The sequence below is a fragment of the Notechis scutatus genome, chromosome 4 (genome assembly GCF_049901735.1).
Source record: "Notechis scutatus isolate UNSWTSFEM ecotype Mainland chromosome 4, rNotScu1.2, whole genome shotgun sequence".
In the NCBI taxonomy this organism is placed as follows: Eukaryota; Metazoa; Chordata; class Lepidosauria; order Squamata; family Elapidae; genus Notechis; species Notechis scutatus.
Window position 1 is genome coordinate 48,679,897 of NC_142012.1, and position 72,089 is coordinate 48,751,985.

Here is a 72,089-nt window from a genome sequence, read left to right on the forward strand (position 1 = left end):
ATGTAAATGGAAATGATGCAGTCATGATTCATCAACATGTTTTAAATAACTGCTTATGTCAATTTCAGCAACCCATCCCCTGAATAGATTGCGACATGAATTATTGACCACTTGTTCTAATCCCCTATATTTAATTCAAGAAAAGAGCTGGTAATTACCTTGAAGTTTTTTTTATGGGGGAGGAAGCAATAACCCATTATTTTATACCCATCACTGAACAAGTGTTCCTTCTATATGGCTAGCAGCCACTTCTCAATTTTTCAATCCCTTTGTATCACTGTGTGATACTGCAAATATTTTCAGTTTTGCTTCCTTAAGCTGCCCAGCACTCCCACCAGCTGGCCAAGAGGAGCACTAAAATGTCAGCTAGCCAGCACCCTTTCCTTATTCTTCTTTTAATTATTTAAAAACAATTGTGGGGCAAAGGTGCTTTCAAGCCACAGAAAACATTGTGGGGAAAACAAAACACAGCAGCACTTTGGGGGCCCAGGGCCTGTTTTGTTGCATTACTGCCTTCCAACATGGAATCACCATTCCAAAACCACAGTGGAAGGTATAGCAAATATGTCAATAAAGGGAGTTTGCTAGAAACCTTATACCCCAGAATTTAGATTGCTGTCTCTCTTGCAATCTACTGAACAGTATTATAACATTCTGTATTGACTTGGCCATTTGTGCATCTTTCATACGTTTGGGCCCCTTACACAAAGCAGATCAATCCTTTTCTTAATAAAGTATTAAATTTGAATCTGACCTGTTTTTTAAACAGGGTCACTTTTTTATTATTGGTGGTAATATGAAGCTTTCTTGGCGCCGTTTTTCACCTGATCTTCCGAACCTGTCCCGCATAGCAAAGCAAGTGGGATAGGTCTTTTATTTCCTGGGCCCACGCACTTCAAGTCTCCCCAAACGCTGTCAGCTTGTCCGATCCACGCTGAGCCAGAAATGGTGGGGAAACCTTTCCAAGAAAACAGTGATTAAAGGCTCAGAAATACTTTTAATTAAAGAGATCCTATACCAGGGGAGAGAAAGAGAGCCGAGGGTGGGCGAGTAGATGGGCCGGATCCAGGCACTAGCCTGGGGCGACTGAAGGGGCGGGAGCTAAGATGTCCTAAGGGAAGGGAGAGCCAGCTGGTCTACCAAAGGGAGCAGCACCCCTTCGGAAGACTCGCTCTCGCTCTCCGCCCTCCTCCAGTCGACTCCCTCTCGTGTGAGAAGGCACTCCATGCTCCTCCCGCCGAGGGAAGCGGGAGTTCCAGGAAATAGTAGATAGGCGGGTAGGACGGCTTGAGAGCTCTGTTGGCAGTCGGTCTCCTCCACCTCAGAGCCAGGGACTCCTTCCTTGAGGCGGGGCAGTCTCCCGCCTCAGCCCCCTTTTAGGGAGGAAAGGAAGGAAGGAAATAGGGAGGGGCGGAAAGAACAGAAGCAAAGAGGAGCCTCTTCTATACTGGGGTGGAGAGAGCGAGCGAGCGCGACGGCGGCTCCTCGCGGGAACAAAGAGGCGCGAAAACGCGAAGGCTGAGGGGAAAGGGGGCACTCCTCGTCTCGCTCCAACGGCCGCGGAGATGGTGAGTTCTGGGAACGGGAAGCGGAGGGCATGTTGATCGCGAGTAGCCTCTCCCGATTCTTAGCACCTGGAAGCGGTACTTCGCGCCGGGCCGCAGCGAGGCTCTGCGGTGGCGACGCTCTCCTGGGATAGTTCTTTCCACGGGCGTTTAAGGTTCGCGACTCCAACCTTGGGTCGTCCACCTTTGGTGGTAACGAGACACAGCCACTAAACCTCGGTAGAGACCGCGTTAGCCCTCCAGCTGTCTCCTGGCAAGGCGTGTATTTCCCGAGAAACGGCAGGGTCTTGTCTCGCCTCTCGCTTGGGGAGATAGGTTTGATCTCGGTCGTATGCTGAGCAGCACATCACTATAACGCAAGCTAGGCACGTATGGGAAGCCATAATGTTTAATTTACACTGTCCAGGTTTTCAGAAGCACGGCTTTTTATCCTGTTACATTTTGTTCCATTATTGCTGCTGCTGCTGTTTTGTTTCACCCAAAATAAAAATTATTAGCATCTTTCCTATATGCATTGGAAGCAGTTGAAGGATTTCCCCTAGATTATTTGGCCTTGTAGTGAACTCTTAGTGAAGTATCTTAGTGAAGTGTCTATTTGATGGTTCTCATCAAATCTTAAGGCATCATCATCTTGCTCTATGTTAGCTGCTGTCCTTTGCTAGGAACCTTCTGTTATTGGCTCCTGTGTAGATATATATTTTAGAAGGGACAACTGGAAATAATTTAACATCTCTCTGTCTATACAATGAATGTATTTAAAGTAACCTTGCCAATGAGAATAATTTAATTTTTATCAGAGTGCTGAAAAGTAATCATTTGCTGAGTGTGTTTAGATTTCTGTTAAATATTGCTCTTGCAATTTTCATCAGATCAACCCATGTTGATGCCTTACTGGAGTACAATATAATGTCTCCAATAGCACATCAATCTTATTCTTTTGGATGAAAGTTCTATTAGCTTCCCTATTTTTTCAGTGTCATTTTTTAAAAATATTTTATTTTATTCTAGAAAAAACATTTATTTGACATACATTTAAAACAGACAAATCAACATATATATAATATATACATATACAAATATCTACATATACATAAATTTTGTAATATATATTGAGCAATGGTTAATTTTTTTTCTTTTATCTTTTTTTCTTCAATCTTATCATTGATGTGATCTGCCTTGTTACCATAACTCCTTCATTCTTTTAATGTTTTAATTTCTCCATATAGTTTGTGATTAAATGTACATCTTCTGTCGTTTTCATAACTTATCCAAAATATAAAATATTACCTTTTCTTTAACCACTATGGTTAAAGTGGTTCAATGTCAATTTTAAGAGATAATTGTTAATTATAGTATGTTGATTCTAGTAATAGAATGTCTTTTTGTTTTAAGGCCAAATTTTGATGATCAAGTTGTTTCTTTTTCATAATTTACATTGAAGTTTCAGATACTGTATACAGATTTTAAAATATATGTTTATTACATTACTTTTGTTTTAAAAAGGGAAATGACTTAAATTCCATATTTGAAAATATGAAATGAAGATTGCTAGCAGCAGTAATTAATGTAGACTGTGTAAACTTAAGAGTTTGAAAGTTAATGATACTGTGATCTTGGCCATTATACTAACTTCCTCTGTTAAAAGGCATAACAATACCTTGTAATGATGCTATTTCAGTTAAGAAGGCACTAATAAGATTTGTCCTTTTAGATCCCTAGTGTCCAACATTTTGTCATTATAGGAGCTGTAGAGAAAGTTGATATAAAAAAACTATTATGGAATTTATTCTCAAAATACATCATGTCTCCAGATAAATATTAAAGCAATGAAGCCTGGACTTTAGACAAGAACACTGAAAGCATTTTTGTTTATAAAAACTTTTTTTTTAAAGTTTGATTGATTTGTTAGGCTGTCTCAAAAAAAACACAATTTTTCCTATGTTGGAATGCCATTCTCCATTTTCGTTTGTATTGATGTTTTTTTTTCCCTTTCTCAATTTTCAGAAAGAAGAGTGAAAAGGCATGGATATAACATGAATTACTTAACACATTCAGAAAAAATAGGAATTATTTCTCAGTTAGCTAAATAAAATGGATGAGTCGGTCTTATTGGATCTGTTGGAGTGTCCTGTCTGTTTAGAACGTCTGGATGCTTCTGCAAAAGTCTTGCCTTGTCAACATACATTTTGTAAAAGATGTCTCTTGGGCATTGTGAGCTCACGCAATGAGCTTCGTTGTCCTGAATGTAGGACATTAGTAGACTGCAATGTTGATGACCTTCCTAATAATATTTTGCTTGTTCGACTACTAGATGGCATCAAACAAAGGCCTCAGAAATTGACTAATTTAATGACATGCACAAATTTATTAAGGGCCCAAACTAGCACTGTTGCTAATTGCATTCAAAAAGACCTACATAGTTCTCAAAGTGTCCAGCAACAGAGAGTACAAGCACGAAGTCCACCTGTTAGGGTAAGTGACCAGTATGCTAAAAATATAAATGAAACCATAGTTTTGGGGATGTTTGACCATCCAAGAAAAGTAGAATTATGGTGTGATGATGTTCATTCAGAGGGCTCACCTAGAAAATTCAATAGTATTTTAGCTTAATGAAAAGAAAATTAGACATAATTTTAAATACTGTATTTTTCGGAGTATAAGACACACTTCCAAAACAGTGGGTGGAAATGTCTGTGCATCCTATACATCAAATATTGTGTTGGAGAGGGAGGGGGATTGGTGTGGCACCGATCAGCTGTTCTAGAACGGGCCATGGCGAATGGGTGGCAGCAAACGGTCCGCTGTGAATGGTTCATGGGAAATGGGCTGTGGCGGCAGCGAACGTGCCACGGTGAATGGGCCACGCTGGCAGCAGCAAATGGCCCATGGTGAATGGGCAGCGGCAAATGGGGCTGCGGCAAATGGGCCAGATGAATACTAGATAGATGCTGGGAGTCAGGCAGATTTTTTTTCTTCTTTTCCTCCCCAAAATCTAGGTGCATCTTATACTCTGAAAAATACGGTATATGGGGGGGTCACATGGAGCATTGACTGTACTAGTGCTTTGTTGCTTCTGAAAGCAATGGGGGAATCTAAAAGTAAAAATTGAAGGAAACACATTTTGGTTAAACTTTAGAAAATATAATAGAATTGTTCGTTTATTGATGGAATTTATTTCTATGGCTACATTGTTGAAAGGAGTAAGAAAATAATTGGATGACTATCTTCTAGGGATGTTGTAGCTTTCTTGCATTATAGATCTTACACTCAATGCTACAGCGACTGTTGGAAGCAATAATCCAAAATACTTATTGGTAATAGCATCTGCAGCAAAATGATGCCAACATGACAATACATGCACAATATCATCATGGAAATACTGCCATTAGGTACTTGCAATCCAAAGCCAGACATAAATATTTAAGTTGTGACATTTGCATGATGTTTATTCCTTGTCATTTGCCCCTGCAGAATAAGCAATTGCCTGTATTAGATTAATATCCCTGGATTACATTATCACCAATACATTCCTTCCTAAATAACATTTATTGGTAGCTGATAAAAAAATCCTATGTTTCTTTAGCATAGGAATGCATTGTTTCTTGTGCCTGCTTTCTCTCCCTGAACTGAGGATGCTACAGACAACTGTTCTTCCACATTTTGCATTTCAATTTCAGTATTTTATGTGAACTGCTATAGTTACACTTAATAATGAAAAGAATATTAGAATGCTTTGAAAAGAACCTATTCATTCTTTCTGTGTATGGGTGAGGGGGGCACTCTTTTTTTAGGCTACAGTTCTAAAATATTTGTTAAATTTTGGAAACAAAACAGGTTTAGGCCTGAAATGGAAGACCTCCAAGAAATATCAAGGTTATAGGAAGAACCGGAAATTCAAAACATTTTGCCACTTTATGGGATGTTGTTAATGCTTTCCATATAAATAAAGTTAAAATATATGTTTTCACATGGTATTTGTGCAAAAGTTCAGTTCTTAATATTATACCTTGCCAATTAGTTATGTGTAATTTTCTGTAGTTTTTTTCTTGGCTTTAATTGTCTAAGCTAAAAATTACATTTGTCAGATTCCTGCCTCTCAGTTTCTGGTGACTAAAGACATTTCAGATGTTTCTCTAGAACAGTTGAGGAAATCAATCAGCCAACAAAGTCTTTAAATTTATTGTCACACAACAAAGATACTTAATGCAAGAGCAACAAAATTTCTGACTGTTTCTAATGTTGGAAGAAATGTCCATCTGGGTTCAGTTCCAAATGGGAAGAAAGACACTGGAAACATGGAGATTTCTTGGAAAGATGGTTTAATGGTGGACAGCAGAACCACATGATTCGAGGTCCTGGGCAAAAAAAAGCACATGGGTGAGAGAGGAAGAGAGATTTATAACTTCTGTTGGGCTTTGAACTTGCTTCCTGTTCCTGTGGCAAGAAATATATCCTGATTTGTTGTCAGATTCCCAGGCACCATGTAGGGGTAACTTTGTAGGTTGTCTTCTTGAGTCCCAAGCCTGGTTGAATCTTGCTAGGTGATGTAATCTTCCCAGGTGAAGTGGGTAGAAGGCTGATCCTATCATGTCCTGAGGGCCATGTCTTAATCTCATCACCCTGGAGCGAAAGGTCTTTTGTGTTGTAGATACGTCTTTTGTCTTTCTGGAGCCATTAACAAAGGTGGGGACTGCTTTCCAAGAACAGATTTCTCAGGTATATTCTGCCTTTTTAATATTTCCTAGAATATTTCATTCTTCTGGGGAGGGGTGGGTGCTCACTAGGATGCTAGTTAGTTTTTCATGTATATCCACTTATTCTTTTAATTTAGAAAAAAAACACCTAATATACGAACTGTTCCATTAAAGTTGTATAGTTTCATTTAAGGACTTAAATGTTTTGAATTCCATTAAGTATGAATAGTCAATACTCATATTCTTATACTGAGGCTTGACTTAATTTCATGACAATTCATAACCCTGAACGTATCAAAGTAGTTATTTGTTTCAACTTTATCCAGAAATTAATTTCATAAGATGATTTATATCATTTTATTTTTGCTTAGTGGAAGGTCAGATTAGATTCCTTAAAAAGGTTTGCCTGTCATCCAGTAATATTTGCATGTGCACTGCCTCTGGGTATAGTTTGAATTTGCTGTGCAGTGATTAAGTGCTTCATCAGTTTTGAAGAATGCATTGTAGTTAGACTGAGAAATAGTTCAACTAATACAAGGAGTGAACAGAAACTTAAAAGCAAAGTATTTAAAGTATTTTTATTTAGTTCCTTGACTTTCCCAAACTTAGAACATAGACTGTTATATCCTGTAGAGACTAGCTCCCCAAGATGCAGTTGGTTGCTAAGAAAAGGAAAAAAAATCAATTAAATTTTCACCCATTATCTCTAAACAAACTTATGGTTACAATCGTTATATCTTTTCCCTGTTTCTCCATTTCTTGTTTCTGTCTTTTACAAGGGATTCTGCAAAGGTACATAAGATAGCTTTGTTATATTACAAATAGAAATAACTTTAGAAAATATGATGATGGATAAAATATTTATAAAAAAGAGAAGGGTTTTTATAAAAAAAAAAAAAAAAAAAAAAAAAAAAAAAAAAAAAAAAAATTAAAAAAAAAAAAAAAAAAAAAAAAAAAAAAAAAAAAAAAAAAAAAAAAAAAAAAAAAAAAAAAAAAAAAAAAATAAAAAAAAAAAAAAAAAAAAAAAAAAAAAAAAAAAAAAAAAAAAAAAAAAAAAAAAAAAAAAAAAAAAAAAAAAAAAAAAAAAAAAAAAAAAAAAAAATAAAAAAAAAAAAAAAAAAAAAAAACACAACAAAAACACACACACAAAAAAAAAAAAAAAAAAAAAAAAAAAAAAAAAAAAAAAAAAAAAAAAAAAAAAAAAAAAAAAAAAAAAAAAAAAAAAAAAAATATACAGGGAAAAATTTGCTTAATAAGAAAAGATAATGTGAAATTGTAACAGGACAGACAAAAGTATAAATATAATGATTTGAATTGAGATAATTAAAACAAAGTTGAGAAAATTAGAAGAGGGGGGAAACTATGTAGAAAATATAAAATGGTAATAAGATATGGAATAGAATATAAAAATGAACATGAAATTGAGTTTTGTGTCTGTATGAAGAAGTGATAACCTGGGACCATGCTATTTTCAAAAAAGATGTTTTATTTGTATTTTGTTTTTGTGAAAACCCAAATAAACTTTTCAAAAAAAAAAAAGGAAAGGAAAAAAAATCAAAAACTGTAAGATCCTTTTTATATTATAGTGTAGCAGAGGTAAGCAATGTGAAGTGTTGGATTACAACTCAAGTTCCCACTAGCATGAGTTGGATCAGGGGTATAGGAATTGCAATCTAATATAAATAAATGCCTTGCATGTAATTTGTCTATACCTTTATTTCATTGTAATTTATCCAAACAATGTAATTCCAGTGCCAGGCCAAACCTGATAAATGTGTCTTATTTAGAAACGTTCTTTTGAATATTATATTGGGATGTGTTTTACTTTTCACCTGCCTTGTATCTAAATTGTGAGCCTTTCAATAACAGTTGTCCTCCATGATAGATCATGTCAAAGACATTTTTTTTAAAGCAAATTTTATTAATTTCAAAGACAAACAAATCATCATCAACCATTACATATTTAAACCTTTTTCCATTATAAATTTTACAGGTCAGATAAAACCTTATTTTATACAATACAATTCTATTTTAAGCCATTTCCATATGAGCATAAAAATACCTCTTATCCAATTTCTCTTTACTTCTCTTTACTCTTATTCAATTTCACTATTATTATTTCATCTATTTCTTTCTGACTTGATTACCATTATTCTCATTCTGTATTTCTACAAGGTTTTATTAATACTCTCAAAAACATAAACACACAACAAACAAACATATAAAAATCTTTTAGGAAAGTAACTTGGCCCCAGGTACCTCTCTTTATATGGGCTTCAATTATATTCATGCTCATCTTACATATCATTACCTATTTTGTTTACCATTCTATATCTTCTATATAAACTTCTCCACACATTTCACTCTTCATAATTCTATCTTATTTAATCCATCTTAATTTAAATCATTATATTTGTATCTTTTGCCCATTCTTTATTATCCCTCTATCTCATTCCTTATAAAAAAAAAAAGAATTTCTCCTGAAATCACTAATCAGAGTATGATGCCTTTCTATCCTCCCCTAAATTAATTAGATTAACATTTAATATAACACCTAATACCCAATCTGATTCTGCTTGGTACATTCTATCTACTAATTTTTTTCTTTTAATAACAATAAAAACAGAGTAATTAATCCAAAATGATTAAATACATAGTTAAATAATAAATCTAAATATTAAATCTTATAACATTCCCATTGCCTTTCTCTTTAATATTTTATTACATTTTAAAATCAATCATTGTTAAACATTTCAACATTTTAATTTCTTATTAACTCTTAAGCCATTCTAATTTTCTATTTCTAATACAGATGTTACAATACCATCTTATGTACCTTGCAAAATCTTTTTAAGAAAATTGTACTTTACCCTTTGTCCCTAAAAAAATTCCTCTTTTCCCATCTAATTTCAAAACTTTGTGGCTTTTCTCCGCCTTTCCCCTTTCTTTCTTCCCCACCAAATCTTCCTACCCCCCTTCTTCTAGCCTCTGCCTTGCTGGCATCCCTTCTCTGTTGTGTTCCCTTTTTCTTTTGTTTACTATCATTATATTTATTTTGCATCTTATTTTTCTCTTTCTTAAATTTTTTTTAGATCTTAAGTCCTTCATTTTCCTCGCTTTCTTCCTTCCTTCTTTCTTAGTTAAATTTTGGAATTCATTAAAGATGGCGTCTTCATCTTCTTCTTCTTGTTGTTTTCTGCCTCCATCTGTTGTATTGTTTGTTGATAGTTAACCAGCGCCATTTCTAAAAATAGGAAGGCTTTTTCCATACCATCTTTACCGCTGCTTTTGTTTGCTCATATTCTTCCCTCAGTTCTTCAAAAGAAAAGCCATTATAGATCTTTTCTTTTCTTTTCTTTTTTCCCTCTTCTTACACCAACCAAGATATTTCAAAAAAAAGTAAAACAATCCCAAAATCCACAATCCTCAATCAATCCAAGCCAAGACAAAATTCTCCTTTCTCTTCCAGGGGTAGTATCAGACAAAAGAAAAAGAAAGTCCAAATCTGTATTTTGAAGCCTTATTGGAGTTCTATTTCTGTCTTCAAATCCTTAAGGCATCTCCTCCAACAAAATCAAACCAGATGAATATATTTTTTGTCCTCTCCCTTCCGACTTATCCCATAAAGCTAGTTTTACCTGAAAAAAACAGGTTTCTCAATGTCCACTTATTAATTCGTCGGGAAGGAGAGTAAACTTTCCTTTCAGCACCACCAAACTGCCGCTTTTTTTCCTCTTCTAGAAGGTATCATTCAGAAAGTCATAATTTTCAGGAGTTTTGTTAAATATGTCTTAGAGTCCTGGGAACCAAGAAAACTTCTCTTTTCAAAAACTTTCTCCACTTCCTCCTGCGCATTCTTACCCGGCTGCCAGCTTCTTTGTGGCGGCCATTGCGGACCGCCGCTGCACTGCGTCTTGGGAAAAGGGGGTTCTGCCAGCCGGGAGGGGGTCTGCAACACCCCAAACCCCTCTCCGGATCCCCTATCTTCAGCTGCCCCTGCAGGGCAGCCTAGCTCGGACCCGTCCGGATCGGAGCACCAAAAGCGGCTAGCGCAGCAGGATCGCGCAGCTTCGCGAATCCCTGCCGCCGCGAACCGACAAACCGAAGTCTCCAAAAGATCTAAATTGTGAGCCTTTCAATAACAGTTGTCCTCCATGATAGATCATGTCAAAGACATTTATTTAAGCCTTCTACAAGCATTCAAGATTGCCCACAAAGGAAGAGGTTATTTTTTTTTTTCTAAAAAAATAATAATGAAAATAAGCTTTAAAAAAGCAATTCTAAGAATCAAAAGTAGTCAATTTAACCAGTGTTTCTCAGTTTTGGCAACTTTTATACGTGTGGTCTTCAACTTTGAGAATTCTCCAGCCAGCATGCTGGAGAAGAAGCCCAAGAAACATCTGTTTATACAACCTGCTTGTTGTAACATTCTGCTTATACAAATGCTATGTGTTTCTAAAAAACCCAACTGTTTTAAAGAGTTTAGTGTTCTATGCAAATAATTAAAGAGTCTAACTTTTTCAAAACTTTTAGAGAAAAATAAATAGTGCTGACTATTTCACTATTTGGAATCTATTCTGGAACACTAATCAACATTTATTCCTATATGCTTTGCAGAAAAGGAAGTGCAGTTTCATTTTTATTGTGATTAAGTGATGTAAATAAGGGATATGTTTAGCCAATATTAAATTGCTATACCTCACAGTTCTGCTTAAATTAAACTTCTTTCATAAAAAATGTATAGCCTTTTAAAGTCTAATTTATCAAATAGTATATAGCCAATAAGAATATTTTATAGAGGTTAATTGTTATATGTCTTCATCAGGTCAGTTCAAACTAGTTCCTTTGAAATTGAGAATTTAATTCATGCTTTTTCTTCTCCTTTTTAACAGCTTGTCTTTTCTCTTTAGTTCAATTAGAGATCTAATATCTTCCATTTATTATTGTATTTTAATTTTAATTTCTACCTCAGATCTATCATACAGTATTTTATGAATCAATAATGTTTTGAGATAAAATAGAGTGATTATTTTTAGTATTGGCTATGTTAGGAATTATGCTTGATTTCGTAGGAAATATCCTGATTTGTGAATTAGCTCACATATTCTGAATACCTGTAGGGATTCCTCATACCAGCATCCATATAGGTATGAAGGATGTATATGCTTGAAAGTGGTGAACACTTTCCTCATTGCTTTCTTGTACAAACAGCACCAGTATCACATGATTGCTATGATGTCATTCATATAAAGTTCAAAAAGAAATAAATGTTAAGATTTAGTCTCATAAATTGAAATAATGCTGGGGATTAGCATTGTCTCAAAATACCTCTAAAGATTATACAAGTGAGAAAATTCTTAAGCATGTACAAATTGTTCGCCCATCTCATATTTAATTTAGAAGTTTTTGGACGTGTTGATGGTAATATTTGTGTCAAAATTTCATGGACAGCAGCCTTCCTTCTCCTCTTTCTATATGCTAGATTTGGAGGAAATATCTTTTTCCTCCCCAAGTATGGTTAGGTTGAAACTTAGATTTCAGTGAAAAGGATGGAAATGGCAGTTTCAAAATAGAAGCTAAAGATGTCAAACATACTAATTGTTTTATATTGAAAGTAAGATTTCAGCAGATTTATTTAACCAAGCACTATTATTTATGGAATTCAGCACCGAGGAATCTAATAACAAATAATTTTGAATGAATCAAATGGCCTTTTTTTTTCTTTAAGGCAGGTGGGGGGTGAGACATGGGCATGTTGAGCGTGACCATGGTGGGTGTATGACACAGGCTCAAGATGCATTTTTTCCCTTTGCATTCAAAACAGCTATCCCAGAGAAAGGGAGATTTACTTTCTGGTACAAATAATCACAATTCCATAATGTAGAGATTAAAGACGTGTAGAGCCCCCAGCTGCTATGGGGCTTGACTCTTTTGTAAAGGAGCAGAGCATAAATGAACTGACAATTTCTCCAGATGTCTCTAAAAACTGTCTGTCCAACAGTCTATCAATCTTTGTTACTACCTCTGATACAGCCCTAGAGGAGAACTTAATATTAGTAATAGTTTACAAAATTGATATATCACCTAATTCTCAATGACCCTGGGTGGCTCACAACAATAAAAAAAATACAATTAAATCAAGCACAAGTAAAATATTAAGATAAAAGATGACAAGCTCAGTGATACGAGGGACCTCTCATCAAAGGCCTAGGTGAAGAGCCAGGTGTTTTTGGCTCTTCTGAACAACAGCCATCCAGATCTTGGAGGGTACCTAGTTCTACTTGGCAGATGCGGCTAAAGACAAAGTGAAGAAGGTGCTGCCTTCTGTAGCACTCTGCCAGCCAAAATGGGCCATGGAAATTGATGTATCTTCTAATGAGCTATTTAGTAAATGATTTGAAAGACGATATAGACACTTTGCTGTATTGGAGCCTAGTCAGTTTTGACACAACTGTATGTTATGCTGCTGCCAAATGATCAGACACCATCTTGGAGGAGAAAAAAGAACAAATAAATGAATCAAATGTGAAAAATTAGATCAGCTTCAAGAGGCAGAGTCTCAAGGTTTAGATACAATACTTTCCTCAGTATATCAAAACTTAGCATTGGTTCTCCTTATCTGGATTTAGAAGCTTTGCAGTTAAGCCTGGTTAATATTTAGGTAGAAATAAGGTGTGTGAGGGAAATAACCCAATCTTGTAGGGTACCTAGTTCTGGTTGGCAGATGCTGTAATCAGAAGGTGAAGAAGATGCTGCTTCGTGCAGCAGTGCCAGCCAAAATGGGCCACAGGGCACCCTTTTGGCCTCCACGGCCTCCTGCAGCATTCTTCTGGCCAAAATGGGTCATGAGGGGGGCCTCAAGAGTGCTGCAGAAGGCTGTGGAAGCCAAAAACGGGCTGTGCAGGGGCCTCACGACCCCCCCCATGGCCCATTTTTGACTGGCAGAGTGCTGCAGGAGGCTATGGAAGCTAAAAACAGGCCCTGGGGGGGCTGCATGTGGCCCCCCATGCTGGCCCTTTTTGGCCAGCAAAGGCATTGCAGGTTGGTTCTTTGATATTTCCAGGCCGGTCCTGCGAGCTGCATCTGAACAACCCATCGGCCTTGAGTTTAACACCCCTGTTCTAGGTACTAAAATCTATTGAAAAAAATAGAATTTACGGATGACCAAACATGGGTAGAATTATGTTGTTTGGATTATTGTTTGGGTGCATAATTTTGTAAAATATTCTAATGATTATATAATAACTTTGGAGTAATTCAATATTTATTCATGAAATATGATGAATATGCATGTTAATTCAAAAACTGGATTACTTTACCTACTGAACCAGAAAATATGAAACAGCTTCTCACAGTTTGCCATGCATCTTCTGCAATGGAGGAAAGAGTACACTACTTCTTTCCATGAAGGAAATTGATTCTATATATTCCTCTGCATCCAAAACATGATTATTTTGGGCTTTAGACTTTCTTTCATTAAATTTCATCCTCTGACATTACCCCGCCTGCAGATACAGTTAGGGAGTGGTGTTTATACTAAAACCATAATCTATTAGATTTTTCTGTCTTCTAGAAAAGTAATGTTAAATTCAGTTATATGATAGAGTATGCTTCAAGAAGATTATGGATTAAATCCAGATTTAATTATGCTTAGTTATAGCCCTTGACATGAGTAAGATTTAAATATGCCTGCAAATATATATATATGGATTCAATTCTATATATTGAAAGCTTCTGAAAAAAAAATCCTATTTACTAAAATATTTTTCCCAATTATGTTTGTGCATTCATTCATTTTATTTACAATTGACTTGGAAAAGGAATCCCCAATCTGTTTAGGTGGTAGGCAGATTTTGAATTTGAGAATACATTAGTGCTCTTTCACAAAAAGGCTGCAATAGGAGATATGGTGACTTGCTAGACTTCTATTTACTATAAAGGAAGTCGTATGGTTGCACTCCACTATCGTTTAGTTTACTCTGCATTTTTTCTGAGCAGGTGAGCACGCTTAAAAACAAGGTACTGGCATACAATTATTTATAATCTTTATTTCTTACAAACATTTCTTGGGTATATTTATGACTCCAAAAGTTGCTAGAAATAAATACAATGTTGAGGGTGTTGTTTTGTTCTGCAGCATGTTAGTTTCTTGCTTATTTAATTAAATTAATTGAAATAAATTGATTAGGTGCAGGTATTTATAGAGATATCCATAAAAGATATCCATAAAAAGAGATATCCTGAAAGTGCCATCTTAAATAATAGTTAGACTATAGATAAAAATTCTGCAATTGTCACCTTCGGAATGTTGTTGCCTACTTCATTGAAGTTCTATAGTGTATTTTTCGATTGAAACACAGTTTGACTTAAATGAAGGTTTGGACTAGAAACTTTCCAAGGTTCCATCCAGCCCTATGATTCTATTATTCAATGAGAATGGTTAAAATAAACTATTCTATATGAATGTGTTTCTAGACTGCATACTAAAATAGCATTTTCCTCAGTGTTTTGGATAATACATAAGCAGCATGTTTGTCACGAAAACTTTCTATTGTGTTTTAGAGCCTGAGGGCTCAATTTGAACTGTGGCTGGCAGAAGACATCTTCCTTTCTTTATATTAAAAAATTCTTTTGTATTTTTTTGTTTTTCTAAGCCACTGAAAAGCTGGAGCAAAGAATTTATAATTGTTATTTTAGGGAGATTAACACATCAATCATTGACATGGTTTTTAAACGTGCCCTACCAATTATTACCATTTTAAAAATGGCATTAATTTTGAAGTTCTTAAAGCAGTTACTAATGATAATTAAAAAGAAGACCATGATTTTTATGCAGGACAATGCTCCATCACATGCATCGAAGTACTCCACTGCATGGCTAGCCAGTAAAGGCCTTAAAGATGAAAGAATAATGACATGGCCCCCTTCCTCATTTGATCTAAACCCTATTGAGAACTTGTGGGCCCTTCTTAAATGGGAGATTTACAGTGAAGGAAAACAGTACATCTCTCTGAAGAGTGTCTGAGAGCCTGTGGTTTCTGCTGCACAAAAAGTTGATCAGCAACAGATCAAGAAACTGACAGACTCCATGAATGGAAGGCTTATGGCTGTTATTGAAAAAAGGGTGGCTATATTGGTCACTGATTTTTTTTTAAATGTCAGAAATGTTTATTTGTACATTTTGAGTTGTTTATTATTCTTACATTAACAGATGCAAATAAATGAGTGAGATTGGGCAAATTTTCATTTTTCATTTAGTTGCATAATAATTCTGCACACTAATAGTTGCCCAATAATTGTGCACACATAGATATTCTAAGAAAGCCAAACCTCACTTTTACTTTCTTAAATATTCAGGTTTGAAGTTTATTAACATTTTGGATTGATCAAGAGCATTGTAGTTGTTCAATAATAAAAATAATCCTCCAAAATACCACTTGCCTAATAATTGTGTATGTCTCTGCAAGTCTGGCTGTTGTGTAGTTTCTATCATCACTACTTTGTTCTCTTAACAGTAGACCATATCTGAGAATGTCTCATAGTGTTGGGTGTTTAGATGGCAACAAGACTCTGCCAGTCCCAATTAGGCTGCTTATATGAGTGAATGTTTCCAGTCTTGTTCTTTTTTTAGAAGCCATTGCAGATCACTCTCACAGGAAATGAGATCAGCAGTATTAACACTCTCAGACCAAATAACATTTAACAAAAAGAGAATGACAGCTGAACCTGTGAAATGAAACACAAAATGTTAAAAAGTTATGATATTTATGTACTTATCAAGCTCATCTAAATTATATTGAAGTAACCAAAATATCTTTACAATCCCCAAGGCATGTACCAACTTTTGAGCACCTCTAATGTTGGAAATTGAAAGTTGAAAAAATTGACATGCCTTAGACTACCTTAGGGAGATGGGAGAGGCCCTGAGAAGGCTTCGTGTAAGTGTTTCCCTGCTCAGGGTCTGAAAATCCTTTGGGGATTCTGCAGGGAGGGTTTTCAGCTTCTGAACAGGGAGGCAGCATAGTAACATAAGAACCACAGGGTGCCCTCAGGGGAGTTGGGAGGCCCTAACAGGCTGCAAACTAGTATCTATCTGCTGAGGGGCTGAAAATTATGTGTAGATTTTGGCAGGAAGGATTTTTTAGTTTCTGAATGGAGATGGCCTGCACCAGACCTCCCAGGTACTTCCCCACCCTTCTGAGGCAACCTTCACTCTTTATCTTAGCTTTTACTTAATGACTTGTGAGGTCACTTAACCACAACTGGGAGTGCAGAGCTTGTACTTGTTGACAGAAGCAGTCACATGAGATCTCAGTTAACAATGAAATGATTCTAATCCCAATTTTGGTTGTAAATTGAGAATCACCAGTATGATTGTTCCTTACCCAAGGGATATGCTCAGATTAGATTACCCTCTCCCCCCCAGGGTAGTCATCTTCAGTTTTAAAATAATTGGTTTAGACAATATGCTCATGTATTTTTTTTTTTCTTTTAAAAATAGTTGATGGGGGGATGCTTCCGGTTTGTCGGCTTCGCGAGCGGCAGGGATTTGCGGCTGCGCGATCCCTGCCGCGCTAGCGCTTTTTGGGGCTCCGATCCGGACGGGTGCGGAGCTAGGCTGCCCTGCAGGGGCAGCTGAAGGTAGGGGGATCCGGAGAGGGGTTTGGGGTGTTGCAGACCCCTCCCGGCCGGCAGAACCCCTCTTCCCAGGACGGTGCAGCGGCGGTCCGTAATACCGCCACAAAGAAGCTGGCAGCCGGGTAAGAATGCGCAGGAGGAAGTGGAGAAAGTTTTTCAAAGGAGAAAGTTTTTCTTGGTTCCTAGGACTCTAAGACATATTTAACAAAATTCCTGAAAAGTATGATTTTCTGAATGATACCTTCTAGAAGAGGAAAAAAGCGGCAGTTTGATGGTGCTGAAAGGAAAGCTTACCCTCTTTTCCTACGGAATAAATAAGTGGATATTAAGAAACCTATTTCTTTTAGGTGAAAACTGGTTTTAAGCGATGAGTGGGAAGAGAGAGGACTAAAAAAAAAAAATATTTGTATGCTAAGACTTTGTTGGAGGAGATGCCTTAAGGATTTGAAGACTAAAATATATTGCAATAAGATTTTAAGAAATAGATTTGGACTTTCTTTTTCTTTGATTGATACTACCCCAGGAGGAGAAAGTGAGAACTCTGCCTTGGTTTGGACTGATTGATAACTTTGGGACTGTTTTATTTCTTCTTTGGAATATTCTGGTTGTTGTAAGAAGAAAGAAGGGGAAAAGAAAAGATTTATAATGGCTCTTTCTCTTGAGGAACTGAGAAAAGATTATGAACAAGCAAAAAAATGGTAAATCTGGTCTGAAAGAAGCCTTCCTTTTTTAGAAATGGCGCTTATTAACTATCAACAAACATTACAACAGATGAAGACAGCAGAAGAAGAAGAAGGAGAGGAAGCCATTTTTAATAAATTTCAGAACTTGACCAAGAAAGAAGGAAGAGTGAAAGGAAGAGAAATAAAGGACTTAAGATTTAAAAAAACACTTAAGAAAGGGAAAAATAAGGTGCAAAATCAATATAATGATAGTAAACAAAAGGGAAAAGGAACACGACAGAGAAGGGAAGCCAGTGGGGCAGAGGCTGGAAGAAGGGGGGTAGAAAGGTTTGCTGGGAGAAGAAAGAAAGGGAAAAGGTGGAGAAAAGCTACAAAGTTTTGAAATTAAATGGGAAAAAGGAATTTTTTTAGGGATAAAGGATAAAATATAATTTTTCAAAAGATTTTGCAAGGTACATAAGATGATATTGTAGTATGGTATTAGAAATAGAAAACTTAAACGGTTTAAGAGTTGATAAGAGATTAAAATGTTGAAATGTTTAATAATGATTGGTTTTAAAATTTAATAATATGATGGGAGGTTTAGAATATTGAGTTTTAATTAAAGAGTTTAATAAGATTATGGTATTGATGTTATTATAAAATTTCTACTATAGTATTTGTTTTTAATATTTAGATTTATTGTTTAACTATATATTTAATTACTTTGGATGTACTATTTAGATAGAATGTACCAAGCAAAATCGGATTGGGTATTGGGCGTTATTTTAAAGGTTAATTTGATTAATTTAGGGGGAGATAGAAAGGCATCATACTCTGATTAGTGATTTCAGGAGAAACTTTTTTTTTTTTTTATAAGGAACGAGACAAAGGGACAATAAAGAATGGACAAAAGATACAAATATAATGACTCAAATTAAGATGATTAATTAAGATAGAATTAAGAAGAGTGAAATATGTGGAGAAGTTAATATAGAAAGCTTAGAATGGTAAATAAAATAAGTAATGATATGTAAGATGAGCATGAATATAATTGAAGTCCATGAAGAGAGAGATACCTGGGTCCAAGTTACTTTCCAAAAGATTTTTTTATGTTTTATGTGTTGTGTGTATATGTTTTTTTTTTTTGGGGGGAGAATTAATAAAACCTTGCAGAAATATAGAATGAGAATAATGGTAACTAAGTCAGAAAGAAATAGATGAAATAATAATAATGAAATTGAATAAGAGTAAAAGAGAAGTAAAGAGAAATTGGACAAGAGGTTTTTGTATGTTTATATGGAAATGGTTTAAAACAGAATTATAGTTTATCTGACTTGTTAAATTTATAATGGAAAAAGGTTTAAACATGTAATGGATAATGATTTGTGTGTTTTGAAAACTAATAAAACTTGTTTTAAAAAAAAATAGTTGATGGGAAAATTATGACTATTGATAGGTAAATTATAACTATAATTACTATAATATATATTGTTGAAGCCTTTCTATACATCACCTATGGTTTAGTATTAATTATAAAATGTAAGCACATGAAAATGTACCTAATCGATGCACAATTGAAATGGAATGGATTTATTGTATATTAAAAAATTTAAAAAAATCTCTTGGATCTATGGTTTAGCCTTATGAATTGATTTGTCTGTTTAAATGTGGGTAGATTTTTGTGACTAAAATTTACCTGATTTGTTTCTGTAGGGTGTACCTCAGTTACCTTGTGCCAAAGCATTATATAACTATGAGGGAAAAGAGCCTGGAGATCTTAAATTCAACAAAGGTGACATCATCATATTACGTCGGCAAGTTGATGAAAATTGGTATCATGGAGAAGTTAATGGTATCCATGGATTTTTTCCTACCAATTTTGTCCAGATAATTAAACCATTACCTCAACCTCCACCTCAGTGCAAAGCACTTTATGACTTTGAAGTTAAGGACAAGGAAGCTGACAAGGATTGTTTACCCTTTTCAAAGGTAAAAATTTATAGATATGTTTTCATAGTCTCAGTAATGTTGAAATACTTGTTAGCCTACAAGATTATCATGAATCAAATGTTATTATTTTTCATCTTACTATTAACTTTTTCTGAAGAAAATCAAAGTTATATTAATTTTAAATTAAAAATATAACTTTAAATTATCTTGGAGAAATCGTATTTGAGCCTCATTTTCCATTTCCAAGATTAACACTCTATTGTGCATATTGATAATTCAAGATAAATTAGAATTTGTGATATGTTTTTTGTGAAATATGTAAATAAATATTTATAATACGACCTTTGTCGTGTACCAGTGGTGAAATGCTACCGGTTCGGCTCAGATCAGCTGAACTGGTAGCAAAAAAAAACCCTCCAACGATCAGCTGAGAGGATAAAGAAGAGAAAAGCACAGGATCGGCCCTCCCACCTGTCCCCCTGCGCTTTTCTGTTCTTTATCCTCTCAGCTGACTGGTGTGGCAGAGCCACAGCTGGTGTTTGGAAAGCTGCATGCGTGTGCATTAGGTGCACATGCGCACACACACGTGAAGTGCGGGATCACTGAACCGGTAGGAAACTGGTAGAATCCACCTCTGCTGTGTATAGTATATTTTGTGTAGGTAAACTATTAGCTTGCTTGCTAGAATTTTTTCATGGTCCAGGCATAGTTATACCATGAGCCTTTTAGAATCAATATTGTGTTGGGCCAGGTAGGCTTCTGATTTATTTATTTTGTGATCCTCCAAATATAATTTAAACAAAATACTCTCAGGAGCCTCATACAGTAAAACCAATGATAAATGATGCTGAGATATGAAAGCTAGCAATGTCTTAAAAGCCAGAATATCTGATTCTGTGTTTGAAGTTTTCTTAGTGTCTTTATTATGGACATTTCCTTGTTCATTAATCCCTAAGAATATTGCATGTACATACATTGAACAGTTGGTACCTAAGTGTTATAGCTACTCATAACAGCAACTGAGAACATATAACCTATTATAGAATTCAGATATACTGAGATCTGTACACTAATGCCAAAGAAAAAGCAGCTGAGTTGCTATTACTCAGCAATTATTTTATCTGATGATTGGTTAGCTCCTCGAATGCTTTTCAAATTCTTAATAATGGGAATATACTATTGTAAGAAATGTTCATCTGAGAATATGAAAGTTGACTTTTTAAAAATCCCAACAGTCTGAATGTCAGGAAAATAAAATAAAATGTTTAATTAGAACTTTCCTACCTTTTATTTTCTTCTTTTACATCCAGGATGATATTCTTACTGTAATTCGCCGTGTAGATGAAAATTGGGCTGAAGGAATGTTGGCTGACAAAATTGGAATATTTCCTATTTCATATGTTGAGGTGAAAGAATCTTAAGTTTCTTTATTGTTGAATTAATGTGAATACACACACAAACACACTTTATCCTAAATTTCTTTTACTTTGGGCTGCATAAATGAATAGAAAATTTCTAGACATTAATCAAATAACACATTTTTTTTAGCAAATTGAATCATTTATTATTTATTTAGCGTATAATGAGAACATGACAGATGAGAGAATGTGATGCTAGTTCACCTCGTGGTGCACCCTGGATAGCATGGTAGTGTGAACCAAATAACTAGCAACAATTGGCAGCCAGACTACATTGAAAATTGGCAGTTTAACGACAGATGGCAGCCAGACTTGTAGAACTGCTGGCTCTCTAAATACATGGCAACGGATATCAGATGCTGAGCCTAACAGCACATCTTGAGGCTGGTTTCCAGCAAGGCTTAAAAACTATAGCTGTGTTCATTGACCTTACTGCAGCATATGATATCATATGGAAGAAGGGTCAAACTGAGTCACATCATCCCCTGTAAAATCCTCTGTCACCTAAAAACTACATGCTCAATGATAGATCCTTGCAGATCATTATGGGGGACAACTCGGAACAAGATCCATACCTAACATGGTGTCCGCCAGACTCATTGTTTAAGTGGGGTCTTGTCTTTACCCCTCAGTGTGACTCTGGTGCTCCTCGACAAAATATCCATCACATTGTGTCCAAATGTCCATCAAGAGCTTTCACTGGCCCAATGTCTGATATCTTCCATATGGATCACCCTGTCCTTGAATGGCAGGGTGGACTGGACATTTACATTTGAAATACTAGAAGTCCATGTATTTGCCATACACTAAATAAATAAATGACAGATGAGAAGTAAACATATATGCAATCCATGTAATTATGTACAAAACTTCTACTGGAATATGGCAGTGACTTCATAACTGGATGTCTAATTCAGCTATCCAGGTGATCATCTTTGGCATTGCTTTGTGCAGATCTTCTAAGGAACCAGAGAATGCATGTTGTGCGCAATCTTTCACAATATATTTAATAGTTAAGGAGAATCTTTCCATCCATACAGGGCAGAGGCACTTCTTCCAGTATCACATCTAATTCTGTTCAGTTTTGTTCAGAGCAAGGCAGATCAAAAAAAGATAGCATTCCTTCCAGTCTCATCATTTTTTTTTATTGTGGTGACCAAAACTTGCAGTATTCCAAGTGTCATCTTGCCAAGGCCTTATAAAGCTATGTTGGAGAAGGAGGGCAGGCCACTTGTATCTGGGCTTTATGGCTGTCTCCCGGAAGAGGCCACCATTTTCTGCATTCCCACATTTCCTTGTGTCACACTGAAATAGCAAAAATAGCACATTTCCTTGTGTCACACTGAAATAGACAGCTTCTGGGAGGCTGTCATGTGACAGAGTTGAACTATTCTATTTTGCTTCCCTAAAGCGGTCTGTACAGCACTGAGAAAAAGCTCTGGAGATCTTCAAAAAGTAACTGTGCAATCAGTGAGTGGTTGGGGAGAAGACCCAAGCACTATGGGGATCCCAAGGAGCATGGGTATGTCAAGGGAGGCCTTGGGAGTCCCAGGCAGGATAGCCTAGGCCTCCCAGGTCTTTTCCCATCCCTGAAGAACCATGTGCTTTGTTTAGTGACCCACACATTCATTTAACAGGGAGTAGGAGTTGTAAAACAAGGCCATCTCACTTAAAGGCCATCACTACCTGCAACCATAACGGGCAGTCTTTATTACAATCGTAGATTGATTACTAAAGTTCATACGGGTTGATTATGTATTAAAATTAAACAGCATCTCTCTGAAGAAACAGAGATCAAGCCTAAGCTCTATCAATGAACTGCCCTTAGCTTCTTATCAAGAAATCAAATCTCAGTTATCTATATGACAGACATATATGCTCACCTCTTTATCAGGAAAAAGTAAAAGACTAAAACTGATTACTAGTAACATTTGAATATTAACAAGTTTGCACAGTAATTTTCAATATTCAGATTATTTTAAACTTTTAATCACATGTCATAATAAATACAGAATATTTATGAAGTTGGCTAAATTCCTAGGAAGTGAATTGTTTAGAACTATATTCAGTTCAACATAGATAATTTGGCCAGTGTTATTCCTGCTATAATGAATGTTCGTAATAGTGCTCTTTAAATAAGATTTAATGTTTTCACCTTAGTTTAAATTACAGTATTCACATCCTTAGCAAAAGTTCCAACCAAATTATGGGTTAGAAAAGCTTACCTTTATCTTTTTGTGCAGTAGCTTGCCCAGTCACAATGAAAACAACATGAGACATGGTTTCTCTGTGCAGTTCTGATTTTTCAGAAATTTGATCTTATTTATTTATTTTAATAAACTTTATTGTTCTTTTACATTTTTTTAAATTAATCATAATATTAACAGTACTGTAGCATCAGTATTATACATATTTATCTCTTATGCATATTTACATTTATATACATTGTTATACGATTATATACATTTGTCTATAGTTTGCTTATCTTAAGTTTCTTTATTTTCTATTTACCTAGTTTCCAGCCAATTATACCATATATCCAAAATTTTATGATATTCAGACTCTTCTTTATTTTTTAGTTTTAGGGTCAATTTGTCCATTTCAGCGCAATCCAAATTTTTTTGAATTACCAATTCATCAGGGGGGATGTTGTTATGTTTTCAACATTATTCTAGTCGCTGTTAATATGTGTAATAAATATATTTAATCCTTTTCTCATGTTTCTTTCTAAATATTCCTAGCATAAATAATTTCAGTTCAATTTCTTGTAACCATTATTTTGGTCCAATACCTTTGAGCTTCTGAACAGGACCACCACATTTGGTAGAAAGTACCTTGTGTCTTTTTACACTTCCAGCATGCTGGATTCATGTTGGGATACATTTAAATTAAAGCTGCTGCCTTAGTGTAAAGCTCCCAATCTGGAGTCCAAAGCCACCTATGCTTCTACTGTCCTGCAGCGCTTTTATTTTTATTCTGTGTTTTTTCTCTGGCCATATGAATTTAGCCGTAATTTTGTTCATCTCTGTAAAAAAAAATTCTCTAATTTTATGGGGATTGTTTGGAATAAATACAAAAATTTAGGTAAAATAGTCATTTTAATCGCCACAATTCTCCCTAATAGTGATAATTGTAACTTCCTCCATAGTTCCAGATCTATCTTTGTTTGTTGTAGGAGTTGTACATTTTGCAGTTAACCATATATTTAAATACTTAATTTTCTTTGTCGTTTGAAGCCCATTACTCTTTCTAATTCTTTTTTCTGGTGTTCTGTCAAATTCTTAGTCAACATTTTAGTTTTTTGTCTATTAATTTTAAGGCCTGATACTTCCCCACATTTTTCCAATTCATTAATTAACATGCTTCCTGTCTCTATAAGACCTTCAATAAAAAATACCAGGTCATCAGCAAAAGCCTGGAGTTTATACTCCTCCTTTTTAACTCTAGTTCCTTTTATATCCATATTTTGTCTAATTCATATTAATAGGCTTTCTAGCGACAGAATGAAAAACAGAGGGGACAGTGGACAGCCCTGCCTCACTCCTTTCATTATTTTGAAGGTCTCCGTATTTTTACCTTTTAGTACAGGGGTCGCCAACCGGTGAGCCATGAGAAAATTTTGGTGGGCCGCAGCGAAATCTCACTCCCAGAGCACCCCCCAAAGCAATTAATCCAGGCTGCGCAGAAACACAAGGCTGCGCCGCCCACATGGCCCGCGGGAACCCTCCCCGCCACTCACTCCTTACCCGGCAAACTTGCCTGCTAAATTGCTATTTTTCCTTTTTCTGACCATCAACTGTTCTGCTGTGCCCGGAGATTTAGACTAGCTAGAAAGCAGGAAATGGTTGGATTTCTTGCTTTCTAGCTAGTCTTTAGATCTTCTGCTCTTCTTTTAAGCACAGCTGAACCTCCCTTAGAACTGAAGGTTCTATTATTCAGTGCAGACTCACAGCAAGCAAAGTTCATGTGACAGACTGAGCTAGCTGATGGCAGATAGATCACTGAATGATTCTGTGAGCAACTCAATCTGCCTGCCTGCTTTGGCTAATTTTGGGTAAAAGTTGCTTTTTTTTTAAATAAAAAATCCAATATTTGCATACATGGTGTGTTGTGAGTTAATTTTGTGAGCTTGCTTGCTAGCAAATTTTATGAGTTTGCTTGCAAGCAAATTTTATGTGACAGACTGAGCTAGCCAATGGCAGATAGATAGATCTCTGAATGAATCTGTGATTCTGTGAGCAACTCAATTTGCCTGCTTGCTTTGCCTGATTTTGGGTAACAGTTGCTCTTTTTTATAAAAAAATCAATATTTATATAAATATTTATAATATTTACATACAAGCCATGCCCAGCCAGTCACATGACCACCAAGCCACACCCACAAATTAGGCCAAGCCCACAGAACCGGTTAGTGGTCCCTGGGATTTAAAATTATGGGTTTGGTGGTCCCTGAGGTCCAAAAAGTTGGCGACCCCTGATTTAGTAAGATGTTCGTTTTTTGAGTGGAATATATTGTCTTTATTATATTATTAAATTTATCACCTAAATCCATGTTTTTAATTTGTTGCATCATAAATTGCCAATTTAGATTGTCGAACTCCTTCTGCGCATCCAGAAAAACAAGTGCCACTTATTTCTCTGGATGTGCCTCATAGTATTCCAAAATATGCAACACTATCCTTGTATTGTTCCTAATTTGCCTTGATGGAAGAAATCCGTTTTGGTCGGGGTGAATATATTCATTTAATATTCTTTTCAATCTGTCTGCTATTATAATTGTAAATATTTTATAATTGGCGTTCAGCAATGATATTTTATAATATCATTATATATATATATTATAAAATTATATTCTATAATTTTGTATTTGTCTACTATCATGTACCCTCCCTTGGTATTAGTGAAATGTATGCTTCCCTCCATGAATCCGGCATTTTGGCTTCTGTCAGTACCTCATTGTACAATTCTAACATTAATGTTTCTATCTGTTCACCCATCATCTTGTACATTTCTAAATATAATGAATTACAAAACATTCAGGATTGATAAAAAAAATAAAAATGCACAATATGTAATTACAATGGAATTAATACAGTTTTTCTTTTAATCAAATTATAGGGTTGATATTTATGGTTATTGTCTTGCAGTTTAACTCAACAGCAAAACAACTTATTGAACTAGACAAACCATCAGTTTCTACAATAGATTCTGGAGAAGGCACTTCTGGTACATCCCATTGCAATTCAGTTCAAAAGCATACTGATGTAAAGAAGAACACAAAAAAACGCCATTCTTTTACTTCCCTTACCATGTCCAATAAGGCTTCACAGTCTTCTCAAAATCGTCATTCAGTGGAAATCAGCCCTCCTGTTCTCATCAGCTCCAGTAATCCAACTGCTGCAGCACGGATATCTGAGCTTTCAGGCCTTTCTTGTAGTGCACCTTCTCAGGTAATTACAAGTGGAAATCAAGGTATATCATAGTTTTTTAATGACAATTTAAAATATTGCCAAAATAAATGGGATATGATTCTTAGTCATCCAAGTCATAGATGTCCCAACGGTGCTTTTTCAAGAGGCAACTGGACTTTCTTGTTTTTCTTTGAAGATGTTTCGCTTCTCATCCAAGAAGCTTCTTCAGCTCTGACTGGATGGTGGTGAATGGAAGGATTTATAGTACTCCTTGCAGACAGCTGGTCATTTGCATTCTTTTAGAGAGTCGTTGAGGTTTATGTATGTCATCAGGGCCACTTAAGTAGTGCAAATGTGTGTGGAACCTTTTTGGAACTTTTTTTTTAATGTGTATGTGTTTGTTCGTTTATTTTAATTGTATAATAAATAAACTTTGCTTTAAAAAAAGAAAGACTGTGTTGTAGACTGGAGATAGATGATGTCGTATCCCCCCCTCTGTTGAGAGAAGGCTGTTCAGTTTTGACATAGATGGCCTCTTTGACCCCTCTTTCAAACAAGTGGTCCTCTCTGTCCAAAATGTGGACTGTGCTGTCTTCAAAAGAGTGGCCTTTGTCTTTTAAATGCAGATGGATTGCTGAATCCTGGTGGGTTTGTTCTCCTATGTTGTACATTGGGAAAACAAAGCAACCACTTAATAAACACATGGCACAAAATAAGAGAACAAACCCATCAGGACAGAGCTGAAGAAGCTTCTTGAATAAGAAGTGAAACGTCTTCAAAGAAAAACAAGAAAGTCCAAAAACAAGAAAGTTGAAAAAGCACTTTTGGCACAGCTGTTCTTGCTTTTTACATAAGGTTTTTTCCTCAGTTTAAATAGGTTATCTTTTACATGTTTTCTAGCTAAAGTTTAAAATAGTTTTAATACTAAAGTAAATGACATTTAAATAATGTTGGTTACTTTAAAATTTTGTGATTAATATCTTCCAAATATAAACAGATTGGAATGATTGTTTGCCCTTCCCAAATTGAAAATTGGAGGAGCATTTGGGTACAGATAGTCCTTGACTTACAACTGTAATGAAGCCCACTCATAGTAATAAGTCATGACAGTCATAAAGCGGATGACCAATGCAGTTTTTCAACTTTGTTGAAGCTTGCTAAAAATGCTATTTGAAAGTGATACCCAGTTAACATTGCAATCTAGTACACAGTTTGTTTATTCAGTATAAAATTAAGCATTAAAAATTCAAACATTAAAATTACCAAAATGGATAAAAGGACCATTTTTATTATTATGTATTAATAATATTAATAAATCTCATAAAGAAACCTAAAATATATTAACAATAACATTTATTTGTATTGCACATTTGTACTTAAAAATGAAATGCATATAAATTTAAGACCAGAAATATTTTATATTAAATATAAAACTAATATTTTGTTGTAAAAGTATTTCACTTCGTTCACTTACAGAATGAATGGATTTTCTGGATTGGACATTAATTATGTTTAATGTATGTGCCGTTAATAGGTTCACATTAGTACCACAGGATTAATTGTAACCCCACCACCCAGCAGTCCAGTAACAACAGGACATTCATTTACCTTTCCACCTGAAGTCACTTACCAAGCTGCTTTTGCTGTGAGTATAAGTATCATTTCACAGAGAATAGTAGTTACAGAATTTTATCTCACTTGACACTTTCTGTTTAAATTGTAGAAATTACATCTTCTGTACTTATGGTGGTACTGCAGTACTCATAGTTAATTGGTGGAGTACCAAAACTATGAGTACTAAACAAATTTTTCCCATAAGGAATAATGTAGTGAATCACAAGGCAGCTGACACTGACAAATTCTAGCTTGTTCATTGAGTACCAAACAAATGATGGGTACTGGGACAAAATTTTCACCTCAGAACACATTGAATACCAAATTTGATGAATTTCAAAGCAGTTGAGTACCAAGGCACCACTGTATTATGTTCATTGATGGAAAAATAAAGTGTCAAAATTATATTTGGTCATTCCAACACAAGGAAATTTGAGAATTCATATGCCTTCACCCTACTACTTCATGTATAGCACTTGTTATGTATTAAGGAAAGTGGTGGTAATGGCCAAGTATTCATGCTATATTGCATGATTGCTACATAGGCACAAGACTATACCCAAATCCAACAGGTATAAAAAAATATTTCCATGTTGGATCCAAATCATTGATTATTTTAGATTTGAATTCTGCATACCTTTAACCAATTGTATTCCATTTAGTGAAAAATGGAAGGATATGAGCTTTAAAAATGACTGACAAAAAGAAGAATTTAACAACTAGCTATCACACACATGTATACAATGTCACAAACATAACAGGGATAAAAGTCTACCACCTCAGCCCACCATACTTTATCCAAGTATGGCTTGTGAGGATGCAGCAAAGTAAGGTTATTGGTGGGCGTAGGTCAGTTCTAGAGTATATGTGTTGTGCATGCCAGTGAATATTATATCTGAATATTGGTGCTAAAATTTAAATTCACTTTTAAAATATTTTATTTTTAGAGTATTAATCCACCTGTCCCACCACCCCCACCACCTGTCTTATCTGCTGCAATAATTGCCTCTAATCCTACGTGCCTGCCTTTGGGGTCAATTCAGAAGTCAACATCTGCATTGACCGAGCAAATATCACATTTGAGAGCACAGACAAGACCAAGTGTGTAAGTGAAACTAGAACTTATTGGCAAATAATGGAAAGGATTATTAAAAATTGCCAAAGTAATGAATTGAAATTGTTTGACTTTTCATTTGGTGTCTTTAAGAAAAAGCCACAAGACATGTTTGGTTTTGATATATTGCAATTTTTATTACCTTCTCAGACTTATTACTGATAGTATTTAAGTAAAGTTTCCTTCATTTTAATATAATTTGGTGATTTCATGAATATCTTGGTATAATTTTCTCATTAAAAATATGGGAGTGGTTTCCCATTATTATTTTTTTCCTAGATGCTTTCTGATTCCCTAGATATATTTTGTTGTGGCCTCTTTCTAAGCACTAATCAGCTCCAACTTTTTAAGATCAGGCAAGGTCACTTAAGTGCTGCTATCTAATCAGGCAACAGTATCCTATAGTTTTGTAAATTGTATTCTTTAAAAAAAGAAGAGTTAAATAAGTCTATGAAAACACTAAATTGTGAAGTAGTATAAGCAAGAGTAAATTGCTGGTTAATATTAGAAATGATGCACATCCTTAGTAAATTTATATAAAATTTCAATGAAGTGCAATTTTTTTAATTATAATACATTTTGGCTCAAACTCAAAATTTGCAGATTATTCTACATGCCTTCTTGCCCATGCATTAATAGATAATTCATACATAAAAGCCTCTCTTTTAAAAAAAACCCCAAAAGTACTTCAATAGCTCCTGAAATAAAGGCAGCACTTCTTTTTGCCTGCAACTTAGATTACCAGCAGTAAGTAACTGTTCAAACAAGTTTTTGAGATGTGTAATTAGAAAAAAGTATAACAGTAGTGATTATACTTACTGTCACTAGTTATTGGACATTTGAAAAAGTAAAACTTTAAGAAACTCCTTGGGAGGGATAAACAGTTTTGGAGAGAACATTTTATATATCTCTTTTTGATTATAGTAATTTATGTGATTGAAATATCTCTGACTATAGAGAGGAGCAACTTTTCATGCTGAACTAAACCAACACATTTTATTTTCAAGCAGAAAAGATTCTATAAAATATGCAAATTGCAACATTTGAAATTAAAATAAAGACATAAAACAAACAGATATTTCGACGTTCTGTTCCTTAGCTTGCAGTTCATTAAGAATGCTTCCTTTTCTAGGTATATTGCTATTTATCCATACACTCCTAGAAAAGAAGATGAACTGGAATTGAGAAAAGGTGAAATGTTTTTGGTGTTTGAACGTTGTCAGGATGGCTGGTTTAAAGGAACTTCCATGCATACCAGCAAAATTGGTGTATTCCCTGGAAATTATGTGGCACCAGTTACAAGGTATGATGTTCAATCAGTTATACTTCAACAAATTTCAGAAATAAAATGTTTTGAAAATTTGTATATAATGGGACTGAATGATCTATTTAACAAGAAGCATAATGTTTACATTGTTTTTAATAGGCCAATGACAAGTGCCTCCCAAGCAAAAATACCTGTATCTACTGCTGGCCAGACAGGGCGAGTAGTGACCATGGTCAATGCTTCCACTGCTGGAGGAACAGTGCAAAAACTTCAGGGAAATGGTGTGACAGTGACTTCTGATACAATACCAACAGTCTCTGCTGCACATATACAAAAAAGTCCACAATCCAAGATCATTATGCATATGTCCAGTCAAATGACATTGAATCAAGCTCGCAATGCAGTTAGAACAGGTAAAATAATTTGTTTCTTGACATAGGCAATATACATATAAAGAATGCCCTGCAGCTTGATAAATCTTAACATTTATAGAGGAAAGAGGGTGCAGCAAATATGGTGTACTTGATTTACAATAGTTTGTTTAGTGACTGTTCAGAGTTACAATGGCACTGAAAACAGAGATTTATGACCGTTTTTCACACTTATGATAGTTTTAGCATCCCCACGTGGTCATGTGATTTACATTTGGATGTTTGACAACTGACTCACATTTATGACAGTTGCAGTGTCCCAAAGTCATATGATCTTTTTTGTGAACTTCTGACAAGCAAAATCAATGGGGAAATCAGATTCACTTAACAACCATATTACTAATTTAACAACTGCAGTGATTCATGTAACAAATGGGGCAAAATTCACTTAACAACATGAATTTTGGACTCAGTTGTGGTCGTAAGTTGAGGACTAACTGTATTTAGTATTTGTGGAGATAATATACAGATTTACTTGGTGACCTTGGCTGAGTTATATTTCAAGGGTAACATTGTTTTTTCATACATATTGTAGGTTTTAAAAGAGTGGAATATAAATATACGGCTAATATGTCACAATCTGAAAATATATTCTTTTTCATTAGCCGAACTATTTCCTTTGTCATTACAGTTGCAATTCATAGCCAAGAAAGACCGACAGCCACTGTAACACCAATTCAAACTCAGAATTCAGCATGCCTTATTCCTGCTGCTGTGATTATTCCACACCATCCTGTTGCCTCCCAACAGCTACAACCTCAATTTTCAAATGCTGCTGCTTATATCACAGCTGTAAATATCAACCGAGCAAATGTCCCATTGGCTTGCACAACTTCTTCATTAAGTTCTCCTAGCACTTCTGTATCGGTAGATGGAGATTCAAGTGGGAAAATTGTGACTGTTCATACGGGAGCTCCAGCTTCCCCAGAGAATACATTGACTGCTGGAGGTACTCCTGTTATGAGTAAAACAGAGAGAGATGGAAAGGTAGGCATAGTGTTTTTGTTCTTTATGATCTCGGTGTTGACCTTGAAAACCCAAACAGGTCTAAATCTAGTTAATGTTTGAATGGGAAATTGTGAGAAATTACTTCATGGTAATACTTCCATATTTTTACCAAAAATGTCATGGACATCTACAAAATCATTAGGAGTCAAGCTCCATGCAGGTACTTTTTATGTCCTCTGCAGAATCCTTCAATCTTCCCACAGGAGAGTTCTCTGTTAATTACTTGTCTATTAATCTTAGAAAAAATAATTGCCTTTATTTTCAACTATTTTTGATTAGGTATAATATTACCATTTGAAACAATGTCTTTGGTATGACATAGTGGCAGATTCAACATTTATTAATAGTAAACCTGTATAATAATTAGATATATGTTCCCTAATCAGTTGTAATTTCAGTTGTAATTTCTAAATTTGCTTTCTAAAATTACATTAAGTTTTCCAATAATCAGAAAATCTTAGATTATAGTAGCTTCTTTTAATAGCCACCTTTTATTTTCAAAGTACTGCAGATGTAGAATGGCTGTTGATGGATCATTATTGGAATATATATTTCAGGGCTTTGTAGTTGACCCAAGTTGTAAACAAAGAAGACACTGCATGCTTTAATATTTTTTTCCATTTCTGTATGCAATATAGCATTTTGGTTCCCTGAAGCAATGATGCCACTAACTTTGTTATGCTGTTTTAAACATTTTAGGAGATATTTTGTATGTATGATAAGTGCACTAGAAATGCTTTTTCAATAATAAAGTGATACTCAAATATAATATCAGTTGAAGAGAAAATCAGAAAAGTCTAGGATAATGTTTCAATAATTTCATCGAAGTTTAAAAATAGAAAGAAAAACTAATAGAAACTGAAAAATAATACCAAAAAAGAAAAGAAGGTAGAGAAAAAAATATGTAAAAGGAAAAATATATAAATAAATAACTTCCCTTTTCATCAAGAAATGTAAAAACAATTTTAATAACTTGTGACCTTCTCCAACATTTCATTAAGTCCTCTTCATCATACAGTATATCTATTAGCAAATAATAAAGCCTTAAATCTAAATCAGCAAAAAGCAATTAAGAACTACCAAAAGTAATTGTATGTATTTTAATCTTAAACAAATGAATCAATGTCATATTCTTTTAATTTACTTTATACATTTTGTCTAAAAACATCATTTTGTCTAAAAATACTAAAAAAATTTTGTCTTTCATATCTAAAAATAAAGGTTTTCATATCTTAAATAGTCTCATCATTCAATCAGAAAAGTTTCAATGAAAATCTATCAGAAACAATAATGTTAGAATTTAATCCTATCAAATAAGGTATCACAAATTAATTTCTTATCATATTCTCTACATCTTCCTTAGAAATGTCTTTGCAAATTTAATGCTTTTTTCAATCTCAAAACTATAGGTTATCACTTTCTCTAAAGTACAAAAAAATATTCACGTATCTTTTCTACAAACAAATCTTTAAGGCCTCATCATTCAGTCTTGGTTGAAAAAAATCCAATAAAGGCTGCTAGAAAAAAATCATATATATTTTAATCTTGGTTGAATTAACAATCTTTATAAAAATTCTTTTCATTTTTAAATTTTTGAAGTTTATTATTTTTGAGTAGTGTCCCAGGTTCAGATTTCTTGTTATTCTCCCTTTATCTTTTTAAAGGTAGTTTTTCATTGGTAATAACATATCTCATTTGTACATCAAAAATAAGAAAGTTGTCCAAAGTCATCCAAGTAAAGAGTTACTTGGAGTTCTGATTTATTATTTGTGTGTCCCTTTTAGCCATTAAAACATCAACTGGTTTCAATTGGAGATCCTGTATAATATCTTTGTAAATATTATTCTTGTATCTTGTAAATTTTAAATCCATATCCAAAACAGCCTGATTCTCAGTTTTATCCTCCTTTTGTGAACCAATGTTTATAGTAATCTAGAAAGAAAATTCTGAGTTCATTGTTGCCAAATATCCTTGAATTTAAACTACTTTTCTCCTTTATTAGGGGCTCTTCTTTAATTATAATGTTTAGTTCTTTCTGGTGGTGTCTAGTAACCAGCTTTCAAGGTCTACCTCTTATCATTTTTTTTTCTAATTTACGATATTTTCCCAGGGAAATATTTCTTATACTTAGATTAAAAATCATATATTTTAATAGAATTTTAAACTGCAGGAAATATTCTTATAACATTTATAAAGCACTAAATAAAAATTATTTCATAATCTTATTTCCAGTCAATCTCAATTCTCAGTCAGTTAAATTAATGTTCTAAACACCCTTATTTCAAAATAACAAATCTTAAACTTACAGGAAACTTCTTTCATTGAAAATTTCCCCATGTAATAAAACTTGTTCTCTGAAGGTTCTTAATATTTAAAAAGCTATTTACAAGCTATTTACAGTGAAATTGATTAAGAAAAAGTGCCTCTTTGAAAGCTCCAAATTGCTAACTCTCATGGAATTCCCAGAAAATGGGGACGCCTGGACAAGACTTCAGGGCTTGCAAAAGGCCAATAGGGTTGGGGTCATCCTGATAGCTTGAAGGGGCTATAGCAGAGAACGCACATCTCCTGGCTCCTGCCAACCAGCATTCTTGGCTGACAGGACCCACAACATGCCCAAACTGCCTGACTGAATTGGATGGCTAGAAACAACTGGAAGAAAACGGTCACTTAGATAACCTTGCCCCAAGCCATGCAGGGCTTTAAAGGTGATAACCACCACCTTGAATTACACCCAGAAACATATTGGCAACCAATGCAGCTCACAAAGCAGTGATGTTACATGTGTCAAATATCCAACACTCTTTACTACCCATGCAAACACATTCTGCACCAGTTGAAGCTTCTGAATTTTCTTCTAGGGAAGCCTTATGTACGGCACATTGAAGTAATCCAGGTGAAACGTCACAGGGCCATGTGTAAGCAAACTTATGTCCCCTTAGACGCCAAGGTATAAATTCTTGGTCCTGTAAGCCAAGAATTTGTTATACTATATGATATATTGTATATATGGGGACCATTTTTGCTTAAATTTGATTAAAATTATGGTGTGAATGTATACTGTTAATTTTGACATTGCTATGCATTCCCCAAATTTAAGCTTCCATATCTTAGTGGCTTTTATTTCATTTTTAATCTGTATTATGGATTTTTTTCCATTAATGTTTAGTATTAATGTACTATACGTGTTTGAACTTAAGCTCTGGGTTGCACAAATGCTATTTGTATTTAAGTAAAAATTATCCCCTTAGAAATAATGACTAATGAAAGTTTTCAATAAATGTAAAATAATTTGTGGAAATTATAACCTCACTTCCCTTGCAGGATAATCCTAAGGATTGCAGGTCTGTAATTTATATGGTTTATAGCTGTTAGTAGTACACTGAGATTAATTTCTTGAAAAAAATATTCCCAAATAGTTTCACTGTATCACACCACCACTCCACATGCTTTGTTGTCCCGATGTATGTGAAGCACTTTAAATGTATATTTTATTTATTTATTAAATTTATATGCTGCCAATCTTACTGTTGAAGATACCCTCAGTAGCTTCAAGTACAATACTGTTTACTCGATTGCCAAATGTAAAATTCCACATTCATATTTCCTTTTTAAAAAAATTCTATTTTATAGAAAGAAAAAAAAGGGTTGCTAAAGTTACTTTCAGGAGCATCTACTAAGCGTAAACTTAGAGCATCACCACCATCATCCCCAACTCTCGAAGTTGAGCTGGCAACTACAGGACTCTCCCTTCAGGGTGCTGTAGGGCCAGAAATTCCATCAATTTCTGGTCAAGGAAGAGCAGACACTTGCTCCGTGGACAGTGAATCCCCTACAATAGTGCTGGAGAATACTCACTGCAAAACGAGTTCTTTGGATTCTAATATACCTGTAGTTCCTCCTCCAAGACAACCATGCTCATCATTGGCTCCAGTGTCAAATGAATCCAGATCTGTAATCTATGAACGGTAAGTCATTTTCCTGGATAAAAAAGTGTTCTTACATTTCATCAAGAATTGCTAATTATTAAAAATGATGGAAGAAATTTTATATTAATATTCTCCTTGAATTGTATTCTGTTTGAGATGTTCATTTATTTCTAATATATTATATAAACAGGCAGTTGCTTCTAATATATTGCTTGTTGGATGGTGATCTGATTAGGGGACTAGAGGCTAAAGTATACAATATGAAGAATGGTTGTAAGAATTGGGTACGCTTAGTTTAATGAAAAAGATTAGGGGTGATACGATAGCAGTGTTTTAATATCTAAAGGGTTGCTACAAAGAAGAGGGTGTTAACTTATTATTCTCCAAAGTACCTGAAGTGAGAACATTGTGTGGAAATAATCAAGGAAAGAACCAACCTAATTAGAACAATTAAGCAGTGGAATCAGAGGTGGTCTTCAGCAGGTTCTGACTAGTTCTGGAGAACCAGTAGCAGAAATTTTGAGTAGTTTGGAGAACCGGCAATTACCACCTCTGACTGGAGATTTTACAGTATCCTTCCCCTGCCATACCCATCAAGCCACAGAACCGGTAGTAAAAACATTTGAATCCCACCACTGAGTGGAACGGGTTGCCTTCAGAAATTGTGGGTGCTCTATCACTGAAGGTTTTTAAGAGACCAGACAACCATTTGTCTGAAGTGACATAAGGTTTCCTGCTTGGACTACAAGACTTCCAAGGTTTTTTCCAATTCCAATCTATGAAACTGGATATTGAGGGGAGTTTTATGGCTGGCATAAAAGGAAGAATAATTCCCTTTATTAAAGAATTTTTTTGTTACACTGCATACTTTCAAGGAAAAAATATCAAGCATAGCACAAATTATCCCAAATTCCTGATGGAATTTGCTGCAGATTCCTATTGGAATCTAAACTGATATGGTGAAAACTGAATTACAAAATGAAAATTAATAATGAAATTTACAAAATATACAAAATGAAAATGATAATAGCCAGAAGAGATACAATGCACATGTTGTCTGTTCTTATTAATTCTGAATTTATAGTTTATAGTTTGTTTATAATTATAAATAGTTCAAATAAGCTTTCTGATTCTTCTGCCTTTTTTTCTAAACAGTGGAAGTATAAATGTTTTTAAAAAATCTCATTCTACAGATACAGAGTAGTGGTATCCTACCCTCCTCAGAGTGAAGCTGAACTTGAACTTAAAGAAGGAGATGTTGTTTTTGTTCATAAAAAACATGAAGATGGCTGGTTCAAAGGCACATTGCAGCGAAATGGAAAAACTGGCCTTTTTCCTGGAAGCTTTGTGGAGAGTATCTGAGAAAACTAATTTGAAATATTTCAACTCTCACAGCACTATAGAACAAAGAGATTGCAGCCACGGAAGGCTGGAGCATAAACAAATTTATATTTATGTTTTTCAGTATCCTTACAGCACAATTCTGGCAGCAAAGATTAAAATAGTTGCTTTTTATCATTTTGAATTATTGAGTGTAACGTGTGCCTTGTAATGTCTCATTTATTCTTCAGAGGATTTTAAAATGTGTGTGTGTATACACATACATATGATAAAAGGTTATTGTTTACAAGGCTGTAACTAATTTATTCATTTTTCTAAACTTGAATTCTGTTTAATAGCTAAAGTTGGGTGATTATGATTAACAAGTTATTTATAAGATAAGGAGAAGCTGGATTCTTTTCTTACAAAAAGATATAATGTCAGATGGCTTTTTCCAACAGTGGGTGACAGTGAAGTAAGTTTTTTTAATGGGTTAATGTTGGCTATAATGATGGTGATGTGATATCAGATTGAATCATGCACACTGGGGTAAAATGACATTGTGGATTTGTTTTATTTAGGGTGAGAAATTATCTGTCAATAACAAGTCTTAATGTCTCAGATAGAAACATTTCTGATGAAACATTTGTAAAAGGCAATTAAACAGCTATGTAGCATTGTTAACATTTTTCAAAGTGAGAATAGAATACCGTGTTGCCGGCGTATAAGGGCGACTTTTTGCCCTGAAAAACATGCCTCCAAGTGGGGTGGTCTTATGCCGGGAGGACTCCTGACTCCCACGCCCGAGCTTGAGTTGCAGCCGGGAGGAGGCTGGGGGGGCGGTGTGTGTGTGTGTGTGGCGGGTGTCACTCGCCACGCGCTGCCAACCTTTCCCCCTCTTCCTTCATCCAGCGGTGTGGGGAGGAAGGACCGAAGATCCTCACGATGCGGCGTACTTTTCTTTTCTTTTTTGTTTTTGCACGCAGGTTTTGCATGCGGGCGGCTGTGGAGATGGGATGGGGGAGCCCCGGGTGGGTTATCAGGTTTTACGGTGCTTCCAACATGTGCGAACGGTGGGAGAGCGGAGAAGACGGCGGGCGCCCCGCTGTGTGAAATCCTGCCGTCAAAGCAGCACTGGGGAGGCAGGGTATAAATTTACCAGGTTAATGTAGCAATGGTGATTAATGCCCAGAACATTGTTTGCGGGTATTGGGGGTGTGTGTGTGTGTGTGTGGTGGTGGTGAGAGAGGTTGTCCTTTGAATGCGGAAAAGTAGGTGTGACCTTAGTGTAGGAAAATAAAGAGATCCTTTTTAGCGTGTTTGGCTTCTTTGCCTCCCCTCGTTCGTTTTGACGTGGAGATAATGGCCTTCGGGCAGGAGGGAAGAAAACGGTAGCTGGATCATTTCAAATTTCACTTACTCTCCTGCCTCACTTCAATATGTCTGAGCGACTCCAGATACTGGAAGACTTTTTGAATGAAAGTGTTACCTCCATATTTTTTTTTTAAAGAGGGCCACTTGGGGAAAAAAAGATTCTAAGGAATTCCTTGTTTCTTGATTAAAGAGAAGGCATTGAATATACTGTTCCTTGGCAGCCTTTTCAGTGTCCGGGTTTTGGTGTGTGTGTGTGTGTGTGTGTGAGAGAGAGAGAGAGAGAGAGAGAGAGAGAGAGAGAGAGAGAGAGAGAGAGAGATCAGCTGTATTGAGAAGACGTTTCCTGTGTTCTCATTTTATTTATAACATATTTTACGCTTAATGGTAAGCAATGAAAATATTTTAAAACTCATTTCTAAACTCCATAGCTATTTGCATATTCTTGGTTCAAAATTGGATTAGCTCATTTCAAAATTGTCCAAAGCAGAAAAGTGCGTCAAAAAAAAAAAAAAAAGTGCAAAAGTGGAAGGTGTGTGGAAGAGGGGTAGTCTTATACGGCGAGTATATAACAAACTCTGTATTTTGAGTGGAAATGTTGGGGGGTCGTCTTATACGCCCAGTCGTGCGTCTTATACGCCGGCAAATACGGTATATAAAATATACCAGAAATTGGGAACATCAACTTCCACTAGCATCTATTTGTCGAGTGTTTTTGGATATGTGTTTTCCTTTGTAGATTTGTCTAGTTCTTTGAGTCCATAACATAGAGAATGTAAATGAGTTAAGATAGATTTAATGCAAAACAACTGGAAGAATGGAAAATAATTGTGATAATTGATAGAATCAAAATTTAAATTCGGGTTGCACTCACTGTCTAAATATGCCAATAAATGTTCACTTCTTTACATTTTCAAACTGATTTGCATGGCTGAGACAAGTTACCTTGTTTGAGCAATAGTGGTGGTAAGTGATATACTTGTGTTTTTAAAGTAAAGGCTGTAAGAACACTGTGAAATTTTTGCTAATTTTGAAACTGTTGCTATTTTTATATGTCTTGAGTTGTCAATGTCTTGCATGCATTATCACATTCATACAGGTATACAAAACAGCGCATGACTGACTATAGAGTTTATTATACTGTACCGTTATGATGAACTGGATGTTAAATAACCAGTTACCTGCTAGTGTGAAAACCACTGACCAAAAACTAGTGAGTAATTGGATGCTACTGTATAAAGAATATTCTCACTATTCAGCATAATTCCAGCCATGGATATTTTAAAGCACAAGAGTTTTGTGGAGCATATTCTCTACTTAATTTCAGACTTTGAAGAAGATTCAAATATTCAGTTTCCCCTCTCATTATTTTTGCATTCTTAGTTTGGAAATAAATGTTCTAAGGAAGGAAAACTGCCATTTAACTTTTTTTTATCATTTGCTGAATATCCTCTGCTGAGAAGCTATTCCCTCCTAAACAATGAATGTTACCAATTATAAACCAATGAACATTACAAATTATTACCAATGAACAATTATATTTAAAAATTATAGCCTTTTTAAACTTAGAATCTGTTGAGGTGGACTAGTAGAAATCTCTTATTCTCCAGTGATCTGCTAACATTTCTGGACATGCCTTTCCCTCTTCAAGCTAATTAGTCCTAAGAGAGAGGAGCATGTTAGCAAGATTAAAAAAATAATCTTGTGAAGTCTTTTGATCCCTTCCCAAACTGAATTCTATACAACAAAAAATGTCAAATCTCATGGATTTAGTTGCTGGGAAGGGAATGGGTTTATAATAGTTACACTGGACCTTTTAGTAGACCTGAAATTGTCATTTATTCTGTACATGATTCTTGTCAGGAAACTACGATTACAGTATTTCAATGTTATCGCATATTCAAACTATTATTGCTATTATTATTGGCACAAGACTGTCTTCATGCCATTGCTTGATAGTGGCAATCTTGTTACATTTAGTTTACCTAATTTCTGTATAACGTTTAGATTATTTTGGCAGACCTCTTTAAGTATATGAGAGGAAGAAATTCTATAGGTAATTACCTTGAAATAGTAACCTGCCCATGAGAAAGATTGACCTGTAAATTTCTATCTATTATGAAGCTGCTCAAGATTAAGAATTCAGTTACCAAAATTGTGGGTAACCTTAAACTCAATATCTTTTCTTTAATAACCAGGTAGTGCGAATTTAAAAATCTTTGTTTTCCGACAAGAATGAGACTTTAATATTAAAGGAAATGCATGTTGTATTAAGGTGAAGAATTCAAATTAGTTGATGATTAATGATTTTCATGTAAAACACAAATGATTTTTTAAATATATAAATGGGAGAAAATAATTGGTAGTTGAAATGGTTTCTTCCAATATCAAGTAGTTTCATTATTATTTTAATATATTGAAAACATTCCTTAAATGATACACTGAACAATAACAATTCTGTGGAATTTAAAAAGCTTGGTTTACTTGAATGTTTATATGATGTACAAACTATTTGAAATGAACTTTAATAAGGAAATGTTGGCATCAACTTTCATCAGCACCTATTGACACTTATGTGTCAATCTTATTTTCATGTATTAGTAGATTTATATGTGAGAGACTACTACAAAGAATCTTCTCCACATGGTAGCATATCTGTGTGTCACAGGTACCTCTATTTCAAGATTTTATTATATAATGTCTATCAAAAATATAAATTAATACGATAGTGTTCTTACAGTATAATACATTTTCTAATAACTTTTTAAGAAAATGGATCATGTTTTATTTTAAAGGCTTGTTATACACCGTACAACAATTTTTTAAAATGCAGTTTTCATGTCACATGACCTTTATAATGTTTGTGGGACTTGGATTGGTTTTTAGGGTTGCGTGTAATTGAATTTTTGAACAAAAAAGCCTTTACACTCATTTTGGAGTACTTTCTTAAAGAAATTATGTGGAAAATTTTAATGTCTATATTTGAGGTCCAGTGAATGTTACATGTTTTTATCTGTTAAATTTCATTCCTAATAAATATTTTCTTAGCAAAGCACTTAAATGCATTGTGTTGTATTTTGGGAACTGTACTGGGGGATGAACAGTAGATGAATATAGGGAACACACAATCACTTTAAGGTACAGATCCGGGGTTCTGGGAAGTGGCTTAGTTCCAATTTTTATATATGTAGCTCACTGATAGACATATATTTATCCCAAGCATGTTTAAATTCTGTTGCTTATGATTGATTCACTCCCTCTGCTGAAATTGGTTTCTTAGATTTCTTAGCTGTTTTCCTTAGATCTCACAGTTTTACAGACACACATTTTTATGCAGAGGATGGAATCGTCTAAGAATGCGAGATCTGGATCCTGGGGTGCGCTCCCTGCCTCCCTCCCTGTTGGTGGGCAAGCACCCCAACTCCCTTGGGGTGCCCCTTGCAGCCCATACATACTTCCCTTCCTACCCAAATTCCCATGGGGTGGCCAGTGCCCCAATCTCTCCATCTCTCCATCCGTCTCTGCAGTGGCACAATTAGCAAAGTCCAGGCAGGTTCTGCTGGATGATCCTGCCACTACCCACTAGAGCACCAAACCTGCCCAGACTTTGCCAATTACACTGCCACAGAGGCAGATGGAGAAATGAAAAGTTTGGTGCACCAACCACTCTGTGCCTCTTGCTTGTTGGAGGTACCTTGGGGGATATCAGGCATGCAGGGGGGTGCCTGTAGGCTGTGGGGGTCACTGAAGATGATCCCCAGAGATGTGGGCAGCTGTGCCCACCTGTTGCCGCCACAGAGCACACCCCAGGCTCCAGCACTCAAGGCATAGGAAGTGAGTGACCATAGGTGGTATGGAGCTCCCAGGTCCCGTGATTGCACTGCCCTAGCTTGCTGAAGGGGCTTTGGCATCCCTGGCAATGGTGCAGCTGCTCCAACTCAGCTGTCCTGCTGCCCTGACAGGCCACCCAACCGCCCTGTGTTCCCATCTCCTCCAGCCAAAACCAGCACAAAAAACTGACCCATGTTGATTGCCAGTCACTGCCACCTTCATGCCACAATCCCCAAAATGGTTCATTCGAACCAACCTCCCAGCAGTGCACTTACGATACCCATAGCGCTGCCCAGGCTGGGACCTAGAACTGTGTTAGCTTTTTTGGCAGCTGAAGCACACTGCTGGCTCATATTTAAATGAGTGCCCACTAGGACTTCAAAAACCCTCTCGTAATAGCTACTATTTAGTGAGGTGCCACCTATACTGTACCTGTGCATTTTGTTTTCATGCCTAAATTGGAACCTTACTTTTTTCACCATTGAATTTCATATTTTTAGATAGCACCCAATATTCAAGTCTGTCAAGAAAGATCCTTCTGTATCTTAAGGCTACCTTTTGGAGTGTTGGCTAATCCTGCCAGCTTGGTATTGTCTGCAAATTCAGTGAGTTCCCCATTTATCATCTCATCCAAATCATTGATGAAGATTTGAAGAGTACTCATCCAAAACATTGATAAAAATGTTGAAGGATCTAAAACAGCCTTGGGATGCATATAGATACAGTTCCATTGAGGACTACACATTGAGTGTGGTCGGTCAGTCAGTTACGAATCCATCTGGTAGTGATACTGTCTAACCCACATTTTTCTATCTTATCAAGTAGTAGGTTATGGTCCACTTTATCGAATGCCTTACTGAAGAAAATTATATCCACAGCATTCCTCTGGTCCACTAATTTTGTCACATCGTCAAAGAATGCAGTAATATTTGTCTGTATGATCTGTTTTTGACAAACCCATGTTGGCTTTTGATTGTTACTTTGTTTGCCTCAAGGCGTTTGCTGATTTGTTGCTTGATTATCTTTTCCAGAATCTTCCCTGGTATTGAGGTCAGGCTGATAGATCTATAGCCGTGATGGCGAACCTATGGCACGCGTGCCACAGGTGACATGCAGAGCTATTTGTGCCGGCATGCGAGCTGCAGGCAAACTTACCTCACTGCGCATGCACATGCCTCACAGCTGATTTCTGGCCAATTTGAGGCCTTTTTTGGCCTCCCAGAGGCTTCAGGAAGGCTTCTGCAGGATTTTCAGGCCAAAAACTAGGCCCGTTTCATCACTTCCTGTTTTTCTGGAAATACAGGAAGTGATGGAACGGGCCTAGTTTTTGGCCTGCAGAAGCCAGAAGAAACTCCCCGGGAACGGAGAGTGTGTTGCTCCCCTGAGTGTGTCACACTGCTTCTTGGAGGAGAAGTAATCAATCGGATGAGTCCCTGGCTGGGCTGGGGCAACAATGCAAGCTCACTGTGTAAGAACCAGCTGTTCATAACAGATAAAAGCACCACTGCTTCTTAGGCACTAATTTTTCTGTATATATACCTTTCATGCTGAAAGAGGCTTTCTCTAGTTGCAGCCTACCATTTCCCTTTTTGTGGAACTATCATCCTTTTTGAGGCTTTCTGACTTTAAGATGGCGAGGAGTAGTACTTGGGTTATCTAAGACAAAACAAAAAAGCTGGAAACTACTGGAAACTAATGCAATATGGAAACTATATTTGAATCTTTTGCAATTAAAATTTCTAGGGGATTTTAAATTGCTAGCAGATTTTGCAGAACTTTCTTTTTGAGTTTAAAATAAGGATTGCTCCGATGGTGTTTTGTGCTTGCTGCAAAGAGGGGGTGAAATACTTTCAATTTTAACTGCTTTTGATTGGACTAGCTGTATGAGCTTTTAAAACAAAGAGGCAGAGCTGAAGCTTTTTAATTCTTTTTGTATTATAGCATTGATTTGCCACAAGAGGGAGCCAAAAGTATTGCTAATTATTTTTAATGTCTCACTACCACCATTAAACCAAGTGGATTTTATGCTACAAATCTATAACTCTAAAAATCTATAACTCAAAAATTGTTAACTAACCTTTTAAAATGTAAATATTTAAATTAATTTTAAAATCAAAATCAAAAATTTAAATCTCAGTTATACATTGTTAAGAATGGCCACACAAAAGAACACAGAAAGAAAATATAGAACTTCTAAGGCCCTTTATTAATGAATACACATCCAAAATACATGAATTAATTCAATCTATGGGAATAAAGTTTGAAATCAAGATAGATGCTCTAGCAAGGGAACTCCGGGAGGAAATCTAATGTCTGAATGGAGATATTAAACAGGTGAAGGAGAGAGTGGACCTTATGAAGCACAAATTGGAGAAGACAAATACTTTGTGTGAAGCTGAACTGGATGAGGTAACAATTTTGGAATCTCAAATTAAGGAATTTCAATTAAGATTTTGGGCAATTCCTGAACAACCAGGAGAAGATATCAAACTAAGGATGGCTAAGGCTTTGACTCAGTTAATTAATAAAGAAGAAACATTTCTTGATATGGATGTGGATAAAGTATACAGTCAACTCTAGATTTGACACCATGAGAAAGCTACCAAGGGACGTCATAGTTCACTTTCCAAGAAGAATAACAAGAGATTATATATTGGATTGCCACTTCAAACACAAACTGAGAATGGAAAATGTGGATATAATTATTCTGGAGGAAATTCCAGCTAGAAATTTGAGAAAAAGGAAAGTCTATGCCTTTCTTACTGACATCTTGAAGAAGAGGAAAATTCTCCTCCATTGGGATAAACAGGAAGGAGTGTTACTTAGTTATCAAGACCAAAGATTTAGATTGAATTCTATAGAAAAAGCCAATGATTTCTTGATTAGACATAAACTAATCTCAGACCTAGGCGAAGAAATGAATATAGAAAAGAAGTTAGAGGTGGAACAATCTCAAAAAGTTGGTACTGAAGAAGAAGGCATGGCTAAGATAGTTGTACAGGAACCTACTACTTTGTCTAAAGATGGAGACTAAGTCTATTACATGGAACATTAACAGGACAAATGCCTCCAAGCATAAAAAATGATTTCATTACTTGAGGAAACTTAATGTTGACATAACCTGCCTTCAAGAAGCACATATTAAGAAACAAGATAAGAAGTACTTAATAAATAAACGATTAGGGGAGGAATTTTTATCTGCTGCTTTAAAAAAGATTAATGGAGTTCTCTATTTAAAACCTCAACTTAAACCTAAGCTATTTATAGCAGACGAATCTTGTAGATTTGTAGTAGTGGAAATTGAACTTAATGGAATAAATGCAATACTGGTTGGCATGTACATGACAAATGATGATAAAAGTAAAATTTCTAAATATCTAATGGAACAATTATTACCCTTTTCGTATGAAAACTGGCTTATTTGTGGGATGGAATGGACTGACTACACCAGCTTTGGATAAATCATTTACTCGGGATTAAACCCTCCCAGGATAAATTACCAAATACTTTTTTTTAAGATGATGGACAATTTAGCACTAATAAACTCATGGAGATATAAAAATGATTCTATCAAAGAATATACCTTTGTTTCAAAAAGACATAAATCTTTTTCAAGGCTTGATATGATATGAACTTCTAAAAATCTTGCCAATAAAAATTTAAAAGTAGATATTTTATCTAAATCCTTTTCTGATCATAATCCATTGCCTTTTTGTACTAAGAGGAAAGAGTTTGAATTTAAGATGGATATTAAATGAATCTGTTTTGCAAAAGGAAAGGATCAGAAAAGATTGCAAAAAGAAATTACACAAATACTTTGATAATAATTTAGGTAAAGGGACAAGTTTAATGACTGTATGGGTAATGCTAGTAAAGCTGTCATGAAGGGTTATTTTATACCATATAATTGCTTAGAGAAGAAAAAATCCCAGGAAAAGATGCAAAAGATACTGGATGAAATCAGACAGAAAGAAATCGAATGGTAAAAGACACATATGGACCCTAAAACTTTACATCAAATTAAATTGCTATGGCAGCAACTGTCCAACAGTACAAGAAATAGAAACAAAACTGAAGTACACTAAACAGACACTTTGAGTTTGCAAATAAACCAGGGAGATAGTTGGCATATAAACTAAGAAAGGAAAGGGAAAGAGAATGATTAAGAACATTTCTGAAGGAAGCAATATAATAACATATAATGAACTTATCAAAAAGTCTTTTCGTGGTTTTTATTCTAACTTGTATAAAAGGCAGAAGTTAAATATGTCAAAACTAGATGAATATCTTTCAACAGAACAGCTGCCTAAATTATCACAAACTCAGAGACAACTTATGAATGATCCAATAACTGTCTTTGAGATATCAGAAGTCATTAAAAATGAAATCAGGTAAAGCTCCAGGTCCAGAGGGCCTTCCAAGCCAATACTATAAGTGCTTTGAGGATTAACTTATTCAACCATTAAAAGATACAATGAATGTTATATTACAGGGGAGAAAGATACCTCAAATGTGGAAGGAAGCTAATATTGTGTTGTTACAGAAGGAGGGTCAAGACATTACAAAGAATTACAGAGCAATTTCATTATTAAACGAGGACTATAAACTATTTGCTGCAGTTTTGGCAGAAAGACTAAAGAAGATTTTACAAGCATATCATGAAGACCAATCTGGCTTCCTGCCAAAAGGACAGCTAAGAGGACTATATTGATTATTATTGCATATTTACAATATCATAATGAGAAGCAGGCAGCTTTAATATTTTTAGATGCAGAGAAGGCCTTTGACAATTTAAATTGGGCTTTTATGTTTAAAATGGTGGAAGAAAGGACTTTGGAGAGAACTTTATACAAGGGGTCAAAGCTGTTCACACGTCACAGAAAATTTGTCACAGAAAAATTGTCATTAATAGTGATTTAACTAATTCATGTGAAATTCAAAAGGGTATGAAACAAGGATGCTCTTTGTCTCCTTTTCTGTTTATCTTGGTGTTAGAAATTGTGAATAGAGATATAAGGCAAGATGAGAAAATAATGGGTATAACTATCAAGAGAGAACTTTATAAATTGAGGGCATTTGCTGATGATCTAGTTATATTTTTGCAAGACCCAAAAATAACAGAATATTTGTTGAGGAAATTAAATGAGTTTGGGGCTTTGATGGGTTTTAAAATAAACAAACAGAAAACAATATTGATTAAGAATATGTCACCTCAGGACAATGATATATTGACTAAAAAATCAGGTTTTAAGGTCGAGAAAAAGGTAAAATACATGGGGGGTTATGTTGACAAACACAAATATAAAATTGTTCCAAATAATTATGTGCCTCTCTGGAATATTAAAAAGGACTTACAAATATGGGACAAATTTAGAGGTGGTATTCGGCAGGTTCTGACCAGTTCTGGAGAACCGGTAGCGGAAATTTTGAGTAGTTTGGAGAACCGGCAAATACCACCTCAGAGTGGAGATTTTATAGTATCCTTCCCCTGCCATGCCCACCAAGCCACGCCCACAGAACCGGTAGTAAAAAAAAAATTGAATCCCACTACTGGACACATTGCATTTATCACTATTGGGTAGTATTTCTGTAGTTAAGATGACTGTTTTGCCAAAGATGCTTTTTCTGTTCCAGACATTACCAATACTTGCAACTGATAATCCATTTGAACAATGGCAGAGGGACATTTCTAAGTTTATATGGCAAGAGAAAAAACCTAGAATTAGATACAAGTTACTGCAAGATGCTAAGGAAAGAGGGGGTTGAGGTTTATCAGATTTGAAAAGAGTGGGTGAACCTCCAGAACAAGAGGCTACTCAATTTAGAGGGCCATGAATTAAAGTTCGGATGGCACGATTATCTATGATATGACAAAGTCAATATTGAATTTAATAACCACTTTGCTAGATGAACCATACTAAGAGTTTGGAATAAACATAAAAATAAGGTTTTTTATGAGGTTGCCTCTTTGGGTGTCTCCCCAGGAAGCTTTTTTAAGAAAAGAAATGGTGGCGAAGCCAGACTGGTGGACTTATGGTAAAATACTATTTTTCAACTGGTGATCCTCCAGATTCAGTCTACTCCTTCCTAAAAATATGAAGATCATAATAATGGATCAGAGCTGGAGAGAATGTATGACAACATGGCATATTAAAAAAGCATGCTTGTCCTGAAATAACTCATGAGAAATGGTCACATTTTACATAAAACCATGTATTTTCCTGGTTCAAAATTGCAGGCTGTAATTTTACTTTTGAGGGCAGCTCTCTTGTGGTTAATTGCATCATTTTCTCAGGCCCTGTCTGGGCACACATGTAAGACAAGGCATATCAGCCACTAAATCACTTTAAAATGGTGATCATCTATACAGTGAGGCACATAGTCTGGGTCACCCTGCTTATTTCATTTGACTGGTTTGAAACAGCCAATAGACTTAAGGAAGAATTGGATTAATTAAAAAGCTGGGATTCTAAGGATGTAATAGACCTTTTTCTAAGAAAGATGAAAAGTATACATTGACATTTCATTTGCCTATTTTCAAAATGCTTAGCCTACTATCAGAATTTATTTTACTGTTTAATATAGGCCAATATATTTTAATGGACTAACTTATCCAATGATTCAACTACCCTAGCCTCCTTAGAACTTAACAAGTACCTCCCACCACAAAACGCCCTGTTTTCTCAGAAGGGGATTCTATTAAATTCATTAAGATTTCCATAGAAAAGGCATAGGGCCGCTAATTGGTGAGGATACATTGCAATTATTCCAAAACAATGCATTTTTTTTCAATTTTACAACAGTTTAGCACAGTGTCAGCTCTGCCTGGTTCGGCTTGGCGCCTCACAGGCATCCTGCCATAAAAGGCTAGAAGGAGGGTGGGGGAAGGATGTAAGGGCAATAGAGCTGTTTGTTTATGTTAAGTTTGAGGCATGGGTTTAATGAACGGAGACCAGACTGTAAACCGTGAACTTCAGCTCTTTATTCACAAGCATAACAGAGACAAAAAAAACCCGGCTAGCAGTCACTCTTTTATAGCGTAAGCTGCTATCCGGATAACCAATGGATAGTGTTATAGCGTTTGAACCTTGGCGCGGCCCCCCCAACAGCCAGTCAGATTGCTCAGAATGGACCAATCACAACTTGCCATTATATAGGCCAATAGGACGTGCAGGATTACGATCCTGCTAGGCAAATGAATCTTTATTATTATATTTCTTTCGTTCACAACACCCCTCCCCCCTGGGTTTCGTTTGATGGCCGTGGTGACATAATCACGCAGGTATGCAGGTTGTTTTACCTGCCTATCCGATTTTCGCTGTTCCACTGGTTTTTGTTTAAAGTTCGGTGCCGGTGGAACGCAAGGCTCGTCTTCGTCCGGTGTTGATTCCGCGACACTATCAGAGTCCCTTAAGTTTATTCCTGGATCGGGCGAGCATGTTTCCGCTATGGTGTTCCTCTGCGGGGAGGATGCCCCTGATCCCGGACCTTCTTCAGGTGGCGCGAGCACTCGGTTGAGTGGCCGTCTGTCCCCGATTACGTCGTCTATGCGGTCTTCGTCCCCCTCGGTATTCCCTCCCCCCTGAGTTTGGAAGTCCGGGGGGTCGCTGATGTTTGATTGTAAACGAGATCGGAGTTGGTCTATGTGGCGTTTCCATATCTTGCCGTCTGTCGTCTTAAGGCGGTAAGATCTAGGGCCAGTAAGGTAGACTACGGTGGCTGGGACCCACAGCGGTTCGCCGGAAAGGTTTTTGCGTGAGACCAAGTCGCCTACCTTGAATTGGCGATAGGTTCCGCTGGATCCACAGGGTTTCTCTGGCGAGTAAGTTGGGTGTAGTCAGTCGAGGTGGGAGCGAAGCTTCCGCCCCATTAAAAGTTCGGCTGGGGTCTTGTTGGTGACACTGTGGGGGGTAATGTGTTGTAATAAGAGTATTTTGTTCAGTCTAGCGTCGATGTCCCCCGGATCCATTTTTTGGAGTGTCTTTTTAAGGAATTGGACCATTCGTTCAGCCCTACCGTTTGCCGCAGGGTGAGCCGGCGGTTAGGGCGTGGCGGATGCCCGGTCCGCCAAGTATTGTTCGAAGGTGAGGGCCGTAAACTGGGGTCCGTTGTCGGAAACTAGAACGTCCGGGAAACCGTGTGTTGCAAATAATCTATCTAGTTTTTTAATGACCGAGTCAGTAGTTGTGCTTTTCATCTTGTGGATTTCGAGCCAGTTGGAGTAGGCATCCACGGTTAAGAGAAAAGTGTGTCCTTTTGTGGGTCCCGCAAAATCAATGTGGATGCGGGACCACGGGCCTTGAGGAGTTTCCCATTCGGTGGGAATTGCTCTCGGTGGGGCGTTGCTAACTTCTTGACAGTTTCTACATGTGGTAACCCAGGCTTCAATTTGTTTATCGATGCCTGGCCACCACACGTAGCTTCGAGCGAGAGCCTTCATATGGACGATGCCCGGATGTCCTTCGTGTAGGTTTGCAAGACGAGTCGCTGTAGTTTCTCTGGCATGACGACTCTATCTCCCCATAGGATGCAGCCCTTCTGGGAGAATAGTTCCGTTTGCCGGTGCTTGAACGGCATGAAAATGGCAGGTGTTTCTTCGACTGGCTACCCGCGTTCGACCCAACTGAGGACTTTTGCGAGGATAGAGTCTCGCTTTGTGCCGGCAGCGATATCTCTTGCCGTTAGTGGTGGCGAGTTGAGGGTTTCAATTTGCAACGTGGTGAGGGTTGGAGCTGGGTCGCTGACGGTTTCCGGAAGTGGGGAACGGCTCAAAGCGTCAGCGTGGGGAATGGCTTTCCCCGGGCGATGCTGTAGTACGTAGCTGTAGGCTGCTAGGAATTCTGACCAGCGAGTCATTCTAGGCGATAATATGTATGGGGTTGGTTTATCACCTGCTAAAATGCCAAGTAAAGACTTGTGGTCTGTAATTAGAGTAAAGGGCCGCCCATAAACATATTCATGGAATCGCTTCACGGCCGATACAATGGCAAGAGCCTCTTTGTCAAGTTGGCTATAGTTTCGTTCAGCCTTCGCTAATGTCCGCGAAAAGTATGCAATGGGAGCTTCACGCCCGTTTGGTAACACGTGACTCAAGATGGCTCCAACCCCGAATGGTGATGCGTCACACGTAATATTTAGTGGCAAGGTCTCATTGTACTGCATTAGAACAGTATCGGATGTTAATAAATCTTTCACTTTTTGAAAAGAGCATTCTTCTCGATGTCCCCAGACCCAGGTGGCTTTCTTGTCGAGAAGTCTATGTAGGGGCTCAGCTACGGTCGCCTTCTGGGACAAGAAGATGTTGTAAAAGTTAATAAGTCCCAGGAAAGCCTGGAGATCAGTCTTATTTCTAGGTCTTGGGGCGTTCTTGATTGCCCTGAGCTTGTTTTCGGTAGGTTGAATACCGTTTTTATCGGGGAGGTATCCGAGAAACTCTACCCTTTCAGTGAATAGTTGACATTTATTTTTTTTGACCTTGAGGCCGGCGTCCTTAAATTTATGTAAAACCAATCTGAGACGCCTTTCAAGCTCTACTCTATTTGGGGCAGCAATTAACACGTCATCGAAATATGGTACAACCCCTTTTATTCCCTGTAGAAGTCTCTCCATTAGACTCTGAAATATCCCTGGGGCTACACTCACTCTGAACTGGAGTCTGTTGCATTTGAAGGCACCGCAGTGTGTAACGATAGTCTGTGCCTCTGCGGTTTCCGCATCAACGGGTAGTTGCTGATACGCTTGCGCTAAGTCTAACTTTGCAAAGATCTTCCTGCCGCCCAGGGAGTGGAGAAGATGTTGAACCACCGGCACCGGATAAGCGCTCTGTTGGAGTGCGTGGTTCAGAGTGGCGCGGTAGTCTCCACAAATTCTGATCGACCCATCCGGTTTGATGGGGGTTACGATTGGGGTTTCCCAATGGGCGTGGTCAATAGGCTCCAACACCCCTTGGGCTATTAACTTATCAAGTTGCTTGTCAATCTTGGGTTTAAGGGCGAACGGCACCCGACGAGGCTTAAGGCGGATAGGGGCTACTTCTGGATTGAGGCTAAATGATATAGGGGTCCCCTTGTACTTGCCTAAGTTGTCCGAAAACACGTCGTGGAATTCCTGGACGATGTTCTCTTCCCAATCATCGCTTCCAGCCTGGTGAATGCCGCCACCTCGATCCCGAGTGGGGCGAACCATTGTAGGCCTAGTAAGCTGGGCTGGTCACCATCGACGACAGTTAATGGGAGAGACACGGCACGATCTTTAAAAGATACATGGACTTGACTCACTCCGACAACTGGGATCGAGTTCCCCTGGTAATCTCTGAGGATGATTTTCTGTGTCCTGAGGTCTTGCCGACGGATGGTAGGGATCAGCTGTTTAAGGGTCTTCCAGGAAACCATCGAGAGGGACGATCCGGAGTCGACTTCCATCAGGCAAGGTTTGTTCTCGATGGCCACTTCCACTCGGATCTTTTGTTTGTCTAATGATGAAGCATGGCCGATAATAATAGTCTGGTGAGTCTCTTCTCGCCGTGCTGGAAGAGTAGATGTTTTGCTGTTGTAGGCATGGTTGTTCCATTGGTTATTCAAATGATCCCGATTTGCAGGGAGCTTTCCTGTGGTTTGGCGGAGGTTGTTCTCCTTTCTATTTGTGTTGAATTCTCTCTTACTTCTGCAGATCCGTGCGATGTGGCCTCTTTTCCCACAGGAACGGCAGATTGCGTCGAGGAATTTGCAACCGGATCGCGGGTGGTTTCCCCCGCAACCCGCACATGGGCGCTGAAGTTTTAGAGTTTGTTGATCTCGTTCGGCCCGAAGTCTGTTAACCTCTTCTTCATCACTCTCGGATTGAGACTCGAGGTCCTCATGGTGCGCTGTCGCTGAGTGTCTTTCTAGTTGAGGCGAGGCTTCATGGGCGAATTGACGGAGCGGTGCGTTTGTGCGGCGCATTTGAGCGGCTGACTTCTTGGTTGCCTCTGCTACGGTAGCGTCAGCAATAGCATCTGCAAGATCGATGTCCCCTTTTGCCATGAATTTGCTCTGTACTGCGTGGTCATCTAACCCCAGAACTATGCGGTCTCGCATAGCTTCTTCTAGGTCTGAAAACCCACAGAGGCCTCCCAGGTTTCTTAGGTCAGCGATGAAGTCTGCAATACTTTCACCCTAGCGCTGATCCCGTTGATAAAATTCGTGTCTCCGAACCAACGTTGGTATGGCGGGGGCATAGTGAGCCCGTAGGATAGGCTCGAGGTTGTCTCAATCCATTGCTGTCACTTCAGCTGGTTTCGCGAGCGCCTTTGCCATTCTAAAAACGGCTGGTCCACAATGGGTCAAGAACACCACCCGCTTCTTTCCGGCTGTTGCGTCTTTCAAATTGTTGGTTTCTAAAAACATTTGGAACCGATCCATATACGACTCCCAGTCTTCCTTTTCCGGGTCAAAAGGAGCGGGTGGTATAGCGCCACCTGACATCCTGCCGATGTAGAGGCGCTCTCAGCCACGTGCTTCGGTTGGTGCTCTGTAGGGTTATTCAGCTCTATTGTCTCCGTATCCCATCCTCGTCGCCAGTGTTAAGTTTGAGGCATGGGTTTAATGAACGGAGACCAGACTGTAAACCGTGAACTTCAGCTCTTTATTCACAAGCATAACAGAGACAAAAAAACCCCGGCTAGCAGTCACTCTTTTATAGCGTAAGCTGCTATCCGGATAACCAATGGATAGTGTTATAGCGTTTGAACCTTGTCGCGGCCCGCCAACAGCCAGTCAGATTGCTTGGAATGGACCAATCACAACTTGCCATTATATAGGCCAATAGGACGTGCAGGATTACGATCCTGCTAGGCAAATGAATCTGTATTAATTACATTTCTTTCGTTCACAACAGTTTACATGATGGGAAATAGGGAGGGGGGAATGACAGGTGATAAGGGCCAGAGCAGCCCGGTTCCAGTTTGTACCAGCGTCCCAAAGCCAAGTACCCTGAGAAAATATGCAGATTAGCTCCAAACATCTCAGCATTCTCAAAACATTTTGGTGAGCTCTGATTTGGTGCAAACAGACTGACCAAGGGAGGAGAAATGGGTTGCAAGCGAACCTTTCCATATATTTTGAGTGCAGGAAAATTCAGAACTAATCTGACTTTACTGCAGCCAACACCTTTAGTAAAAAAATAAAATCCTTTGCCTTAACCAAATGGAATCAAGGGTCTTTCTTTTCTAAGGGATCAGGTTGGACCAGGTCTGACATATAGGCTGTATAGTAGGAATTAGTAGGAGTATAGTAGGAATCTAAATTAATTCACCTTCTAATAGATATATTAGAAGTATTTTTGTCTCTGTATATTTGCTAGTTCCCTTAAAATTAACATCTGTGTGAAATACGTTTAATTGCTTAGTGCCATGATTTCTAGCTCATAGCTCACCTAGTAAATATGCAGGACTTTTTTCTTTTAGAAAATATAAGAGCGTATTTGCAATTCTTTTCCTAGAAACCACAAAATATGGATACCCTGAGACTGTTTGGAAATGCAGTCTGTGTGGCTGCCATTCTCCAAACCATGCAAACATCAAATAATTTGAAAGCTTAAGTGAAAGTACAGTAAGCACTATTTTGTGAAACATCTGCAACATAACTAAATATTAGAAATGGATGTCTGTATGTATGTGTGGGCAGCACATGCCTTACTTATGAATCTGAAAGCATCACTCAGAGTGTAAATTTTCCAATGATTAGGAAGATTTAAAGGATTATGCACAATATGTGATTAGATGTTCCCATGCAATACCATGAAATAATTCTTTTTATATCAATTGATATCAGTTATTGGACTAGAGTTATCAGGAACTCCCTTTAGACTATGTTTCCCAATTGATTTCAAATTCTGAGCCAATACCTTTTTTAAGGAGGAATTTTCTCTGCACTTAATTGTTCTAAATATTAAAACACTGGCAAGATTTAACTTGAAACTGTCTTTACCTTCAATTCTTATCTCCCACTATAATCTTTGTCCTTTTATTTTCCTTTTATGGTAAAGGAGGTATGCACACACATAAAGAGAGAAACATTGAATTAGAAACAGAGGGACCCAGATTCTAGTTTCTAATTTTTCCATAGGCACAGTGTGATTATGGACTAGTTACTTTATCTCAGCCCTAGACTAGAAGTTGAAAGACATACACCCAAACATGCTATGAACTATTATGGCAGATAATGGTTCTTAACCTTTCATGGAGGTGAAATGTATTCTTCTGTGGATTTATTCAGGGTACTAATGCAAATATTAATGTATACAATATGCTCATATGTATAACCCTTCTTACTTTCTCTGTATGTACAAAAACAAGGTTTGGAATATCTCTCTATCATCTATCTCTATATCTCATCTATATACATGCACGTGCACACACACACACATAAACAAAACTGCAAGAGAGAACAAAGCATTGCTGCAATAGAAGCGCTGTGTAATCAACACATGCTAATCTATCAAAAATTGAAGGTGTATAAAACAAGGGTATGTGCAGTAGTTTTATAGGTCACTGAGTGTTGGCCAACCACCAAATGCATTGAGCGCTCTATACATTCCATGGGGATGCACATGCTTCATTGGTCATTAGATATTTCTCTTCCTGATCATGTCAGCAGTGACACATTACAGCAGCAAATGGGCTTTGCACCAATAGAATTAGAATTAGAAGAACTTTATTGTCATTGTACAAGTACAACGAAACTGTGGATGCACCCCAGCAACTGGTCGCAATACAATAAAACCAGAGCACTTAAAAATGAAGATAAGAAAAATAGGGTACCCACATCTCCATTTGCAATTAGAGAGTACAATATCTATGAATATACACAAAATATACATCCAACATCCAATCCCTGAGAAGATTGGGTGGGGGGGAATGCCTACAGTTGTATGGCCATGTCCTAAAAAGCAGCACCCCACGCTGTTGCCTGCATTACCTTCCACCTTAACACTGATGGCAAGTGCCTGTGTGGAAGGCTGAAGCAAAGATGGCAAGACACAATAAATGCGGACATGAAAATTGCCCAGTTGAACCCAGATACTGCACTTGATTGTGCAAGATAGTGTTGGTAGATACGAAAAACAGATCTTCACTTGCAGGAATAATGCTAGAAAAATGATTATAATATTACAGGCTTATAATGAAAATCAAAAGTTAGCAGGGCCTACTCTTTTTTAGTTTCTGTTTTTGAAATTTCTCCCTCCTTTTTTTTCTTTTTTCCCCCTCACCTACCGTATATACTCGAGTATAAGTCGACCCGAATATAAGCCGAGGCACCTAATTTTACACAAAAAAACTGGGAAAAGTTATTGACTCGAGTATAAGCCGAGGGTGGGAAATGCAGCAGCTACTGGTAAATTTCAAAAATAAAAATAATTAATTTGGGAAACGATCTCACTATCATGAAAGGTTTAATTGATTCACTAACCCAAAAGAAGAAGATGATGATGACAGCGGGAGGCAGGAGTCACTCTCTTCCCCTCCCTCGGAGGCCCCCTGAGTCAGGAGTCGCTACCGCCGGCGCGGCCCCAGTCCCGCGTCGCCTTGGGAAGGGAAAGGCAAAAGGAAGAGCCGCGGCAGTGCTTTGCAACAGCAGCAGCGGCACTGGAGGCTCAGGCTCAGCGGCTCCTGGTTTTGCCCCACCCTTCCCAAGGCAACGCGGGACCGGAGCCGCACTGGCGGCAGCAACTCCCGGCTGGGGCCCAAGCCGGATACCTGAGCGGAGATGTAGGGAGAAGGCAAAAGCGACGGAAGATCCTTCAGGGAAACTGAGGGGAGACTCACCCTTGGTCCAGATGAGCCCCCTTCCCGCCCCTAAGGAAGCAGAGGCAGCCAGCAAGGGCAGGCAAGCCCCGCTTCACAGACTCCGTCCATCCTCACTCCCACCCACCCACCCACCCAAAGCCACGAAGTCCCCCAATCGCGCAGCCCAGAATCGCCCTCCCCTCAGGGGGCAGCAACGACGCCCGGTTTTTCCCGAGACAAGAAGCTCCGCCGTGCAATGAAAGCGCCCTGGCTCTAGGCTCGCGGGCTCAGAAAACAACGCGAGCCGAGGGCGATTCGGCTCCGCTCGGCTTCTCCAACATCCGGCACCGCCCTGTTCTATGTGCCGGGCCCGGCAAGTCCGAGCAGCCAGCGCGTGGAGCAGCCAGCGCCGGACATCGTTGGCTGCCTCTTTCGCAGCACGGGAGGCCTCCCCCGGCTGGCCAGCTGCTCTCCTCCTTCTCTGCCTGTTTGTTCTGTGTGGCCGAGGAGGAGGAGACCGGCCGGCTGGTTGGGGGAGGCTTTCTGCGCCGAGGGAGGCGGCTGCTGGTCTCCGGCTTTGCTCCGCTTCTCCGATGGTCTGGCGCCACCATGTTCTTTACTTGGGCAGTCGGGCACCCGCAGCGGCGCCCATGGCGGCAACAGGCAGTTCCGCCCGGGCTCCACTCAGGTGTCCGGCTGGGGCTGTTGGGAGTTGCTGCCGCTGGCGCGGCCCCAGTCCCACGTCGCCTTGGGAAGGGAAAGGCAAAAAGGAAGAGCCGCGGCAGCGCTTTGCAACAGCAGCAGCGGCACCGGAGGCTCAGGCTCAGCGGCTTCTGGTTTTGCCCCACCCTTCCCAAGGCATCGCGGGACCGGAGCCGCACTGGCGGCAGCAACTCCCGACGGGCTGGGGCTCAGCCGGACACCTGAGCGGAGATGTAGGGAGAAGGCAAAAGCGACGGAAGATCCTTCAGGGGAAACTGAGGGGGAGACTCACCCTTGGTCCAGATGAGCCCCCTTCCCGCCCCTAAGGAGGCAGAGGCAGCCAGCAAGGGCAGGCAAGCCCCGCTTCACAGACTCTGTCCGTCCTCACTCCCACCCACCCACCCACCCAAAGCCACGAAGTCCCCCAATCGTGCAGCCCAGAATCGCCCCTCCCCTCAGGGGAAGCAACGACGCCCGGTTTTCCCGAGACAAGAAGCTCCGCCGTGCAATGAAAGCGCCCTGGCTCTAGGCTCGCGGGCTCAGAAAACAACGCGAGCCAAGGTGGCTTTGGCTCCGCTTGGCTTCATTTCCTCAGCCCCAGCTGCTTTCAGTCCGCTCGGGAGAGGAGGAGGAGGTGGTGGTGGCGGCTTGCGTTGTTTTCTGAGCCTCTCCCAGACCGACAGCTTCTCTTCCGCCATCGCCTGGCAAAGGGAAGAGGCAAAGGGGCACCACTGGGCATGGCCTGCCCTCTCTCCGAAGCTGCCCCAGAGGAGGCCGCCCCCCCGATTACCTTTCCCCTCTTCGCATCTTCCAGAGACCCCAGACTCTCCTTCACCCTGGCGTTTAACGTCCTCTCCAGGTCCCTCCTCCCTTCCATGGCCTACACGGCAGGCAGGGGAAAGACAGGTGAATGGGGAAGGGGCCAGGCTGCCCTTTCGGCCGGCCGGCCAAGGTTTGAAGAACGGCCACAGCACACCCAAGACGGGAAGGGAAGGGCAGGCCGCGGAGGTCCAGCCAAGGGCGCGAGCCAAGGAAAAGGTCATGCGGCCATTTGCCCCGTGCTGGTGGCCGGCAGCTGCCTTTGGCCACCTCAGGGTCCTGCACGGCAGCCGCAAGGAAGGCAGGCACTGACGGCCACTGAGGAAGGAACTGCGCCTGGAGGACTTCTGGGAACAAGCCTGCTTTCCCTCCCCCCCCTTCCACACACACACACACACACTGTCTGCAAGAGGCGACACGGGACTGGGGCCGCACCGGCGGCAGCAACTCCCAACAGCCCCCATGCTTAAAAGTTGCAAAGGAAACACGGAAGCAGGGAAGCGCCTGCCCAGCTCCGGAACTCCACACCATTTTTTTTTCAGAGGGGAATCTGACTCGAGTATAAGCCGAGGGGGATTTTTTCAGCACAAAAAATGGGCTGAAAAACTCGGCTTATACTCAAGTATATACGGTAATACTGTAGTTTGTAAAATAAGCTATTTTGGGGTGACATAGTAAATGCTGATATTGTTTGTCACCAATCCTTCGTCAATTTTTAAGGAACATGTTTCAGGCTGAGACAACCATCACAATAGCTTCTAATAATTCTGATGACGATCGAAGTTCAGCTTCTAAAAACCTAACGTTACATTGTCTCAGTTTCAAGAAAAAAAATCTATAAAGCCAGCCTCTTACAAATTCATATGCTCCCTATAAAGTATTTTAAATAAATTAAACCTCTTTGAGGAACAAATCCTTGAAGTATTGTTCACGCAAAATTTAGACAGTGTAATATTGATAAAAATCTTAGTGTGATTTTGTTAGGTTTAAACAAAGACTGCCATGTAATGGCAGTTTTCAAGCCCAGCTTCTTGATGAAAAAGTGCATCTGGCATGTTGGCTACAACTCCATTGCAAATCGAGAAATCACAGAAAGAGAACTGTCTTGAAAATTAGTTGAGAAATAAGAGCCAGTGAGTTATTGTAAAGTTCCTTTCCTAGCATAGCAATCTGAGTGTTGAAATAGACCAAAGGAAGCCTTGACAATGTTAGATAATGAATTTGATCCGCTTGTGAATGAATGCCTGAGGTTAATGATGTATTGTGTGATTGGAAAGCATTTAGAAGCTTGTGGGAATGCATACTTCAAGTAGCAGCAATAACGGCTTGTTTCCCAGAGAAATAAATAAAGCTGGAAATTCAACTTTTCAGAGTAAAACTCTGAAAAACAGGCAAATGATTAAACTTAAACATTACACAAAAAACCAATCCAAAGTATAAAAATTATCCAGTCAGGTTCCAACATTAATGATGAATTTCTATAGTACAATGAAGAAAGGTTGTTTCTAAATTCTGATTAGAATCTTTTTAAAGAGTTTGTTACTTGTCAATATCATGCACAAAGGTACTTGTAAAATTATGCAAGTTAGCCCTAACTTCTAGATGCCAAAATGATGAAAAAAAATTAACATATGACAAAAAAAGTAATTTGACACAATTTGTAAAGAACCTAGAAAAATAAAGATACTCAGATAGCATTGAAAAGATATTTTTTTTTTGCCAAAAAAGAATTTATCTACTGTAGCGATTTGGACTAATAATTTAACTTGAATGAAATATATTCAGTGGTGGGATTCAAATAATTTAACAACTGGTTCTCTGCCCTAATGGCCAGATGGGTAGATATGGCTGGGTGGTCATGTGACAGGGTGGGTGTGGCCAACTCAACGTCATTCACATCAAGGGGTGCCTTGCCTGGCCTCTCCTCGACATCCCAGACCCCACCTCGTCCCTCCCCGCCCACTCCTTGTCATGCCCGGCCTTGCCTCACCAGGTGGCTTGCCTCACCTGGCCCCTCAAAGGCCTCAACAAGATACAGTTTCCTTCTCTATTTATTTACCACTACCGAACATCCAAAATACACTATTTAATCCTATGTATATATGCCATATGTGTACATACATATTACATAGTATAAAGTGTATATAGGCACACAAAAAGATACATTATGTAACAGATAATACAGAGGGATACAATCAAGATCAAGGGAGGTACTATTACCACTCTATAAAGCCTTAGTAAGACCACACCTAGAGTACTGCATCCAGTTTTGGTCACCACACTATAAAAAAGATGTTGAGACTCTAGAACAGGAGACCTCAAACTTTTTTAACAGGGGGGCCAATTCACAGTCCCTCAGACTGTTAGGAGGCTGGACCAGCTGGGTGGGCATGGCAAATTTAGCAGTCCATTAAACAATGCACACAACTAATAAAGTTTAATTTAAAAAAGCAATGTAAATTAAACTTAGTTATGCTCCTGGGGGTGGAAAGGTGTGTGTGTGTGTGTGTGTGTGTGTGTGTGTGTGTGTGTGTGTCTTTCCCTCCCTCCCTCCCTTTCTATTTCACTGGAGGTCAGGGAAGCCAAAAATGGGTCCATTTTTGGCCTCCCTGGCCTCCAGTGAAATAGAAAGGGAGGGTCCATTTTTGGCCTCCTGAGGCCTCTGTGTGTCCCGTTTTTGGCCTCCTCACCCTCCAGAACCACTCTGCCACCCAAAAACAGGCCTGTTTTGGGCCTCCTGAGGCTCCACACGACCTGTTTTGGGCCTTCTTGGTCTCTAGAACCATTCTGCCACCCAAAAACAGGCCTGTTTCTTTTGGCCTGAAGCCTCTGCATGTCCCGTTTTTTGCCTGCTTGGCTCTGAGAACCACTCTGCCGCCTGAAAACAGGCCCATGTTTTGCCCCTTGAGGCCTCTACACGTCCCATCCTGAAGTGGTGTGTGTGTGTAAAAGATCATAACAGCACAAGAACAGGCACTAAACACCAGATCCACAGAAGCAGGGATTTACCACACTAGATAGAACACTCAGAGTCTCTCAGCTGAAAGATGTATGGACTTTAACTCCCAGAATTCTCCAGCCAGCCATCAAGGAGTTTCCACAGGAGATTGTGGAGAATAATAAAGCTAAGAATCTGTGGACAGGCAGGAATTAGATCAAGATTCTTCAAACTTGGCAAGTTTAAGACTTGTGGACTTCAACTCCCAGAATTCCTGAGCTAATATGACTGGAGGAGGAATTCTGGGAGTTGAAGTCCACAAGTCTTAAAGCTGTCAAGTTTGAAGACCCCTGCATTAGATAATCAATCAGAAAGTAGACTTGGCTAGGAAAGATTTTTGTGCCAATACTGGCACAAAATAACAAATTCCCTTGGTTTGTTAATTGTATTTCCATTTTAAGTGTTTATTTTTCAATTAATTAATTGTAATTATGAAAATATCAGCCATTCTTTTATATATACAGTGTAACATATTTCTTTTATAGATAGTTATTTTCAAATCCACTTTCAGCTCAGCCTGTCTTGTCTGGTGAAACTTGTTCCTCTTCCAGAACATCTTTTAAATGCTAACTATAGTGTCAGACACTCTTAAAAGTAACTGAATATTACCGATTGCTCCTCATCCGCTTTCTTCGCTTGCCAGTCTTCACCAGTCACTTAATTTTTGTAAGTTGCTCTGTCCAGGGACTGTGTGACCCTTCCCTCCCACCCATGCTCTGACAGTGAGAACAATGAACCCATGGAACAGAAGTTGTCTTCAAAAGTTGTGGGAGCTTCATCACTGGAGGCTTTCAGGAAGAGACTGGACTGTCATCGGTCAGAAATGGTGTAAGGGCCTCCTGCTTGGGCGGGGCGGGGGTTGGACTAGATGACCTACAAGGTCTGTTTGTTAATCTGTTAAAATAAGGGAAGGAAACTGGAATCTCTTCAGGCTGACCTGGTGTCAGGACAGCTGGGCCTCCTCTCTCCCCATGACCCACCCCTTCAGACAGAGTCCACTTGACAGGTAGAAATTGGTCTGGGGAAGAAAAGCTGCCTGGATTATTTTAAAATAGCTAAAATTCAGATATTTTTTCTTTTCCCAAATAAAGTTCAGCTGTTGTTTTGGAGTGTTCCAGAACATCCGGCTGGACACAACCTTACTTCATTGCTCTACACTACACATAGGGACTATTCAGAGGGCTGAAAAAAGTGAATTATGACTGGTCCTCACGCTTATGACTGGTCCTCACATTTATGACCATCACATTATTCTTAGCAACCGTATCACTCATTTCACAACTGCGGTGCTTCACTTCACCACAGTGACAAGATAGGTTATAAAACGGGGGCAAAACTCACTTTGAACAAACCTCTCACTTAAGCAACTCTTTAGGCCCAGTTGTGGTCCTGAGTCGAGGACTAGCTGAGTTTTATTTCCCTACACATAGGGACTAACTATTCAGAGGGCTGAAAAAAGTGAATGACTCCTTGCATTTATGACCTTGGACCTGGACACATCCACCCAGTCACCTGACCAACCTAACCACGCCCACCCGGTCACATGACCACATAGCCACGCCCACGGAACCGGTAGTTTAAAGAAATCGAATCCCACCACTGCGTGGGCGGCAGCAGGAGAGAACAGCTGATAGGCTGCAGCTTGCAGTGGGGCGGGAGCTGGTCCCGGAAGCCCCGACGACCCCAGATTGTTGCCGTTGCCTTCCTTGCCGCCGCGCCGTTGCCGCCTCGCTGCCGCCGCATTTCCCCCAACCAGGTACGCCGCCTCCTTTCGCCCCCCCCCCCTCCGTTGCTCGCCTTCCGCTGCTGCCGCAGCTCTGAAGTACTTCATCTCTTTTCTTGAGTTGACTGCTAAATCTCTGGGATTTGTGCTTTCTGGCATTTAAAATTAATGGAGACTTTGAGGGTGATTGTTTAAGGACATACTGGAATGGTCTTCAACCACCCCATCAGTGATTACTATTTTAGTCCCATGCTTGAACTGCGTAGTAGGTGGACTGGCTTATTTTTTTAGTTAGTGATTTATGTCCCACCTGTTATTCAGGAGCTAAAGGCATCATAAACTAAATCTTTTCTCTTCCCGTTTTTCTTCCCAACTCTGAGATAGATTGGGCGAAGAGAACCAGGTTATTTAAAAGGAACTGCATTATTTGAAGCCAATTCGTGTTTTCTTTTTTTCATCAGGATTCATATTATAGAGTGCATTAAACTTTTAAATTGAGTTAGTAAAATGGATGATTAAGGGGTTGTTTTTTTTTTTAGTATATTCTAATCCAAAATGATGAACCTTACATGGAAAATGCACATGAGGATCCTGGTATGTGGGAGATTAATTTGTCTCCACTGCTCACAAACAGTTCCATTATATTGATGAGAAAGGGATAACGCACCAACGTGCCTAACCGTCCCTGTCCTATTGTTTCTCTTATTCTTTTATTTTTCATATATGTACCCATTTCATGTATTCACAACTATGTATACTCTTATACTTATTATCTTGTAAACAATTGGCAAATCAAATAAATAAATAAATAAATAAAAAAAGCCATGCAAAAGCCATGATCAATTTAAATATATGTCTATGTGATTTACCAGCCCAGCAGTGAAAGTGAAGTAATGTAGAAAACATTGTAATTCTCTAAAGCACAATATCATCACAGATTATTTTTAATTCTTTAAAAAAAGAAAATTAAAAAAGTCCATTTTTATTCTTAAAAAAAAAAAAATTTGTATTTTTTTATGTAAAAGAGGCTAAAGTTACTGAAATACAAATTAATAGCCAGAGAGAACTATAGACCAGCAGCAGAAAGGGCATCCCTATTGTATTTTATATTAAATGACCTGAACAAAATCAACCCCTATCTACCAGTTTCCCCTGAAGGTAACTAATAGTAGAACATGCTGTTTGGTTTTTGTAGAAAAATTAGCTCCCTCTGTCCTTATGGAGTCCAAGATATTCTCAGGTTTTTTGCAGACACCTTACAGCTGCCCATTGGGATTTTTTTGTCTGTGATAAGGAAGTGTTGGAAGAATTATCCTTCTGGGTTCAGTTCCAAGAGGAGGGTAAGACATTGGAAATATGGAGGCTGTTTAGAAAAATGGTCTAACGGTGGACAGGACCACATGGCTTGGAGCTCCAAAGTGAAAAGGACAATCACATGCTTCAAGATGTTGGGTGAAGGAAAAGAAAAAGGACAGAGATGCCGAGAGACCCTCAGTTTTATACCCTCTGTTGGGCCCCACCTTAGTGTTTCCTGTTCCTGTGTAAGAAATGTATCCCATTGGCTGTCAAGCTTCCAAGGGTTGGGGGTCTTAACTAACTTTGTAGGCTTTGTCTGGACCACATGGCTTCACCTGAGTGCTGGCTGATGCAATCTTCCTAGGCCAGGTGGTGAGATGGGTAGAGGCCTTTGTTATGTAGAATACTTTGGCCCAGGCCTTAATGGTCCACCCATTAACAAAGGTGGGAGTGAGCTTCTGCTTCTGAGGTGAGTTTTTGATTCTGAGTTTCTATTTTTTTAGGGGAAATAGTCTGCCTTTTTAATATTAACTAGGATATTTCATTTTTCTAGGAGAGGGGTGGGTGCTAACTTCCTACAGAAGAATGGCTGAGAGCCAAGCAGAAAGAAAAAACCCCAGATACAATGGGAAAAAATATCTTCCAGAGAGTCAAACCTTGGACCTTCTGTTTTGCTAATGGCCATCTATGTAACCCCTTCATGTTCTTGAGAATGGCACCTTGTGTCTTTCTGTTCCAGAGTCCTTTTTCTTCTTTTCTGTTCAGGCTCTCAACGTGTTTGAGAAAGCTATTCAGTGTACAGCTCTAGCAGAAGATGTGAAACACAGGGTGATCAACCTTACAGATGAGATCACCTATTCAGTTTTCATATACACGGCTCTGGGATGTTTTGAGAGAGACAAACTTATTTTTTATAGCCCAAGTTGCCTTTCAGGCATGCCCACCCAGTCACATGACCACCAAGCCACACCCACACAACCGGTAGTAAAAAATATGAATCCCACCACTGCTTATGACTGTTTTCACACTTATGACTGTTGCATCATCTCCATGGTCATGTGATCAGTATTCAGATGCTTGGCAACTGACTCCTATTTATGATGGTTGCAGTGTTCCAGGGTCATGTGATCATCTTTTCCAACCTTTTGGCAAGCAAAATCAATGGAGAAATCAGATTAACAGTGTATTACTAACTGAACAACTGCAGTGATTCACTTAACTATAGCAAGGAAGGTCGTAAAATGGGACAAAACTCACTTAACAACTGTCGCCTAGCAACATAAATTTTGGGCTCAATTGTCGTAAGTTGAGGACTATATTATTAAAATGGGTAATATTTAATTGGTCTATTATCTTCACAGTGCAGATGAAGACTGACTTTTCAAGTCAACTTTTGGCAGTGTTAGGAAGAATTTATGCAGAGTATAAAAAGACTTGGACATAATCTCAAAGTATGAGTTAACAAGAATATTTCACTTAAATGTTATCTCAAAGACGCTGCCCTATCTTTGGTACATTAGAAATTAAATGTGGCATTATTTACAAATCTGAATGGAATCAGAATTAGACACAATAGTCAGAAATTATTTCATATGCAGGAGCAATATATGTCTACTAGCTATCAATAATAGTAATTATTTGTCAGTTGTATTTTGGAGATGTCAAAGGTTTGTGCCATTTTTGGAGGTTCTCGGGGAATTGGTCAGGCTGTCGCACAGCTCCTAGCACAGAAAGGATATTGCCTGGCTGTTATAGCAAGAAATCTGGACAGGGCTCAAGCTACAGTGGATAGATTAGGAGGTAAGTACATGTTGATATTTGTTTTTCACATATACAGTACCTTAGTATATAGAAGTACTAAAACAGCCCATTATCTAATAGCAATTTGCTAACTTGTTTGATTGGAGACACTTTGAAAGTCACTTTTAATAGGGAAAAAGTGTTGTGTTGGATTAATATCCTGCTGTTTGATCAGGAGCTGAATGCCTGGATATATTTTAACAAAATAATATTTTTCACCAATGAATACTGTTCAGAAAAAACTTGCATCCTTACTGTTTGATGTTTTCAGTTATCTAAATATTACTACTTTTTTTTTTTTTTACAATAGTTCTGCTTTAAAAATTGCAAACCTGATTTTGAGTAATTTACATATCATGAGTTTCATTTCAAAACAGCAGGTCATCTTGCACTGAGTTGTGATATCACCAAAGAAGAAGCCATCCAAAAAACATTTAAAGAAATAGAGAACAAACTTGGTCATATAAGCTATCTGGTTAATGCTGCAGGTATCAACAGGTTAGTTTAACATTTTAATTGTAACATATGAAAACATCTTGTGTAAAAAGCAGCATGCAGTTTAATTTGTTTTAGAGAATAAAATACAAAACTTATAGAAGAAATATAGAGACATAGAGACACACAGAGAGAATAGTTATATCTTCTTTACAGTAGTTAACACTGAGAGATCCTTGGTGCTCTCTGAGCTTGTTTGTTTTCTTGCAGACATTTTATTACACAAACTAGGTAACAGCATCAGTGCTGGTAAGGAGTGCTATTTGCTGTCCGTTTATATTCTCAGGGGTCACCAACCTTTTGGACCTCAGAGACCACTAAGTTTTAAATCCCGCGGACCACAAATATGAATCCAGCGCGCTGCTCGCTAAAGCGCCTGGACTCTGAGTGACAGGATGGGATCCTTCAGGCACTTAGCTTGGCCATCTGTTTCAGCAACCTTAAACACTCAAAGAGCCATTTGGACCCATTTCCCACAGAAAACTCTCCCTCTTCCTCTCTCTCCCTCCCCCTCCCTCTCCCTTCCGCCCCCTCTCTCCCTTCCTCTCCATCCCTCCCTCTCTCTCTCCCTCCCTCTCCATCCCTCTCCATCTCTCTCTCTCCCTCTCTCTCCTCCCTCCTCTCTCCCTCCCCCCTCTCCCTCTCTCTCTCTCTTCTAGTAAACTGGATTCCTTTAAAATGGTATTGATAATTCTGTGGATGTTCTCTAATTGGTCCTTTTTTGTTATGGTGAAGTTACTGTCTGCTATGGGTTCTAGATGTTGCATGACGACCTCCACCATAAGTCCTGCAAGCGATGACCCCATAGATGTACCCTTAATTTGTCTATCAAATTGAAAATGTGTAGTTAAGCAGATGAGATCTATAATCCTCAGTGTTTCAATCTTAATGCAGTGAGTTAAGTCAGGTGTGCAGTGGAATGGATGAGAAACAGTGGACCCATCCTCCCACGCTTCTATGGACACCCGAATTACAAAAACCTGACCTACCCCTCCGTCCAATCATATCACTAGCAGGAACCTCTACAAAAGAATTAACAAAAAAGCTTGGGCACCTCACAAGAGGAAACAAACACTCCATTAACACTCCACTACAGTGCCTTCAAGCAATCAGGGATGTAACTATAAATGAAGACAAAATCATGGCCTCATTTGATGTCACAGCCATGTTCACATCCATAGATCCAGAATTAGCCAAAGAACCCATGACCACATTGTTTCACAGCACACCTGATTTAACCAAATAGAGGAAGATCGAAACAATCTTGACATATCCTTTTAATTTCCTTGAATCTATAAACTGATAAAATGCTAAACAGAATTATATAGAGTTTAAAAGATACCTAAACTTCTATAAGACTTCAGAACTTCAAATAATTGAAGTTACAGAATGATAGTTGAAGTAAAGATACATAGGTAAAATATTATGGAAACATACAAAGTGATAGTTAATTCTTAATCGGCAACATTATTTTAATAAATATAGTAAGTTGAGTTTAGGTACACAACTTTGTAAAGAAATTTTTAGAATAAATTCAGAATTGATCATCTATAATCAATTAAATACAATTTAGTTTTTTTTCCTTGATTCCAGGGATGGACTACTGTTACGAACCAAATCTGAAGATATGATATCTCAGCTTCACACCAATCTTTTGGGAACCATGCTGACATGTAAAATTGCTGTAAAGAGTATGATTCAACAGCAGGGTGGTGCTATTGTTAATGTTGGTATGTATACCTAAGCAAACTGATTCATTATTTTAGTACTACATTTAATACATTATTTTTCTGGAAATAATGTAAGCAGTGTTTAAAATATGTCAGTATATTCATGAAGTGGAATAGAGCTTGGTAACAAGGTCAGCCAATGAATAGGCATAGCAACTAAGCCAGCCAGTGAGGACTGTTTTGGAAACTGAAACTAGAAGTAGCCTAGGCTGGAAACTGAAACTAAAAGTAGCTTAGGGGTGGCTCTATGTTAAGCTCTGAAACTCTGCAGCTATGTGAAGCTCTGAGTCTGTCTATTGAAGATGAAAACTAATTTGCTTGCTTGCTGAAGACTGGAGCTCTGCTCTGAACTTGCAACATGTTTGTCTGAGTTTGCTCCATGTTGGAGAAATCTACAACTGGTTTGTAAAATCTACTTATGTTTATAAAGATGTTAAATGAACCATCAGCCATCTGTGTTTATTTTTCTGGCGCTGAATTATCGCTGCGAAACTCTCAATAATAAGTTATATAAGTTAATATATTTGAAAGTTGTTATGAAAGGTATCCCTAATATTTTGGGTCTAAAATTCTCCTTTGTATGTGGTATCTTTTACCTATAGAAAGTACTTTACATTTCAGGATAAACTGATACTTTACAGAATAACAGAGTTGGGAGACACTTTGGAGGTTGTCCAGTTCAATCCTCTACTCAATCAGGAAACCCTATACCATTTCAAACAAATGGTTGTCCAATATTTCTTAAAAATCTCCACTGTTGGAGCAACCACAACATCTGGAGACAAGTCACTCCACATCCATAATTGTTTTGTTAGGAAATTTCTCCTTAGTTCTAGATTGCTTCTCACCTTGATTAGTTTTCATCCATTGCTTCTTGTCCTGCCTTCAGGTGCTTTGGAAAATAGGTTGACTCCCTCTTCTTTGTGGCAACCCCATAGATACTAGAACAGTGCTAACATGCCATCCCTAGTCCTTTTCATTAAACTAAGCATACATAATTCTTGCAACCGTTTTTCATATATTTTAGGCTCCAGTTCCCTAATCATCTTTGTTGCCTTTTTCTGCACTCTTTCTGAACATCTTTTTTTTTTATCGTGGTGACCAAAACTCGGTGTAGTATTCCAAATATGGTCTTACCCTGGCATTAAAGTGGTCCTAACTCTTCACTTCTTGTGCAAGCCTCGATGAAGAAGAAGCATGAAAATTAGTTCAAAACCTTTATTGTCATTGTACATCATGTATACAACGAAATTGGTTTAGTCTCTACTGGTGCAGTCCATGCAAGAATACAAGACAACATGAATGATATAAAGAATAATCCTTATACAAGTAGTTAAGAAAAAAAATACTTTAGAAATTACAGCTCTGTATAATGACTATTGTAGCTAAGCTTAATAGGGGAAAAGTTATTTGTACTGTGCGGGAAGCATGCAGCTATGTGCAAACCTTTAAAGGCATTTTTATTTTAAGAGGTGCCATCAATTGAAATATACCTGGTTATGCAGGCTCCAAATTACATTTTCCACTGCAATTCCAGATCCCTACCTCTGCACATTTGGAAAAGAAACAAGAAAGAACAGTTGGCCCTCATAAGCCTTCAGATCCAGACCATTATTTCAGTTATAATGTATTTTACATTATTGTACCAACTCTATGGAGAGATTCTCATGTAAGTTTCCTTTTATTATTTATTTTCATACTATGTATCTAAGAGAAGAATTTTTTTAGCTGGAGGGGCATGTTTGCTCTAATGAACATTAATAATTAGAAAATGAGGGAAGGAAGCTTCTGTAGGGTAGGAGGCTGCTATCGATGAGGCAGCAATGGCTGTAAAGAGCTCTTTCAAAATTAAACAGATTTTTCTTTTCTTTTTTAAACTTTTATATTTTTTTGTATTTTTACTTCACTTTTAACCCGTTTTAACCCATATCTGATTTTACAAAAGCACTTATAAAGAGGTTACCTCTATTCGCTTTAGATACATTTTAACAATACTACAAGCCAGGATTTTTAAGAATGGGGAAAAAGAGAAAGAGACAGTAGTCTGCAGCAGAGCTCATCCAAGCTATTGAAGCAGCAGAAAATGGAAGATTATGCTGCAAACAGACAGTCTGCTCCAGTAAGTAACTCATTTGCAGTCTCCTTATCAGATAAATCTAATTTATGTGATTCATTGGAATGGGACTTACAAACCTAACTTGAAAGCAAACAGAACTTACTTCTCTCTCTCTCTCTCTCTCTCTCTCTCTCTCTCTCTCTCTCTCTCTCTCTCTCTCTCTCCTCTCTCTCTCTCCCTCCCTCCCCCTCCCTCCCTCCCTCCCTCCCCTCTCTCCTCAGAAAATGGCTCCCCTCCTTAGAACTCAGCAGCCACTTTCCTTGCATAGGAAGGGAATGTAATAAATTTAAAAAGGGGAAATGTAACAGATTTCCCCTCTAGACAATGTTTGCTTACAGCTCAAATTGTAAATTCAATCTATGACCTTTTATCAACTGTCATAAAGAAGGTTGACTGCTTCAAAGAGTCTTTTGCAAAGTTTATTAAGAGCCACCCAAATACTGCAGGAAGATGCTTACCAATAGATACGGGATGGCTAATTCAGGAACTGAAACTGGAGCAGGCCTTTTTTTTTCCTTCCAAAAATGTGAAAGGGAAGAACACTCATAAAGGCCTAAGAGATGACCAATATAACTATAGTCTGCAGACTAACTAGGTTATCTTGCAAATTTATGACAACAGAATTGAATAGAGGGTGTTGGAGTGATAGAAAAGCTGTTAGGATGTCTCTGAGCCAGCTGCTCCACTGTGAATTCACTCTGATAGATCTACTATGCACAGAATGGCTGCAAGTGAAAAGGCAATGTATGAAAATTTTGTTCTTGTTCAAGCAGTCCACAATTCCCTCTATGCTCTTTAGAATGAAGTCTTTCCACAGCACCTTTTCAATATTTCCAATATGGGTCCTTTGCTCAGACAAAATATGCCCATTTCTGAACCAGTCTCTCTAAGAGGGAACTGTTGCTTTAAAACCAAGCTGCAACAGCCTTCATACTGATAAGCCTGGAGCTGCCGCAACTGAATTGACCCTCAGAAAGCAAAGGAGTGATCTACAAACAGCTGCAGAAACTGCTGAGGATGTGCCAGAATAAATGCTGATTGACCTATTCAGTGCATTGCCGGAACCTAAGCAAGTTAATATTTTTCAAAGATTGGATGAACTAAAAGATGCTGATAACCCAATCTACAGGAAAGTCTCTATTTAATTTGGCTCCACCAGTCACTCAGCCTTGTGACAATATATTTATCCAACAATCTGCCATTACTTCAATAGTAAAAGAAGATAACCTCACACAGGCTGACAGTTGGGTAACTGCACTGACTGACCCAGACTGAGAAACAGCTGACAGAAAATGGTTCCATCGTACAGTGGACATCCTAGGCAGGCAAATACTAAGGATATAATCCATTCTCCACCCTCATTTGAGTCGGAAATGCCCTCAAAATCTTCTCACAAGATGAATCCCCTGCTACATCTCTC

General features: G+C 38.1%; 2 protein-coding genes across 2 annotated transcripts in view; both read left to right on the top strand.

The window, feature by feature from the left end:
• The first annotated feature begins 1,279 nt into the window (after positions 1-1,279).
• On the top strand, positions 1,280-37,206 carry SH3RF1 (SH3 domain containing ring finger 1). The gene is made up of 12 exons (XM_026678856.2): positions 1,280-1,568; positions 3,570-4,037; positions 19,276-19,551; positions 20,823-20,918; positions 26,078-26,380; positions 27,876-27,986; positions 28,903-29,060; positions 30,202-30,372; positions 30,496-30,749; positions 31,399-31,754; positions 35,409-35,743; positions 36,898-37,206. The coding sequence occupies exons 2-12, from the start codon at positions 3,657-3,659 to the stop codon at positions 37,064-37,066; spliced, it is 2,610 nt and encodes an 869-aa protein (XP_026534641.2). The 5' UTR covers positions 1,280-1,568; positions 3,570-3,656; the 3' UTR covers positions 37,067-37,206.
• A 28,900-nt stretch (positions 37,207-66,106) lies between these two features.
• CBR4 (carbonyl reductase 4) overlaps positions 66,107-72,089 on the top strand; it is a 10,885-nt gene continuing 4,902 nt past the window's right edge. Inside the window, exons 1-3 of the mRNA XM_087963356.1 lie at positions 66,107-66,328; positions 66,706-66,826; positions 68,417-68,553. Coding sequence (XP_087819482.1) covers positions 66,187-66,328; positions 66,706-66,826; positions 68,417-68,553 — 400 coding nt within the window. The 5' untranslated portion in view covers positions 66,107-66,186. The remainder of the gene's footprint in view (positions 66,329-66,705; positions 66,827-68,416; positions 68,554-72,089) is intronic.

Excerpts from the sequence above, each read along its gene's own strand:
- SH3RF1 (XM_026678856.2), top strand. The coding sequence starts at position 3,657 with ATGGATGAGTCGGTCTTATTGGATCTGTTGGAGTGTCCTGTCTGTTTA. Across the intron at positions 19,552-20,822 it reads ATTGTTTACCCTTTTCAAAG|GATGATATTCTTACTGTAAT; the intron begins GTAAAAATTTAT and ends TTTTACATCCAG. Across the intron at positions 26,381-27,875 it reads CTTGTAGTGCACCTTCTCAG|GTTCACATTAGTACCACAGG; the intron begins GTAATTACAAGT and ends TGCCGTTAATAG.